This window comes from Octopus sinensis, linkage group LG10, assembly GCF_006345805.1.
Source record: "Octopus sinensis linkage group LG10, ASM634580v1, whole genome shotgun sequence".
NCBI lineage: Eukaryota > Metazoa > Mollusca > Cephalopoda > Octopoda > Octopodidae > Octopus > Octopus sinensis.
This window is the reverse complement of record NC_043006.1, coordinates 27,252,227-27,324,315: the sequence shown is the minus strand read 5'-3', so window position 1 is coordinate 27,324,315 and position 72,089 is coordinate 27,252,227. Positions and strand designations below refer to the sequence as shown.

The window sequence follows — 72,089 nt, the reverse complement described above, 5'->3', positions numbered from 1 at the left end:
GTCATCAGAAATAGGTAAATGATGAGTCAGAAAATGGCAGCAAGCCATGTAAAGAAAGAAGGTAAATACTCCCAAGCATATTTGAAGAGTACTCTAGATAAAAGCTCAGTAAGAGCACAAATATATCCATTAGTGAGAACTTAGCACTGTGGTCTGTTTACACACAGTGTAGTACAGTTTTACCTGTTAGTTTCTATGAATTATCTCCTGCAAACTCTCAAGTTCACCAAGTTGTATACCACTGTATGGACCAATATTTGCATCATCTTGAACACCTGAAAATCAGTTATTTTGTGATGATTCTTACTGAGTTAAGAAGAAAGGTGAAGAATTCTTCAATGTACCCATTGATGGTCTGAAATAGACCCTGTGGCCTTTTATATTCTAAATATACTCAGAAATGTAGAGGCCAGAATAGGATTATTTCATGATGAGGGTCTAAGTCTTGTACATAACAAGACATGGATAGAAATAGAAAAATAAAATCTACTTAAAGTATTTAACCAATTAAAACTTAGGACTGGACAACAATGAATATATATCTCAAAATTGCTAACTACCTAGATATGGCATTGAATGTGTACACCTGAAAATACTACCCACTCCTTAAATGGAATGAAGAGATTACTTGTACAAACAAGGGCTCCATCCACCACTCATTGATTATTAAGTATATCACAAGCAACATAACCAAAAATATCTCTTGTCTGTCTTTAGATAAGAGTATATTTAATATGGCTACCTCCTACTATATAAATGTACTAAAGAGATACATTTTGAAATAAGTTATAGAACCATCTCCACTGGAACTAATTGGCTCAAAAATAGGAAATCATGTGATACAATCCTTTCTTTAGTATGAATGCAGCTACAAATACTTAGACATGCATTTCCTTCCAAACCATAAGTACCAGAAAATCTTCGACATAAACTCTGTTAATGTTAGTTGTTTAGGCAGTAGATCACACAGTGCAAAAGTCAAAAACAGTGTACCATCATCATTACAGATCTATATTTGTTGGCGCACAGTCAACTCTTGGATAAAAATTGCTTTGAAAAGGAGGTTGTGAATAGAGTTGATGCTTTAGATAACCAGAAGGAAGGGAAAGGTGTATATCAGCCTCAACAAAAATACATTCAAATCTTAATACACAGCCCATCTTGTTTAGACAGAGAGAAATTACAGCAATTTTACCTTATTATCAGAATTCACATAGATCTTAAAAAACCACAAAATAAGTAACCCTTCTCTATTAAATAGAGTATTGTCACAAAGACAAAAAGTACCATGGACAGGTAGTGCAATTTATTCTTGATGAAGAAAAAAAGTTCTAGATACTGTCTCTATAAATAAATATCTTAAATAAAATGAAAAGGGCCTTCTTTTGTTCACATATAAATACTTCAAACATGCAAGCACATTTCTGTTCTTGAAATACTCCAGTTACAGACTGGTTAGGTAAATTATCCACAACCCTGACATTTAATCTTCAGCTCCAAGAGAAATATACTCACTAAACTCCCTAATAACTTCAACATTTAAGGGATTACAATGCACCAGTCTCCTCTAACCTCTCTTCTCCCTGGTGTCTTCCTATATTACACCCCAATACCTACAATCACAGGAAAGCCCACCCACTTCATACTCTGAATGACCTCAAGTGAACCAGCAACCTGCTATACACTAAAATGCGCTCCCCACTCCCTGCTTCAGCATATGGACACACCTAGTGTCTGTACATGCTATCATACAGTGAGATAAACTGTCATGAAATTTACAAATATTATAGTGGATTACATCCACCCCAAGATGTCTGTACATTCTGCCAAGACATAAACTCTAAACAATACTACCTCGTAACAAAATGTAAATGGTTGTAGTCTCCAAGTGTTGAATTACAAGAAAGTGCTTCCACAAATGTTGATCACTGCATAAAAGTAGGCATTATTTATTTGTTTTTACTTATTCATTCAGTCACACATGTACAGAAACTAAATATCTGTGTATGTGAGAGTATGATTATATCCATGTTTACATTTATGTTGTATATTTATATAAATTTCAAGATATGAACGTAGAGCAGATTGAAGTAAATAAACAAGACTTATCTTGAATCGTTTGTTTTGATTTTTATTTGTTCCATTGAGTGTTATTCCCCCATTACTAACTGTAAAACAGTGTAAATATATGAGATCACTGATATTTTGTATCAAATTTGTGCTGCCTTCACAGCTGTCATCTCAAGAGATTGCATACTGAATGATTATGACTTTTGTGGTTAATAAAACAAAGCGTATGTGAGTTCTGAGTCTGGCCAACTTCTAATCCTGAAATTTTTTAAAAACACCTGCATACATCCATTTATAAATATACAAGTATAGACAAAGATAAATACATTTGTTTGGGGATTCCTCTAAGATGATGACCTTGTTCTTATCGTTGAATGACTACCAGAACTAGAGAAGAGATTTCATGGGTGGAAGCAAAGTCTGGAATCAAAGAACCTGAGAGTTAATTTAGCAAAAGCCAAAGCCTTAGTAAATACAAAAACAGACATCACAAATCCCTTCAGGGAGATGGCCTTGCACAATATGCAGAAAAAGTGTTTGTAGAAACTCTACGTAGGGTACCCAGTGCAAACTATGGACACACAAGAGGTGCAGCAGTATCAAATGAAGGTTAACAGAGAAAGTAATCTTTGTGTGTGGCAGATGTGCAGGTACAATAAACACTTGAAATGTACAGAAAATAGACTTTGTAAAATGCCAGGCAGGGGTATACTTAGAAGTAGCAGATAGCCTCTGTTACTTAGGTGAACAAGCTAGCAGTAGAGGAGGATGCTCTCAGAACATAGATGCTGGTAACTAAGGGCCTCTCCATCTGAGTGAAATGCAGATTGCACGATCTATGTGTGTAAACAGCCATGCTACATGACAGTGAAACATGGGCTGTAACTGCAGAGGACATGCAAAGGTTTGAAAGAAATGAAGTTAGGATGCTCCACTGGATGTGCAATCAGTGTATGACAGAATGTAAGCATCTCAAGAGGTAAATTGAGTATAAGTGGCATCAGATGCAGTGTGCAAGAGAGAAGACTGCAATGATATGATCATGTGATGTGTATCAACAAGGACAGCTGCATAAAGAAGTGCCAATCTTTAACTGTGGAAGAGATAGTTCCAGGAAGATGTGGGATGAGCTGGTGAAATATGAGCTTCAGTTGTTGAATCTTATGGAGACAGTGAGAAGTGACCAAGACTTTTGGTAATTTGCTGTGCTTGAGAAGACACATCAAGCTAAGTGGAATCATAGTTGTGACCAATGCCGGTGTCTCATGAAAGGGACCCATGCTGGTGACACGTAAAGGGCACCTGTGCCAGTGACATGCGAAAGGCACCCATGCCTTTTTCTTTCGTTTGTCCATTCATTTGTGACTAGAGCCATCTTCAGTCAAACTGCCTGACCCATACCAGCATGGAAAATAGACGTTAAATGATAATGATGATGATGTTTGAAATTTCCCTTTGCTAAACACTTTATATCTCTCTTTTTCTCTCTACTTCTTACTTCAACAAACTTTTTAATCATGTCTTTCCCCTTTTCACATCGTTATCATTTCTTTCTCTTCACCTTTCACGTCCACTAACCACATGGCAGCTTAATGAATTGGCTGGCAATAATGTCACTACTCCCACCACCCACACTTCTTTATTTGCCTTTCTTTAACTTCACCACCTGAACATGACCCCTCTGCTAAATATTCTATTTCTAACTCTCTCTATATCACTATCTTCAATTAGCTTTTTAAAAATATCTCTCTCCCTCTTTGCCTTTCCCTTCAACTAATTACATGACATCATAACACATTTCGGCCTTAGCATATTAATATATAGATTGTTGGTTCCCAATTCTGCACCCTTTTCCCTCTGACGATGGCTAATACAAAAGTTGACCAAGCAAGGCTGCACTGTCTTTCAATAATGGGTTCGGCTAGATCAAGATGAACAATACAAAATACTAATAGTGTCAAATAAAACAACACAATAGAATTCTTCAGTGGTTGGCAAACTATGGCTAAAATATCTTTTTTAAAAGTTGTTAAATGTTTTTACTTTTGTAATGAAATATATATTACTTATTGACTATAGTAATTTTTAAATAATTTCATTCTAATATAATTATTTGGAGGAACTGGATCACAGATAGTGAAGTTCTTGCCATTGTCAGCGAATCACTTTACCGAGGTACCAGTATTTTGTTTCAAATTTGTGCTGCCTTCACAGCTGTCATCTCAAGAAATTGCATACTGAATGATTATGACTTTTGTGGTTAATAAAACAAAGCGTGAGTTCTGAGTTTGGCCAAATTCTAATCCTGAAATTGAGCACTCTTTCATTTTTTAAAAACACCTGCATACATCCATTTATAGACATCCAAGTATAGACAAAGATAAATACATGTGTTTGGGTATTCCTCTAAGATGATGACCTTGTTCTTATCGTTGAATGACTACCAGAACTAGAGAAGAGATTTCATGGGTGGAAGCAATGCGATGGTGCTTGGCTGTTACAGTGTCTTAGTCTTGCTATTGCTCATGGCATTACCATGTGCATGTTGGTGGGCTTCAATAAGTTCTTTTGAACCTTATGATATGTGACCAATTGATACACTTAACCCATTCGTGCCGAAATTTTTCTAGTGATCAAAATTGCCTGAAAATTCACAGATACTATCATTTTGACCTAAATAACAACTGAAAAAAAAAAATCATTGAAAACTGTTTGATATTTCCTGAAATAATCAGTCAGTTATAACAGACATTAGGCACTGTGCATATGAATCTTTAATAAGCTTGTTAACTTATTTATTTATTTAGAGGCTAATAAAAGTATTATATCTGACCATAACTTTATTATGAGAATAATTCCTGTTCACATAAATAAGATATCAATGAAAACTGAAAATTTATTTCGTAAAATATATCGTTTTGAAATGAAACTATACAGCTTTACTGAACAAGATACTTCTTGAAACATTTGGGATGATATCCTACATCACATTTTTCACATATGAAATGACTTTTCCCAGAGCACTCTTTGTATCTTCTTTCATTTAGAATATATTCAATCTAATGCATATCTTGCATTGTCTTTCAAATCAGCAGATGTACAAAATCTTTGAAACTTTGGAGTGCCATACTTTTTCAACAGAATTAGAGAAATGTTTTCAATGAAATTGTATAATGTAATTTTGTGCCCTGCCCTATTCATCAAGATGCATGCATTTTGGGTTGCTACAGATACAAACACCACCATTTATTTTGCTGCATTCGAATCCTATAGAAACCGATGTTATGATCCAGAAGGTCAAGAAATCCCATATATTTGTTGTAATTTTGGATACTTTCAGGCTGTAGAATTGGAACATATTTCTTTTGAGTCCTACCATACTTAGCACTCAACAATGGACATTTTATAGGATTCAAAGTTTGATAGCAGAACAACATCGTTATTATCTTTCCATTTCAGAGCAACTACATTTGAAGTGGATTTGAAGTCAGCTGTTCCTCTAGGGCATGCTTTCATTTCAGTTTGCATCTTCAAAGGACATCTAGCCATCCTATTTTCTCTGCAGATTCCCAATGCACATATTCCTTTCTCAAAAAGTTTCTCCATCAACTGAATACTTGTGAAATAGTCATCAAAAAATATTTTGAAACCTTTATTGTCCAGTACTCCTACAGCATCAGTGAGATCAAGGACAATGTCCCCACCTAGGCCAAACATTTTCGGTTTTATTGGGACCATCTTTCTTGCCAGTGTAGAGGTCAAAAGCATGCATGTATCCATGCTGAGAACAAAGAGCCCAAACTTTGAAACTAAACCAAATTGGTTTCTCTTTTATAAATTGTTTGGCACAGTGCTTGCCTTAACATAGAATCATACGTTTGTCAACAGAGAGATGTTCTCCCAAGCCACCATGTTCCTTAGATTTTTTTTGTTAGTGGTCAAGTAGAGGTCTGAGTTTGAATGCACGATCGTCTCTTGAAGCATTGGCGTTATCCACTAAGTGGATATTTCTCAATATATTCTCAAATCCGTCTCACCTCATGCTATTTTATAAAATTTTTGGAACATTGTCTTCAGATGACCAATACCTTCTTTTATTAGGGAGTAGACAGTGAGCTGACGGAAGCAATCCACCAAAGAATACATACAGCTCCATACATTCAGAACTTTACATTTTTGAACAGCATATTGGTTTGTTTATTCTACAATGTCATCCAGTAATTCATCTGTGAAGAACAAACTAAAGAAATCTACTGGATTTGGGCAAGATTTTGCTTCCTCGGATATATCTACAGGCTCACATGAAATTGAAACATGATTCACTGCTTCATTTTACTTCCAATTTCTTGTTTTACTGAATTTAGTTTGTTTTAGATTTCCTGCAACTTCTTCAATTTCTTCAGGCATGTCCTGTTGACAAGAAATTTGTGTCAGTTTCCAAAAGCCCTTTTTTCAGTTGAACCGAGGAACCTACAGCCTCATCATCTGAAGCATCACTGTCACTGCCAATGAGTTCTATTTTGTGAGGGAGACCCTTGTGAACATCGCCTCCATTGCCCAGCTTTTCCAATAATGCTAGGGCTTCTACTGTTGTAAGACTGAAAGAAAAAATTACAATGATGTAGAGATGTGTGGACACAAAATTTATTGTAAATAAAAACCAGAGACTATTTTATCAGCATCATCATCATCATTTAACGTCTGCTTTCCATGCTAGCATGGGTTGGACGATTTGACTGAGGACTTGTGAACCAGATGGCTGCACCAGGCTCCAATCTGATCTGGCAAAGTTTCTACAGCTGGATGCCAACCACTCAGAGAGTGTAGTGGGTGCTTTTATGTGCCACCGGCATTAGGACCAGTCTGGCAGTACTGGCAACGGCCATGCTCAAATGGCTTTTTTTACATGCCACCTACACAGGAGTCAGTCCAGCGGCACTGACAACAACCTCACTCAAATGTTTTGTTCACGTGCCGGTAAGGTGACGCAGGTAACGATCACACTCAAATGGTGCTTTTTATGTGCCACCAGCACGGAAGCCAGACAGCTGCTCTGGCAGTGATCCCACTCGGATGGAGCTATTAGTGCTCCACTGGCACAGGTGTCAGCCATCGAATATGGTTCAGTTTTGATTTTATATATATATCGGCTATTTATAACATGAAGCTATATCAACAAGCGTAAAATATTAGGTGTAAATTTCAGATGTCAACATTCTTATATCTTCTATCATCTTTAATCATAGCTTCGTATTTTGTCAATGAAATATGAAACGTGTCTTTAGTGTTATTGGGTGCCATTTCTTGCAGGGTGAGCAATTGCATACAGCTTCCCCATTCCTGCACTAATTGCTACATCCAATCCTTCTTTCCTAAATCACAGGCCTTTCTCATTTCCTTCCTGCAGGTGTTGTATTTGAATAACTGTTTAATATTTTGAATATTTTATGAGATAATGTGATTATCTCCATTAATTCGTCTATCTATTTCTCTGCTAATAGGATGCCAATTCTACTCATACCATTGCTATTTATCCACCCCTAAAGAGTGGAGGGACAGGCAAATTTAACTTTTTTTTTTTCTGAAATAACAAAATTTGTACAGTTGCTTCCCATAGAACCAGGTGTGTTCAATTTGATTTGCATTGAACTTCCTCACTCTTCACCAAACAATTATAAATAGTAACATTGGGTGTGCCTTACCTTTACAAGAGTTATGAACAAGGAGACATATATATACTCCAAGTTATGCACACACAAACAGAGATGTGCATATATGTTTATACACACAGGTGAGATTTAGTAACTAGTAGAATATTTGGCTGTAGAAAATCTCAAGTCCTATCCAACCCATGCAAGCATAGAAAAGTGTAAGTTAAATGATGATGATGATGATGAAATTTCTCAGCAGTTCATCCACAATTTCAAAGAAACAATTTTCTCCTTCCTTGTCATGGGAATGAACCTCCTAATAGTATCTGCTGATAAAGAAGTTCAAAGACCAATAATGGTATCAAGTAGCCAATAGTGTCCTATAAGGCATTTCATGGACAATCATACAGTGACAGCCACAACCCATATGGGGTTGAAACAGGTGCTGACTTTACTAGAATGAAGTTTAAGCACAAGAAGTTTAGGAGTATGTTGATCAGGGGAGCCAAAATAAACAGGATTAAGCTGCAAGATAGACGAATTAATGGAGATAATCACATTATCCAATCAAATACCTTGCAAAGTGGTTTGACAATTCAATCTCCGACAGAAGCAATATCACAAACACTGAGGATTAAAACATAAGGTTTCCAAGAAAATACAAGGCATGGCTCTACCAACACGGATTGCTCTCAAGTGTATGCGGTTCCAATGACAAGAGTAGAAAGAGTGGAGAGGAACATGAACAAGTACCTCTGAAGGTGGATGGGTATCCCTCCATGATCTGGACAGCTCCAAATTCCTCTGCCATCCATAGACAAAGAATTTAAGATTATGAAGTGAAGAGATGTAATGATATATAGGGACACCCAGAATAAGTGTGTCAGACATACAGATATCACAACAAGGCCCAAGCAAAAGTATCAAACCAGTACCACAGTCGTAAAGGTTGAAAGATTGCTGAAGTTAAACAATATTATTGGAATTACGTGCACAGAGTGGCAGGGTCATGGTTCTTCCCATTTCCAACAACAGAAGAAGGCAGATATCAAGGAAAGAAGGACTATGATCCAGGCAGAAGAAAGGTCCAGAGCTGAGGAGACTGTACCTCAGGATACCTTGACTTCCCAAAAGGAATGTCACAGGGACAGACCTGTGGAGACAGGAATCTTTCCAAATTTCCTTCCTGCTGCGAATGGTGTTTGGCAAACTCCCAACACCAATAAACCTGCATTGATAGGGTATGAAAGGGAGTCAGCTGTGAAGACTTTGTGGTGCAGGTAGTACTATGGCACATATCACCTCAGGATGCAAAAAGAAGATACAAGTGACGCTATGACAATGTGCTTGGAACTCTTGCTCAAATTGTGGAACAGGAAAGACTCAAACATGAACATCAGGAGAGAACAACACCACATGAAGAAAGGAGAAAAGCCAGCAAAGACAGCAAAAAAAGACAAGAAGTCTACTATATGGGTCCCAAGTATAAAACATGAAGTTTGAGCTGAGAGAAAGATTACAGTTTCTCTGTGCTGTCTGAACAACCCTGAGTCCAGATATAGTTTGTGGTCAGAAAAGATACTGAAAATAACTTGAACCAGTCTATAGTCCTGCATTCAAAAGGGTGCAATGAAGCCTTTGAATGGAAGTGTGCCAAAACCAGAGGCTTCTGCAAGATTACAGGGAGAAGGATGGCAGTTATGGCCATTCACAGATAGATATATATATATAACAATAAATGTATTGACAGAAGAAATAAGATGTGTGGGATAACAACCCCTCTGAACAGTATATATAGTACTCAATTATATGTGTTTTGGTGAAATGTCTCACAACTGTAATATTTTCAATAAAAAACTTTATTTGTGAGGACTTGTGTATATTAACTCAGATTTCTGGAAGGAATGTTAATGTTAACATCTAAAAGAAGATGCTTCTTTTCTATTCACCGTGGTTGAATGCAGTTTTGACCAGGAGGAACAGATGTCATCGTATAGCATTCAATTGTTATTGGCTGTTCTAACCCTCAATCATAACGCCCTCCCATTGGAAGGTCAGAAGAGGTGGTCAAATCACTGCTCAACTTCTCTCCCTTGCTCCATAAACAGAAAGAGGCTCTTCCTACGGCCTCCCCCATCCTGTGCACAGACACCTTTCACTCTTTTTCTCTTATTCCAATGATTGTAAGCATCCTGCATACTTACTGAATGGGGAATCCCCTATGGCCAACGTAAAATACTACACTCGCAGAGTGGTTGGCGTTAGGAAGGGCATCCAGCCGTAGAAACACTGCCAGATCAGACTGGGCCTGATGCAGCCTTCTGGCTTCACAGACCCCAGTTGAACAGTCCAACCTATGCTAGCATGGAAAACGGATGCTAAATGATGATGATATATATATATATATATATATATATACCGGAGTAAACACATAAATGTGAAACAAGGTGGAAAAAAGAGTACTCAAATACCTGGGGTAGAGTAATATGCTTTATTTAAAAGCAGCAGAAATTCAACAAAACCTGTCACTCAGAGTTTCACGTTCCTGTTCGTTGGACAGTTTTGTTAAAATAGAACCGATATGACAATTCTATCAAGACTAGTATAAACGTTACACCTTTAAAAATGGACTTGTTTGATTGGTCCTTTCAAATAACGGTCATATGCGAGCGATAAACAAAAATGAGTTCAATATAAAATATAAAATTATAAAAGTCGGGGAAAAACCTTTAATCGAATCTTTGGTTAAAATACATATTGTCATTAATAAAGAAAATATAATTAATACATAGAAATTGAAATTAAAATATTAAAATATATTAAAATATTTCGCAACAGTACATACTCATACTAAACTATTAATATACATCAACATACACAAATAGATGTGCGCAGACCACATACATATACAGACATATAAATGCAAAACGAAAATATACACACAAATGCATGTACACATATGTATACGCAATCTAGCTCGCATGCAAAAATCACTTGTATCCATATAGACTATAAGCAAAATTCATGGATGGGGAAGGGGCGCTCTTGTTTGCAAGAGAAAGCTAAAGACATAAGTAAGGGAGGGGGAGGGGGACGTAAAGTTACAGGGCTCTATACAAGTAACGAATAGGGAGAGAAAAAAACGAAAGAAAGGAAGAGAGAGAAAAAAGAAAAAGAGAAAAGGAAAGAAGAAAAAATAATAACATTCTGACTATACGCGACGAATGTTTCTATACAAGTTACGTAAGCAGTAAATACACATATATAGAGACAAGTATGCAAACACACAAGTCCAAGTGGATACATGCATACACATACATTCATGTATGTATGTGCTTAAGTACAAACATACGCTCACTTACACATATACAAAGACGTATGCTTATAAATACATATTCATGCCAATACACATATTCACATAAAAATGCCTAGGATCTGACAACATTATTATTTAAAATTGCTGAGTGCATAATAATAAAAATTTAGATGAAAGACATGCAAAATATAACACCCTATATTGGATTATCTATAAATTAAATTACCAAAGTGAGCCTATACAATATAATAAAATGAAATAAACTAAGTTGAAGGTTTTTCCTAAGGAATATGTCGAAATATAAACAAAATATATGTACAAGACTTTGCTATGCAGAATGAAACCTGCATAGCACGAAACAAATCCATCGGTGTGATTAAAGACTAGTCCAAGAATCAAAAATTCAAAAAGACAAAATATATGCTATCCATACGGGATATTTATGTTCGACATTTTGAATTTGGTTGCGTGCCTGCATGAGTTCAAAAGTTCGCTTCTTTGATTCAAAGAATTATTGTCTTTGAATAAAATGAAATATTTCTCTAACAAACAGAGATTGCATTTAAAATTTTTCTTGTGTGCCCCGTGTCTGTATGGTGCCGCTCTATCTAGAATGCTCCATGACACGTTGAAAGGTCAGGCTTCTTTTTCTTTTAGTTCCAAGACATATTTTGCCAGGCTGGTCTTCTTCCGAAGCCCCTGTATAAGTCTTATATTCAGATGAGCCTTCTATTTGCACCTTGGCTCTATAAACGACTCCTTTTACCAAACATTTCCCTTCCAATGGACAGGAGGATTCATCTTTACAATTGCATTTTTTAAGAGGATCGGCACTATGCTTAATATCAATTAAATTCCTATATATATATATATATATATTTCAGAGAATGACTTGACTTTTGACATGGATAATTTTAGTCTTTTGTAGGATTACATTTGTGTTTAACAAAGGAACTTTTTTTAGAATATGCTTTTCCACAGATATTACAGTGATATGGCTTCTCTCTGGTAGAAGTTAGCTGACATGACCGGGGTTCATCTGTGACCTCAAAATTACCAGTTTGAAACTTTGACACCCAAATTTTCACTGTGGAGTAAGATGGGCAGCCATCCTTCAAGACTTTTTTCATCTCACCATGGATTTCTGCTGCTCCTTTGCCTTGCAAAAAGAGGAACTTTGTGATTGCTGGTGCTTCAATTTTACTAAAATCCACAGTGGGAGCTGCCATCATGTGTTAAATCTGCAAAAAAGAGAAAGAGATATTGTATACCATCGTGATATTTTGCATATCTCTTAAATAGTTGTCCTACCTCCCTTGTAAAGGTAACAGCTCTACCCTTTTGCAATATCCTTAAAGCCAGGAACTTTTCAGCACCCCCTCGTATGTACAGGTTTATGTTTAGTTAATTTAGCATTTTCAAGAATAATTTATCACACGCATTGCAACTATATAACTTCTCTCCTGTATGTAAACATTTATGCTTAGTTAAGTTACCACTTGCAGAGAATGATTTACAACAGATATCACAGTGAAAAGGCTTTTCTCTTGTGTGCATGCATTTATATCTAGTTAAAGCACTTCCTCCAGAAATTTGAGGGAATGATTTACTACAGATATCACAGTGATATGGCTTTATTCCTGTGTGTATATGCTCCTGTTTTTGTTAAGGTACAATTTACAGTGAATGATTTCTTGCAGATATAGCATTGATATGGTTTTTCTCCTGTATGAATGCATCAATGATTTCTTACTTGGATAGAGAGAGAAAATGATTTATCACAGATATAACAGTGATAAAGCTTCTCTCTTGTATGAATGTGTTAGTACTTAATTAAAGAGTCATTTTAAGAGAATGATTTATCACTGATATCACAGCTATAGGGCCTCTGTCTTTTATGGATGCGTTGGTGGTTAGTAAAAGAAGTTTCATAGGAGAATCATTTGCCACAGATAACACAGTAATATGGCTTTTCTCCTGTATGAATTAATTTACGACAAATTAAGTAAGAGTTTCAAGAGAAAGATTTACCACACTGATATGGTTTCTTTCCTGTGTGAATACATTTGTGTTTAGTTAAATCAGGAGATTGAGAGCATGATTTACCATAATCGTGATGTCGTAGGAGAGAAATGTGTCTGCATGGATGATGGTTAACTAGCACTAAACGAGGCTGCAAAGAGAGAGGTTTGGAGACGCCTCTATGAAAGTTGCTCAATAAAGAGAATGAATGGGAGAAAGATAGTCTGCCGCATGTCGACCCAACAGAGGGACCAACTATCCGAATTGACAGTACCTTGGTAGATAAGGCAATTAAGAGTATGAAAACAGGGAAAGCCCCCGGCAGAGATGCTCAAAATATCTGGCGGTATTGGCTATAGCCTAGTCACCCATATAGTTAACCAGGTGATACATGAAGGAGTCATAACCCAATGACTGGTGTAGTAGCACCATAGTCAACTGCTACAAAGGTAAAGGTGATGTGTTAGGTACAAATAATTACAGAGGTATCAAGTTGTTGGATCAGGTAATGAAGGTCACGGAGAGGGTCATAGCCCAACTAAGGGAGAGAATCAGTTTAGATGAGATGCAGTTTGAGTTTATGCCAGAGAAAAGCACCACTGATGCCATATTTCTGGAAAGACAACTGCAGGAGAAATACCTAGCCAAAGATAAACCTCTGTACCTGGCTTTCGTTGATATAGAGAAAGCCTTTGACAGGGTCCCCCAATCCCTTATCTGGTGGTCAATGAGGAAACTAGGGATAGATGAATGGTTAGTGAGAGCTGTGCATGCCATGTACAGGGACGCTGTCAGTAAAGTGAGGGTTGGCAACAAGTACAGTGAAGAATTCCAGGTAGAGGTAGGGGTCCACCAAGGTTCAGTCCTCAGCCCCTTCCTATTTCTCATAGTCCTCCAAGCAATAACAGAGGAATTCAAGACAGGATGCCCCTGGAAGCTCCTCTATGCTGACAACCTTGCTCTAATTGCTGAGTCACTATCAGAACTAGTCAACTGCTACAAAAGTAAATGCAGACTTAATTTCTAAAATTTCATTGTCACCTACAAAATGTTCATATCACCTGCCAAAATTTCAAATCGCCCACCATTTTCGAGAAATTCACCCACCTGTAAATTGAAATCGCCCACTGGTGGGAAGCTATGTGTATTAAAAAAAGTAAATAAAAATTAAGGGGTAGATAAGTAGTAAAAGACGCAAAGGGACATTGAGTATTCGGTGGCATAGAGAGAGTCTCAAGAAAGTGTTTTTTGGTCGAAGTACCTAACCGAGCATATAATAACATCGGTATCCTCAATGGTGGTACCTACACGAACGAGGTGATTATACACCAACATTTTGCTGATCCTTATGCTCAAGATGTCCACACGCAAAATGTGGACAAGACATTTGTTCACTTTCTGACGGCGATCGCCTAAATCTATGCTGTATAAGGTCCAGATGGAGGATATGTAAACGGAACCCTTCCCCACTTAGTTTTTAATTTTTTTATGGAATTCCAAGTTTTAGGCTTTGGAGATTTACTTTTACAAACATTTTTTTTTCAGAATCATAATCTCCGTATTTTTGTACGTATTTCGCAAAAAAAAAGGGGGGGTGGGGGAAAGTGGAAATGAAGAAATAGGAAAGTGGGGGTTTGAAATGTTGAAGTTGCGATTTTTGAAAATCTCCATAGCCTAAAATGAAATTCCGTAAAAAAAAAAAAAAAAATTGGGAGGGGAGAAGGTTTCCGTCTACATATCCTCCATCTGGACCGGAGACAAAAGCTTGAGAGAAAGTTTTCACTGTTTCAGCTGTGAAGCATTCCAGTATAGCACATATTAAGAGTCCATTCGGACGAACAAGAGTAAATTTCAAGAGGGAAAACCTCTTTTTAGGATCGGTGTGTATTAGAACATGAAGGGTAATATCATTTAAGGTGATTGTTCAGTATGGTTATATATTAAGGGGGAAATAAGTAGTAAAAGAAGCAACTTTTGGTAAGTTATAGAACTCAGTGGGTATTTGGCCCCTCGTATCATTAATAATACCCGATTGGTAAACGGATACATCATTTATTTTGTATATATTTTCCAATTTCAAAACTTTTTTTTTAATTGCATTTCATTTTCTTGGAGAGGTGCGTTTCTAAAGAAGCGCTGAAAAAAAATACATAGAATTATAACACTGCACACTAGTGATATATAGGTATAAGTTTTTTTTTTTTTTTTTTTTTTAGAGTCGAGCAGTGTCTGCACCATATATTTTACTCTCTGCATGTCATGAACCAGTTCAAACTTTATTTCTGCTCGCCGTCTAAATCATGGCTGTTTAACGATTAAGACGCGATGTTTAATATTAGGTAAAGACGGTATACATCTATCAACGTCATTCGACACTATGCCGCATTTTTCTACTCAATACGAAGTAAGATATCTATTATTTACTATTGTAGAAAGGAATTAATGATAGGATATAATTCACAACACTGCTCTACGCAGGGCACGGCGTTGAAGAAGTAGCAGCCGTAATCTTTTTGTAGCTATCACACACCATATGGAAAGAAAAGGGTTTTTTTTTTTCCCTTAATTTTTTAGTACTCCTTTCTTTCATGCAACAGCAATTACAATTCAGAAAAAAAATTATAAAACTTATTTTAAAGATTTTGGTTTCCTTCTTCGGTGACAGCCAAGTGTCTTCGGACGTCAGTTCTACTCGATCAGGATTGACTTAGGGGCTAGTCAGCAATAAAATACTAACAGTGTCAAATAAACAACAGAACAGAATTCTTCCGCAGATGGCAAACTACGACTGAAATCACTTTTTCAAACGTTAGGAACTACTGAAGGAAATATCTGTTATACAAAAAACTGATTTTACAAACGTAAAATAGAAAATTACCCGAATCTGTATAACTTACCGTTTTCAGTTGTAAACAGTGAATCAAAATGTTCTACCTTTTTACCAAACTACCAAAAATATTTTTCGACTGGGATTTTCAAGGGTTTTATCAACTTAAAATTCAGACAAGTATTTTTATATCTTCTACGGGTTTTATGGATGGGGAGTTATCTCCCTTAATGGCGTATGACATGAACTGTTGGGGAATGTAAATGGTGATCTTTTGGAATACTCAAGGGAAAAGTTTCTGCCCTGAGCAAATGTGTCAATATAACGTATATTTCATCGGCCACACGGGCATAGAAACTTTCAGTGACATAACTGCTGTGCTTCGTACCTTGTTGAAAAGGGGGTAGAGATTTAACTGGACTTACGATTGTGAGTTCGCAGTAGAGAAGTAGAAATACGCCCCAGCGAATGGAAAAGTTATGGGCGCTTTTTCGTCGAAACTTGAAATCCAACTAACAGTAGACATAGATGTAGAAGGTGTGGCTTCCACAGTTATGCAGCGTTACCTGCAAACAAGTAAATGAAGACCTATCAACTCCACAAGTCGATCAGTTTCCGTCAGAGGAGAACTACTCCCCTGTCAGTGGCGAGAGCCTTGCCACCATAACAGGAATTCTTGCCAGTAAGGTGTTTCAGTATGGGATACAGTTTATTCTAATCACTAACCATCAGCCACTCCTATTGTAGAACAACCCAAGATATGACAGACCAGCAGACATTAACAATTGCTCGGTAAAACTACAAGGTTTAAATTTTGTTGTCAAGTACGAGCTTGGGCGATTCAATGCCTACGACTACCAAAGCCGCCACTCATCCTCTCAACAATCTCAGTGGACCATTTGATTCCAAAGCTTCATAAAGTATTAAGCACCCATAGAATTCCAGGGGTGACAGAAAATGATAATGGACTGCTGCTCACCCCCACCAGCACTACCTTCCAGTGAGAGGAATTCAGGAAATATGCCAAATGGCAAGATTTCATACATAGGCGAATTGATCCACAACAACCTGAGAGCAATGGACTTGCCAAAACCTTTATGCGGATGTTGGGTAAAGTAGCCCACATTACTTACATTGAGGAACAGGACCCCAGACATGCAGTCCACAACTTTCTGTTGCAACTCTACAGTACAACTAGTATCAGTCCAGCTGAAAGAGCTTGTTTAATCACACAGTATCAGCCAATGTGCTCCGTGTGAAATCAGCATTAACAGGAGCAATGCACAATCAGATCATCCAACATGATTCAGATGCTAAACAAAGAAAAAAAACTTTAATAAATGGAACCATTCTACTGAGCACCAAATACATGTTGACAACCAGATGCTCATGAAACAGGAAAACTTTAACAACTGACCCTTCCTTCAATGTCCAACCCTTTACAGTAACTGAAATTAAAGGCTAGATGATTGCAGGGACACTGGCCAATGAGAAACTCACCTGCAATGCATTGAAGTTGAAACACTGTCTGGACAGACCAGCACAAGTGTACCCTGAAGGAGGAAAGGCAGAGGAATACATGTCATAGTAATGAAGAGGATCTGGGCCTGCCAATCACAAACCATCTACTGGGAGCCAAAACACAACCTGTGAATGCATTGACAGATGTAAGTCAGCGAGTGGTGCCAGAACTTTGATGCAGCAATAGACGTTATTGACCTCCACCTTACCTAAGTGACTGTGTTTGGAAATGGGATGGATAGAGGTGTGATATTTGGAAATGTGCTACAGATTTTATAGATAGGAAGTTGTATCCATTGCCGGGCATTAACAGCACGACAGGAACTGTGAGAGAAAGGTGGTCTCCTGGAATGCAGGAGGTAGAGTCTGCCATGAGATTACCCATGGTACAGCAGAACTTGGAAATTTATACACAATGTTCATGTAGCATCCTTTCCTCAAGGCACAATTTTACCCAGATAACAGTCTAGTTGTCTGTTATTTATTGATGTGAATCCACTCCTACCAGCTAAGAAGTCGTTTAAGCCATTGCTTTGCATCTTGTTACAATGAAATATTAAAGATGTCTTTAGCTGCAATTCTACTACAAAATGTATGCAAGTATTTAGTGAATGAATTAATTAATTAATCTGTCCATGTGTGTGTGTGGATGTGTATGTGTATGTGTTACTCGAAAGACACCTGTTGTTATGTCCTGTTATTATTTTTATTGTATTTGTGTAACTTTGTCCATTTTTTTCCGTCCTTGTTTTTGTATACATTCACTGCTTTCTCCCAAGGAATCTAATGCTCTTAGCTTAGTTTTTCCTTGGAGCTGGCCAGATTGGAGCAATTTTGAGTATAATCAGCCGAAATTGCAAAGATAATCTGGTACTCAACTGAGGAAAGAAAACTTCGAATGACCCGTCCTTGGTTTCTTTGTATCGTCTATCTGGATATTTTGTTGTCTCATTTTTGTATCACCTAACTGTCTGGATGTTTTGTGTTCTTGTCCCATTTTGTAATTTTTATATGTATACATATCTATCCATCTCTACCAATCCAACTAGCCATATGTGGATCCATTTGAAAGTGATGAGAAGTAGCTTCTCTATTATCATGCCTTCATGGAAATAATAATGTGTTGCACCCTGCAAATGTGGATAATGCAGCTCTACACCAGTTATGCTCTGTGTTTGTGAAGAAGGAAAGGCAAAAATAAGAATGCTCTTACCTCTAAACAAAATCACATCAGAATATCCAGCTTTGCTTCAGAAGGATCAGCAGAATGTGTTGGTTGCACCTACATGTGTACACTTCCCCAACATCTGGCCAGAAACTACTCTCCCTCTGAGATCCCTTCTACACATCTGTTCACCTCAACATCTTGATAAAGAAAGAGGATGTTCAAATGCCCTGCTTCTTGATGTACTGTTACTTCCACTCATTTTTGGTCCTGATGTCTCCTCTAACTCTCTCCACAGTTCGGTTGGATATGAAGTTTGTTGCCTATCATAAAGTTTTAAATCAAACTGAAACATTCATGCAGAAAAATATTGTTGCATTGCACAAAAATTTGCAGAAAATGTACTTATCATTGGTCAGTCATAAAGGGATGTTGCTCTTACATGAGAAATTAGTGCCACATATTGCCTAAGTCACTCAGGGAAAGATCATGGCACTAAATATGAAAAATTTTATTTCATCCTCCTTGCTCTCCTGATTTTCATATATCTGACTATCATCTTTTCATATCATTGCAATATTATTTAGAGAGAAGAGTTTACTATTTGTGAAGAGCTTAAAGATTATACTGCTTCTTTACTTCATAATATGAAGAATGCTATGTGTGAGGGATCACCAATTTGCCAAATAGATGCGATTTAAGTCATCAATAGTAAGGGGAACTATTTTCTTGATTATCAGTTAAGACCAAAGAAGCATTCATTTCTTTTCTTTCCTGAAATGCCTCCGCACTTTCTTGTGAACCTAATGTCTCTCTCTATGTGAGAGTGGGTGTCTATGTATTTATAAATGTGAATGTATGTAAGTATCTCTCTCTCTCTATGTGTGTGTGTATAATCATCATTTAATGTCCATCTTTCATGCTGGATTAGGTCATGAAAGTTACTGAGAGAGTTATAGCCCAATTGATTAGAAATAGAATTAAACTAGATGAGATGCAGTTTGATTTTTGTCTGGGAAGAGTACCACAGATGCCATCTTCTTTGTGATACAGCTGCAGAAGTATTTGGCCAAAAGTATACCATTGTCTCAATGACTGAAACCGGTACTAAAATGTTTTTTATGATAAAATTATTTTAGCATTTTCTACCTTGACTTTTTTTCCTTATATATATATAAGTATATGATTTAACTTATAAAACAAAGTTCAACAAATTCAATCATATTTTTCATAAATGGAGGAGATTACATGTTAATATGGATTGAAATTATTTTTATTCATGTAGCTATTTGATCATTTCATACAGAAAGGCAATAAATTTGTTTTAAGAATCTGGGTTGGCAAAATGTCACTTTTCAAAAAATTGTTTGGATTTCTTTTTATCATTGTCTGGCGAGAAAGAGGGTGTGTGTGTGGGGTCTGTGTATCTGAAAGGAGTGTCAATGGAAAAAGGAAGGAGGAGAGAAAGAAGAAAAAAATGTGTTTACATCTTTGTAGCTGGTCAGTCTTCCAATAGTAAATGATTCTTGGCTTGTAGAAATGGCAAACCCAGCTGGTCACTTCAAGAGGGGGGGGGGGGCAAATGTCACTTGTCAAAGAATTGACTGGATTTCTTTTTATCATTGTTTTGTGAGAGAGAGTGTGTGTGTGTGTGTGTATGGGTGCCTGTGTATCTGAAAGGAGTGTCAATGGAAAAGAGAAGGGAAGAAAAAATTGTGTTGACATCTATACCGCTGTTCAGTTCTTTCAATCCAATGTTTGATTCCTGTGCTGACATGGGTTGGAGAATCTGGATGAAAGATTGTTTTTATTTGTGTATATGTACATATGTATAGTACTGTGTGTGTTTAATACAATTTACTTTACAAAATTGGTCCTTCATCTAGTACAAATTATTATAGAAATATTTTCAGCCATTCAATATTGAATTTCTTGTACCAAAGTCACAATTTCCAAGTATAATTATAAAAGACTACATAGAATTAAAACATGATTGTTAAAAGTTTCCAGTTACAATAAAGAAGTTGTCAATTGTTGATGAAGTAGTCTGCAAAAGACTCTCATAACAATGTCCATTCTGGTCATGTACTAATCTTGGTTGCTGAAATATATGCAGAAACAATTGCTGCTGCCAAGTTGTCTGTAACTAATCTCATTTTTAATTATCCTATCACACACCCAGACTATCTCAATGACTTCATCCATCCCACACCCAATCTCCGTACTTCTCTCACAGAAGAATTATCCTGCTTTTTCTTTCCTGTGAGGTGTTTATCTGGGACTACCTTCCATCTTTCCACTTGCACACTATACATTATTAGCATTTAATGTACACTCACCACACTAGCAGCAAAGAAATTTTTTTTTTACCATAGACATAGTAAGGTGAGAGGATGAAGTATGATGATGAGATAAACAGACTTTAGATGTGACAGGGTAATAGGAGAGTTACAATATATTTTAATGCTGTCTGATTTTCTGAAACAAAGAAACTATAAGCTATAGAGGGTGTTTATAAGAGTAGACTACATCATGTCTGTAAATATAAGCATTTATTTGAACAAATGTACCAATCCTTTGTATCCATTTCCTTTCAATGATATGATAGGGAGTAATTTGAGGAAAAGTTGGGCATCATTACTAGCAGGGTGAGCAATCAGATTCCCCATTCCTGAACTAATAAACACACCCATTCCTTCTTTCCTAATCACTGGCTTTTCTCATTTCTTTCCTGCAGGTGTTGTATTTGAACTACTCAGGAGGGACATTAATGACACAAAACTCACCTGCAAAGACACCAAGTCCTGCATATATCTGAAGATAAAGCATCTAAAACAGAAAACCTCATCAGCATATTGTTGCCTCTGTGGACAGCTATTATGGCTTGGAAGACCACAATGAACAAGAAAGAAGGACTTACCACTAGTAGACCCCTACCTGTCTGCTAGGCTCATTGTACAGAGATTCATTAATGAATCTCTGTACATAGTTTCTAAAGGCCTCGATAAGCATTTCCCAAACCTCTGGCTTTCTAAGCAACCAATGGCCCACAGGAAAGCGGGGTCTTGTCATCCAACCAATGTATAGACTTACAACTAGCTAAGTATTTCTTCTGCAGTTAATAACAAGAAATATGACTGCAGTGATGTTTTTCACACAAAGCCCCATGGCATCTTTAGGTTAATTCTCTAATAGTCGCAATAACTATCAGAATCTTTTGCAACAATGATACTTCTGAAATGTCCTCTCTTGTTCCTCATTTTATTCCTGTAGCAGTTACCAGTTAAAATGTCAGTTATTAATTACAACACTTCCCTATACCACCAGATCCAGAAGTCTCTTTCCCATTGACCTGTTGCTTTCATTACCTTCATATCCCTAATTACTTTGCTGTCAACTTGAAGTAGACTCTCACCCTGCTGGCATTCTGCATTTACATATATAAAAGTCTACTTTATAATGTCTCGGTGTATCTTCTCTTTTCACCATAAGTTTTTCATGCTTCCTTTGCTAACTATCCCTGAAGCATAACTTCTCTTTAACTATTCAATATTTTTTTCTGTTCCTCCACTTCCCAACATATCCTTCAACTACTATTGCCCTATCTATATTATTATTTCACTAAAATATATCTTCCCTCTGGTTGGGATCACATACAAGCAATGTATGTAGGCAGCGTCTTCTAGTCAGTCATTCTGTAGAAACTGTCAATTTTTTTCTTTATGTCACCTCCTTCTGTTATGATCATTAGCTCATATTTTTCTAAATATATGACCAGCCAAGGGCTCTTTCACTCTTGACATATTTTTGCCATATTGTCTTTCATTTCTAAGTTTGTCTAGCTCTTGTTTTGAAGAAACTATTTCTCATCTATGGTGAGTGGCACATTTTCAAGAGGGAAAAACTTGGTATTTTCAACCATTCACTTATTCACATTTTTTAACAAAATTGAAATCTATCTTGCTTCTGGTTTTACCTAACTGATAGTTGATAAAATGGTTGGCCAGTTTCCTGAAGTCTGCGGTGCAGATGGTGATGTCATTTGTATCACAGAATTCTGATGTCTTGATTACTCCACATTTATTGTACTATATCAACATGAATTCTAGAGAAGCTATCATGATGTAGCTAGGATATCTTTTGAAATGGTCAGCAGTAATTATGTTATTTTAACAGGTAATATATTGTCAGGCATTATAAATATGATCCCTCTATTTCTCTACCAGTTCTTATTATGTAACAGCCAAAATACCAGTTACTGTCTAATATTTTGAATATTTTATGGGATACTGTTATTACCTTTATTACAATTCTGCTCACACCATTGCTATTTGCTCAATCCTGAAGTAGTCAAAGAGAGTTTTGGTGGAGGGGCAGGCAAATTTAATTACTTTTTTCTAGCTGAAATAAAAGTTTGTACAGATACTTCCCATACAGAGCCAGATATGTTCAATTTGATTTGCATTGCACTCCCTCACTCTTCACTAAACAATAATAAATAGAACATGGGGTCTCAGTTCTTCCCATTTCCAACAATGGAAGACAGCAAAACCTAAAGAAAGTAGCCATGACCCATTTCCTATAAGGAGAGGTGGGGCGCAATGAGTAATATTTACAGCATTTTTCATTTTGAGAAAAAAGAGGAGTGGCTGTGTGGTAAGAAGCTTGCTTCCCAACCACATGGTTCCGGGTTCAGTTCCACTGCGTGGTACCTTAGGCAAGTGTCTTCTACTATAGCCTTGGACCAACCAAAGCCTTGTAGGTGGATTTGGTAGACGGAAACTGAAAGAAGCCTGTCGTATATATATATATATATATATATATATATATACATATATATATAGGACCAGGAGGAAGAAAGGTCAAGAGGTGAGGAGCTAGTATCCCTGGTGTTCCAAAAGGGTCACATGGACTGACCTATGGGGATTAAAACCGTGCTACATTTCCCTACTGCAGACAGTGTTATGGCACACTCCCTTTACCAACAAACCTGCACAGAAGGAGAGTGAAAGGGGATCAGCGATGTAGACTTTGTGGAGTGAGCAGCACCCTGGAACATGTCAGGGAGTAAAACAGCATTTATTCAAGGAAGATACAAGTGGGACCTTCTTAAGGTACTTGCAACAATCACTCACAGCATGGAACAGGAAAGATGCAACAAAACCAACATCAGGGAAAACAGCACCAGTAATCAAGTTTGTGAAGGAAGGAGAAAAGCTAGTAAGAACAGCAAAATGGACAAGCAGTTAACTACATGGGGCCCAGTCAGAGGATATAAAAGTAGAACTGGGAGGAAAGATTGCAACTTGCTTGGATTTTTCAGACAAGCCTGAGGCCAGATGTGTTGGGATCTGAAAAGAAAATAATAAAAATAACCTGGATCCAGCACAGTCCCGTGAGAGGTAGATTGCAGTCAAACCTTTGTATGGGAGCAAGCCTACAACTATTCTTTGTTGAGGTTGGCTGAAGGGGATCCCCTACCCAGTTAGTATGGAGGATGCTTAGTCATTGGAATTAGAGCGAAGGAGTAAAAGGTAGCTGTGAACAGAATGGGAGAGGCAGTTGGTTATGAATTCAAGAGCAAGGAGTTAAGCTGGAAGCGAGGAAGAGATGGTGTGCAATGGATTGGCCATATTTGCAGACCAACCGTCAGGAGCAGATTATGATTCAGAGTTAAAACATCAAATGACCATTGGATACTGTATGATGACATCAGTTTCTCCTGGTCAAAGTTGCATTCAACAAAGGTGAATAGAAAAAGAAGCATCTTCTTTTAGGTGTTAACAATAACATTCCCTCCAGAAATCAGAGTGAATAGGTGGTTTGATCAGTAAGTAACCATACTGTTGCCATAGTAATGAAGTTAAAGCCCACAGAGTGAAGCTGCTTGTCACAGACTGACCTTGACCTCTGCTGTGCATGTGCACTAAGTTTTAACATTCTAGCTCACTTCCACTGTTTACAGCAGTGCTTGGAAGTAACATGTGTAGCGTGTGTTCATCACATTGACCATGACAGAGAGGGTTGAGCAGAGAATTTGCATCAAATTTTGTCAAAAGCTTGACGATACCTGCTCAGAAGCTTACACAAAATTTTTTTTAAAGTTTTCATTGTTCTTGACAATCAAGGGGATTTTGTGCAACTAGAACCCAAGTGACCTTTTGGTTAGCTGAAAGCAATTTTGGCACAAACTTGGCAGACATGCGTCTCATACCCAAATCTTCATGGAGAAAACAAGAACCGTAACTAATATGCACATCCTCTAATAACTCATGAATGGTAATTCAACGATTTCCCCTCACAGCTGCATGCATATCTGTGATGTTTTTCTGTTCTGCTGCTTGCAGGTATCCCAGAACATTCGTTACTATCAACATTTCTTTTAGCCATCTTGGTAAGGTCTGAACCACTCATACACTTGTGCACAGCCTATACACTTTCTGCAACTGTGTGCAGATCTCTGAGCAGGTATCACCATGACAACTTTTTCTGTCATGGTCAATGCAACAATCACATTACTTCAAAGCACTGCTGTAAACAGCAGAAGTGAGCTAGAATGTTAAAACTTAGTGCACATGCCCAGCAGAGATCAAGGTCAATCTGTGCCAAGCAGCTTTACTCTGCATGCTTTAGCTTCATCACTATGGCAACAATAGAAATACTTATTGATCAGACCCCATATACACAAGACCTCAGAAATAATGTTTTTTATTGAAAATATTACAGTTGTAAGACATTTCACCAAAACACATATAACTGAGTACTATATATACTGTTCAGAGGGGTTGTTAACCCACACATCTTATTTCTTCTGTCAATACATTTATGTTATATATATATATATAATATATATATATACATATATATATAGGACCAGGAGGAAGAAAGGTCAAGAGGTGAGGAGCTAGTATCCCTGGTGTTCCAAAAGGGTCACATGGACTGACCTATGGGGATTAAAACCGTGCTACATTTCCCTACTGCAGACAGTGTTATGGCACACTCCCTTTACCAACAAACCTGCACAGAAGGAGAGTGAAAGGGGATCAGCGATGTAGACTTTGTGGAGTGAGCAGCACCCTGGAACATGTCAGGGAGTAAAACAGCATTTATTCAAGGAAGATACAAGTGGGACCTTCTTAAGGTACTTGCAACAATCACTCACAGCATGGAACAGGAAAGATGCAACAAAACCAACATCAGGGAAAACAGCACCAGTAATCAAGTTTGTGAAGGAAGGAGAAAAGCTAGTAAGAACAGCAAAATGGACAAGCAGTTAACTACATGGGGCCCAGTCAGAGGATATAAAAGTAGAACTGGGAGGAAAGATTGCAACTTGCTTGGATTTTTCAGACAAGCCTGAGGCCAGATGTGTTGGGATCTGAAAAGAAAATAATAAAAATAACCTGGATCCAGCACAGTCCCGTGAGAGGTAGATTGCAGTCAAACCTTTGTATGGGAGCAAGCCTACAACTATTCTTTGTTGAGGTTGGCTGAAGGGGATCCCCTACCCAGTTAGTATGGAGGATGCTTAGTCATTGGAATTAGAGCGAAGGAGTAAAAGGTAGCTGTGAACAGAATGGGAGAGGCAGTTGGTTATGAATTCAAGAGCAAGGAGTTAAGCTGGAAGCGAGGAAGAGATGGTGTGCAATGGATTGGCCATATTTGCAGACCAACCGTCAGGAGCAGATTATGATTCAGAGTTAAAACATCAAATGACCATTGGATACTGTATGATGACATCAGTTTCTCCTGGTCAAAGTTGCATTCAACAAAGGTGAATAGAAAAAGAAGCATCTTCTTTTAGGTGTTAACAATAACATTCCCTCCAGAAATCAGAGTGAATAGGTGGTTTGATCAGTAAGTAACCATACTGTTGCCATAGTAATGAAGTTAAAGCCCACAGAGTGAAGCTGCTTGTCACAGACTGACCTTGACCTCTGCTGTGCATGTGCACTAAGTTTTAACATTCTAGCTCACTTCCACTGTTTACAGCAGTGCTTGGAAGTAACATGTGTAGCGTGTGTTCATCACATTGACCATGACAGAGAGGGTTGAGCAGAGAATTTGCATCAAATTTTGTCAAAAGCTTGACGATACCTGCTCAGAAGCTTACACAAAATTTTTTTTAAAGTTTTCATTGTTCTTGACAATCAAGGGGATTTTGTGCAACTAGAACCCAAGTGACCTTTTGGTTAGCTGAAAGCAATTTTGGCACAAACTTGGCAGACATGCGTCTCATACCCAAATCTTCATGGAGAAAACAAGAACCGTAACTAATATGCACATCCTCTAATAACTCATGAATGGTAATTCAACGATTTCCCCTCACAGCTGCATGCATATCTGTGATGTTTTTCTGTTCTGCTGCTTGCAGGTATCCCAGAACATTCGTTACTATCAACATTTCTTTTAGCCATCTTGGTAAGGTCTGAACCACTCATACACTTGTGCACAGCCTATACACTTTCTGCAACTGTGTGCAGATCTCTGAGCAGGTATCACCATGACAACTTTTTCTGTCATGGTCAATGCAACAATCACATTACTTCAAAGCACTGCTGTAAACAGCAGAAGTGAGCTAGAATGTTAAAACTTAGTGCACATGCCCAGCAGAGATCAAGGTCAATCTGTGCCAAGCAGCTTTACTCTGCATGCTTTAGCTTCATCACTATGGCAACAATAGAAATACTTATTGATCAGACCCCATATACACAAGACCTCAGAAATAATGTTTTTTATTGAAAATATTACAGTTGTAAGACATTTCACCAAAACACATATAACTGAGTACTATATATACTGTTCAGAGGGGTTGTTAACCCACACATCTTATTTCTTCTGTCAATACATTTATTGTTATATATATATATATATATATATATATATATATATATATATATATATTTCAGAGAATATATATATATATATATATTTCAGAGAATGACTTTTGACATGGATAAGTTTAGTCTTTTGTAGGATTACATTTGTGTTTAACCAAAGAACATTTTTTCGAATAAGCTTTTCCACAGATATCACAGTGATAAGGCTTCTCTCCTGTATGTATGCGTTTATGTTTAGTTAATGTACCACTTTCAGAGAATGATTTACCACAGATATCACAGTGATATGGCTTTTCTCCAGTATGTACGCGTTTGTGTTTAAATAAGTTAGCACTACGAGAGAATGATTTACCACAGATATCACAATGATATGGCTTCTCTCCTGTATGAATGCGTTTGTGTTGAGTTAAAGAACAATTTTTAGAAAAGGATTTACCACAGACATCACAGCAATACGGCCTCTCACCTGTATGAATGAGTTTGTGTTGAGTTAGGCTGCCAGTTTGTGGGAATGATTTACCACAGACATCACAGTGATGTGGCTTCTCTCCTGTATGTAGACGTTTATGTTTAGTCAAAGTACTATTTACAGTGAATGATTTATTACAGATATCACACTGAAATGGTTTTTCTCCTGTATGAATACGTTTATGAGTAGTTAATCCACATGTCTGTGGAAATGATTTACCACAGATATCACAATGATAAGGCTTTTCTCCTGTATGAATGCGTTTATGAATCCCTATTTGACAATATAGAGAGAATGATTTACCACAAATATCACAATGATATGGTTTCTCTCCTGTATGAATGCGTTTGTGGTTAGTTAAGTAATCCTTGCGTGAGAAAGATTTATCACAGATATCACAGTTGTATGGCTTCTGTCCTGTATGAATACGTTGGTGGTTTGTAAAAGAAATTCTATAAGAAAATGATTTACCACAGACAGTACAGCAATATGGCTTCTCTCCAGTATGAATACGTTTATGAGGAATTAAGTAACTACTTTGGGAGAAAGATTTACCACAAATATCACAACGATATGGTTTCCTTCCTGTATGAACACGTTTATGAATGATTAATTGAGTACATGCAGAGAAAGATTTACCACAAATATCACACTGATATGGTTTCTCACCTGTATGAATGCGTTTGTGTTTAGTTAAATCAGTAGCTTGAGCAAATGATTTATCACACACATCACAGTGATATGGCTTTTCACCTGTATGAACACGTTTGTGAATAGTTAAGTTAGCATTTGAGGAGAATAACTTTCCACAGATATTACAGCGATAAGGCTTCTCTCCCGTATGAATAACATTGTGCTTAGTTAAATTACTTCTTTGAGTAAATGATTTGTCACAGATATCACAATGATATGGTTTCACGCCAGTATGAACTCGTATATGTTGCACCAAAGCCCCTTTTTCTGAGCATGAATAACCACAAGTATCACAGTGATATGGCTTCTCTCCTGTATGAATGCGTTTATGATTAGTTAAAGAACTATTTACAGAGAATGATTTACCACAGATCTCACAGCGATAAGGTTTCTCTCCTGTGTGAATACGTTTGTGTATAGCAACCTCATACTTTCGAAAGAATGACTTACCACAGATATCACAGTGATAGTATTTCTCTCTACTATTTGTACGTTTTCGAGTAGTTAGGTTACTTGTCCCTTTCAGTTTCAACTTCTCAGCAGGAAAATCAATCACCTTTGATTGTGCTTTGCATTTTTGCTGGTTCTCACATATTCCTTTCTCCATAATTCTTTGTATTTCACCACAATGTACAAATGCTGTTCTGCTTTGTATTTTCTATTTTCTTGCAAAGAAATAATTCTACTGCTATATTTATGCTTCACAGTTTATGAAGAAGATGTAAACTTTTTAGGAAATTTTCCCGAAGATTATGAATTCATCAAGTAAACAGCTCAGACAATGAAGTAAACATAAGCTACTAATAAATGATGTGAAGAAATATTTCATCCTAATTCACTACATATTTACATAAACAGTGTTATAATAGTTCTGCATAACATCTTTTTTGTGCCTTTAATAGAAGATAAAAACTGATGATACTTTTAAGGCACCCTCATCCAATATTCTGAAATAAAAATGATAAATACTGTATAAGATAGGAGAATATAAAGAAGAGGAGATTCAACAATGAAAATTTTACTACATTTCAATATTAATAAACTGAAGATATAAACTGTATCTGAACATTTGAACTAGTCCAATATATCCATCATCTTTCAGGATTGTAGGGGTTAATTTGAGGGAAAATTGGATGCCATTTTAAAAGATCAAACAATAATATAAAGATTCCTCTACCTGCATCAAAGGATGTTTTATATTTTGTCACCAAACACTGTTCTTCATTACTCTGAAAGGGTTAAAGTTAGAGGACAGCACATCCAAGCTGACTGGTGAACCACTTAAAATCCTAAATTCGCAACTACTTGATTTGTTGACAACGATATATGTGGTCATTCATTATCATGGTGAATATAGGTAGTCTTCAGATTCTTGTTCTATTATGTCCTCTTAATGGAATCTCTAAGCTTTGCAAGTGTTTCTGTGTATTATTCACTTTTCATAGTACAGCCATGTTCCAGAAAATCAAGGAGAATGATACCCTTGTCAGCCCAAACAAGTCAACATGATTTCAATACTAATCAGTGGCTCTTGAACTTGCTGGGCTTTGGAGAAGACGTGTGATGCTATTCCATGGCCTAAGATTTTGTTTCTGGATCACAAGGATATGCCCAGTTTTCATTTTCTATTAGCAGATAAAACAAAAACCATATCATCATTGGCTTTAATCACATCCACCTTTCCATCCTTCAAATCAGGAGTCAACTGCTGTGTTACATACTTTACACATAGATAGGGTATTGGAAACAATACTCAGACTTCCATCATCTTGTGCAATGCATTACGGCCATAGTCCAATTGTGTAACAAACTCACACATTGTGACTCATCTGTCCACATGAATCTGTAGATACAAGATGGTTTGCACCTTTCCTCTCTCAAGATTCAATGACAGCACATTGCTCCTGCTTGTAATCCATTATTTACCTATAATGAAGAAGGTATGACCCTCATGCATGTACAAGTATGTATTTGCTTTAACACATGCACACCTCACTGTCCCATTACCTTCCGTCCTCCCAACTCCATGACTTCATCTCTTCATCACTCAAAACTCTTTCTCTCAACCTCCATTAACTGTTCTCTCACTACAGGCCTTTCCACTGTTTCTCTATACCTCTCACCATACTCTCTTCCCATTGGTGATCGCTTCACTATATCTTCCTCTGGAATACTGTCATGGCATTATCACCCTGCTCTTCCTCTTCCCATACCCCTACCTCTATTGTACCCAATGTCTTTCCACGCTGCTCACATCACAAAATTTTACTCTACCTATCTATGTAGCTCTCTCCATTCCCCTTTTCCATAACACTTAAAATATGATAGTCCTTCACTATTCACTGTTACCTTTCCACTCTATCCAACACCTTCCACAATAAACCATCACTAATCTTTATCCACCATCCCATTTCTTACCATACCCCCTTCCCCAATTACAGAGGACTCTACAACTGCATCACTCTCACCTCTATCACCCGTCTTTAATTATCATCTATGTCTTCTTTAATTTACCCTCCATCATTCCCAGCCGAGAACCACCACACACACAATAAAACAAATATAATTATTCCCATTATTTACCAATTCCACAATGGCTGTATATGTCAATCCAGTTCATGAAAAAAAAGAGGAGAGGTGACAATACACGCCACGTCTAACACCCTTGTTAGAAGATTTTGACTTACCTGGAAGGGTCATTGGATTTTTATATAGGGACTTCACAACAAACAGAATTGGTCATTAATCTCAACCCCTACAAATCTTCCACAACATATTCTCTGGCATGTGGTAAGATTCCATTGTAAGGTCTACAAAACAACCATAGACTTCTTGTTAATATTCCCACGATTTCTTGAAAACCTGCAACTAAGTGAATATCCTGTTGGTTGTACTGTATCCAGGATGGAAACCACATTTACAAGTGAAAAATTTATTTTTTTAAAACGTATAATAATATGAAGAATCATGCAAAAAGGGTGGTTGCGAGATCTATGAGGAAGAAGACTGAGGAGAGGTTGAGTGGGTTTGATGAGAACCCAGATAGAGTGTTTAGGCTTATTAAATCAATGAAAAATGATGGAAGAGATGGTGAGGGAGGAAGCGTGAAAAACCTCATAAGAGAAAGAAAATCCACCAATTTTTCCCCTTAAATATATTTATTTATATAGAGGGCATTACTATACATAAATGCCACACGCTAGGATGGCAGAATAGATTTGAAAAAGAAATCCACTTTCCCTTTGCAATTTTTGGCGCCAAAATCAGGTAACTAATGCATTTCATTTTTGTGTGTGGGGAGAGAGAGAGAGGGAGAGAAAGAATGGTAGAGCAATATATTATATTTTCATCATCTGACGTCTGCTTTCTATGCTGGAATGGGTTGGACGGTTTTGACTGAGGACTGGCAAGCACCTGGCACCAATCTGTTCTAGCAAGGTTTCTACAGCTGGATGCCCTTCCTCACGCCAACTACTCTGAGAGGGGCCAGTCAGGTGGCACTGGCATCGACCACCCTCAAATGGTAGTACTTGATTCCACGCAAAAAATCCGTGTATTTTTTTTTCTTACTGAAAATCGTGCAGGTATACTGCCTAATAGGGGTGTTTGGGATGAATTTCCGAGGGTTCCACCCCACCCCATTTTCCGGACCAAAAAAAGGTCACTGTAATTCATTCAATGGGAAAGAAAAAATTTCCAATGATTCCGCGCCCCCACCACCTTTTTCAAACAAAAATAAGAGGTTTGTGGAGGTCATGGTACTTGATTCCACGCAAAAAATCCGTGTCTTTTCTTTTTTTTTTTTTAACTTAGAGAAAATCGTGCGGGTGAAAGTATTAACCCAAACCCCAAAAAGTAGATTACCGCCCCTTGTTATCATCCGATATCTTTATTTATATTCTACGAGTGCCCGTTTTCGTTTTATTTTTTTAGTATAAAATATTTGAAAATGGATGACTCTTTCTAATATTTTTCATACACCATTTATTTTGTCTATATTTTCCATTTACATAACTTTTTTTAAAATTGCATTTCATTTTCTTGGAGAGGTGCGTTTCTGAAGAAGCTCCTTTTGTCTTCATATTCGTTCAATACACATGTTTAAGGGTTAGAATTAGGATTAGAGTAACGCCGAAAACGGGTGGTGTGCGTATTCTTTACCTCCGCCTATGTATGTATTAAAATGAAGACGAATTAAAGTGGACTCTGGTGAATTTTCCGAAATCCCTCACCGCACCCCCTCGTAAAACACTTTCTCCAAAAAATTTGTATATTCGGAATCTACAAGATATAACACATATTCGTAGAAAATTTCATTAAAAAATATCCATTTTTCTGAAAGTTATGAACATCCAAAGTCGGCGGTGGAGGGGGGCAGAAATCTGTAGTTATGCCGGATATGATTCTAAAGTATATAGCACTCAAGGATATTTTCAAACAAATATTTGTAAACTTACCGTTTTCAACCTTCAGCAGCTAATTCGAAAGTTGTACTTCTTACCCAAACAAGCACAAGCATTTTTCGAACAAGACTGTCAACAGTTTCGTACGCTTAAATTTCGAACGTTAACCTTCTTACATCTTCTATCATCTTTAGCCACAGCTTCGTATCTTACGATAATGAAATGGTTTTAATGTCCTTAGCCGCAGTTTCGCTGTGAACTATATGCGTGTATATTTTGAGTCAGTTAATCAATCAGTCAATCGATCTTCTCGTCTATGTGTGTGTGCGTGTATGCATTAATATATATATGAATACGTTTGTTTATCAATCCATTGATCCGTTGTGTCCCATTTTTGACATGATCACTTCCAATGATGTCCAAGGAAGATAATAACACTCAGAAGTCAACGATAAAGGAGAATCCATTTCCACACTAGCATCACTCCTCACAAAAAAAAAAAAAAAAAATATGGTTTGTGTATGGTGGAATACGAAGGGTGTCCTCTATCACAAAGCATTGAATCAAAGCAAAACTCATAATGCAGAGAAATATTGTCAATTGAAAGCAACACAAAATGTTTGCAGCAAATGTTTCCATTGTTGGTCAGTCATAAAGGAGTGTTGCTCTCACATGATAAATCAACACAATATATTGTGTAAGTCGTTCAGGAAGAGGTTATGGCACTAAATATGGAAGTTTTGCCATATCCATCTGTGGTGTTGGCTGTCGGTATTGTGGGATGTGATGAGCTATGTGGTGCTGGTGGAGAGGATGACAGATGAGGCGGGTGGAAGTAGGGCTTGCAGGGTGAATGCGTGGCCGGAAGCGGAAGAGGTCTAGCAGGATGCACGTGTGGTCATCAACGAAGGGTCAGTTCGAGCATAGACGAGGAAGTGACAGGATGTGTCGAATTCATAAGAGACCTCTGATCTTCGCCGAGGTAAGGCCTTTTGTATTTCTTTGTATTTCTTTCTCCTGTTGTCCTCTTCATCCATCACACTACACCATCCTTATTTTTCATGACATTCATCCAGCTATCATCTTTTCAGGTCATTGCAACACTGTTTAGAGGGAAAAGACTTCATCGATTGTGAAGATGTTCAAAATTAGTGAGTGTGTCTTTGTTTCAAAACCTGAAAAAGTTGATGACTGAGTGATCAACAGTTTACCAAATAGATTACATTTATACTATTGTAGCGAAAACGACCATACATAAGGAGTTGGTGACAGAAATGTCTCCTTTTTAACACCGCATGGTCACCCTAACAAAAGAAGATAGCCATATACATGATATAAATGAATAAGTGCCAAAAGGAATAATGACAACAACCATTCTACTGTTTGAGAGAGAAGACTTTATTTACATTTGTGTACAATAAGATAAAGTATGGGTGCTAGCAAAGTGGAGTGTCTGCTTGCATGCAACAAGTGTTTGTGTCTGTGTGTTCGTGTGTGTGACAGAAGTACAAACAAGGTGTATGCAGGCAAAACAAAATACAGAGCATAGAAAAGAGTCTCTCGGGGTATTTCAGACACAATGCAGATGAATTTACCAGTTCGTAGTAAGGTTACACAATAGTTGTAGTCCTGTAACAGGATGATGGAGTCACAAGTGCAGAATGCCGGTTGAACACATGTCATGTAGCGGTTGGGGCTTCAATGCTGTGCCAAGTCTCTTGATACAGGAATTCTTGCAGGTAGTGCTGTGTTGTTAACCTGGGCGAATGTTGTTGTGTACATATTACTGTTGGTGGAGATGGAGACGATATGAAGGTAGAGATGATGGTGTCGGCACTGCTGGAGCAGGAACATGGTTGAGTTGCTGGTCTGGTTGTCGCTGGAACCTGGTTGAGTTGCTGTGGTCAGAGGTTAGTCCTGAGAAGGACTAGAACCTAAAACGAGAAATAGTGATTTGCTGGCGCCTTTTATAACCTGGGGTGGGCTCCAGTGAAACCCCAAAAAGACTGTGTCATGGGACCTTATCGGAAGCTTGTGATTGGTTGGTTTACACATTGGCGCGAAATAAGACTGCACCAAAACCAACCAATCAGAGTGGCAGACACAACAGGGTCCAAATAGCCAAAAATGGTTGCTATCTAACACGAGATCATTTCTAATATCTCTCTCAAACAGTGAGGATATCACCTAGCTACGCTACACTATCAATGAAGGCAAAAACTTTTGCCATGATTTAACATTTCTGTCAGAGAGCGAGACATGTGTATTAAAGGTATTTACCACCATTATTGAAACGTGATAAGACATTTTTCAATCCTTTTGTTTTTGCATATATGAGAGTTTACACACGCACACATATACACATAAGACACAAGTTAAAAGTTAGAGTCATCATATATAAATTCTTTGAGCAAATTTGGCTTACAGCTATTCAGATTGTTAATCCCTCACTATTTGTTCTATACATATATATATATATATATATATATACACACAATTCGATTAGAGGTTAAATTAGCCTCATTATGGGATGGTATCATCCAATGAATTACCAGTTCAATACCTAAATGATGCCCTTGCCAGTTTAATGTTGTCTGAATCTCAGTCTGGATTTCAGTGGATGAGATTTTTAGTCTTAGGCAGCTGCAGGAAAAGGCCCATGAGCACAACTGAGACCTTTTTGTCACTTTTGTAGATCTAGCTAAAGCTTTCAACATCATATCTAGGGATGCTCTTAGGGTTGTACTTAGAAAGCTAGATGTTCCTGAAAAGATGCTCAAGGTCATCATTTGTTTCCGTCGAGGGATAATGGCTTCTGTCAGATCTAGTGGGGAAGTGTCTGATTCATTCACAGTCTCAAATGGGACAAAACAAGGCTGTGTTCTTGCAGTGCTCTTATTTGATTTGTATTTCTCTGTCATGTTGGAAACAGCATTCAAGGGTGTTAAAGAAGGAGTAAAGTTTGAGTGCAGAACTAATGGTAGCTTGTTCAACCAACAGCACTTCAAAGCAAAGACGAAGACTTTGGTGCAAACAGTTTGAGATTTGCTCTTCGCAGATGATTGTGCACTTGTAGTACACACTCAAGGACATGCAATGGAGTCTAAACAACTTCTCGCATGCATCAAAAGCTTTTGGTCTGACCATGAGCATCAATAAAACTGAGTTTGCCCATCAGCCCATTCATGACCATCAACAATCTACCACAGAGGCCTTGTGGAAAAGGCTTTGTCCAACACTTCATGATCACCTTTCTACCTGAAAAATTACCTTCAATTAAAAGTATGGGAGTTGAGCTACCAGACACAGGTCCAAAAACACCCTTTAAATTCTGATAGAATGATCTGGAGTCACATCTATCTACAGCACTCTGCAACTCTTGTGCCTTCTTTTGCCACCTTGTTGCCCCTACTGTATATGTTAATGGTAAAGCATTAAAATCTGTTTCCTCCTTCACTTATCTTGGTCCCACTGTGTCCAGTGATAAGTCTTGACAACACTGCTTTATGGGGCTGAATTTTGAACTCTGTATCAAAAACACATCAACCAGCTTGACGCTTTTCGTATGCGATGATTGCATACTATCTCCCACACAAAACTGAGCGATCATATTCATAACAGTAAGGTACTAATAAAATGCAACTTGTAGGTATTGAAGCCATCCTCATCAAAATACAGCTTAGATGGTCAGGTCATCTTTCCCATATGAGTGATATCAGAATTCCAAAGCAACTTCTTTTTGGCCAATTCCCAACTCTACCTGTCACTCTGTTTTTGTGGCATGAAGCAAATCAAGCCTTGTTGTCCACTCAAGAAAATACATAGTAAATGATCCACAAGCACTCAAGCAACTCAACTTGTTCCATTTGCCAAAGGTTTGCAAGGCACCAGCAGGTCTCAAGAGACACATTTGTGTCCATAGAAAATGATTAACACTTTATTTTACTGAACCCTCATTTGTCATTTATGACAAGAGAATCCATCATATATATACGAGGGTGAGTCAAAAGGTAATGCCATTTTGTTTAGGACTGGTATAATTACCAACACAGGAACATGTATCATACATCAAAATGAAGCTGGTCCTCTGTAGATCACATCCCTACTTCTCAACATATTCACTGTTTCTCTCAATAGCAATGGTTCACCTTTGAATGAGAGCATGTATCCTGCCCCGTAAAATTCTGTTGACTGTTCTTTTAGCCACTTCTTCACTACAGTTTTCACTTCCTTGTCACTGGAATGTTTGCCTCTCAAACCCTCTTTCAAGGGGCTGAAGAGATGATAGACCAGTGATGAGGAAGTGAAAACTGTAGTGAAGAAGTGCTTCAAAGAACAGTCAACAGAATTTTATGGGGCAGGGATACATGCTCTCATTCGAAGGTGGAACATTGCTATTGAGAGAAATGGTGACTATGTTGAGAAGCAGGGATGTGATCTACAGAGGACCAGCTTCATTTTGATGTATGATACATGATCCCGTGTTGGTAATTATATCTGTTCTAAACAAAGTGGCATTACTTTTTGACTCACCCTCATATATATATATATATATATATGTAGAAGGTTGAAAAGGAACACACGAGTTGATATATATGGACAAAAAAGGCGCAGGAGTGGCTGTGTGGTAAGTAGCTTGCTTAACAACCACATGGTTCCATGTTCAGTCCCACTGCGTGGCATCTTGGGCAAGTATCTTCTACTATAGCCTCGGGCCGACCAAAGCCTTGTGAGTGGATTTGGTAGACGGAAACTGAAAGAAGCCAATCATGTATGTGTCTGTGTTTTTCCCCCTAGCATTGCTTGACAACTGATACTGGTGTGTTTATGTCCCCGTCACTTAGAGGTTCGGAAAAGAGACCTATAGAATAAGTACTAGGCTTATAAAGAATAAGTCCCAGGGTCGATTTGCTCGACTAAAGGCGGTGCTCCAGCATGGCCACAGTTAAATGACTGAAACAAGTAAAAGAGTAGAGAGAGAGTATTCAAATACAAGGGGCATTTTCCTTGTTTCTACCTGTCTCTGTCTCTCTTGTTACTCTTGTGGGTTCAAGGCCGTTGTGAATTCTTGGCAGAGAAGGAGGAGGCACTTCAAAATGCCTGGACAAAACCAATTTCTTCTGCCATTCATGGTCGTGAAGTGTAGAGATGTAATGATGTATAGGGACACCCACAATAAGCATGTCAGATATACAGGTATAACCACAAGGATGGAAGTGGGTAGCCAACACCACAGTTGTACAGAGTGGCAGGGTCTCAGTTCTTCCCATAATGGAAGAAAGCAGAAATGAAGGAAAGGAGGCTATGATCCAAGCAACAGTACAGGACCAGGAGGAAGAAAGGTCAAGAGCTGATTGGCTAGTACCCCTGGAGTTCCAAAGAGGTCACATGGACTGACCTGTGAAGATTAGAACCTTTCTGCACCTCCTTTCTACAGCAGGCAGTGTATTGGCACTCCCAACACTAACAAACTTGCACAGAAGGAGAATGAGAGATCAGCTGTATAGATATTGTGGAGTGGGCAGGACCATGGCACATGTCAGGATGCAAAACAGCAATACTGCAAGGAAGATATGGCAGGGTACTTGCAATAATTCCTCACAGCATGAAACAGGAAAGATGCAACAAAACCAACATCAGGGAAAACAGCACCAGTAATCAAGCTTGTGAAGGAAGGAGAAAAGCTAGTAAGAACAGCAAAATGGACAAGCAGTTAACTACATGGGGCCCAGTCAGAGGATATAAAAGTAGAACTGGGAGGAAAGATTGCAGCTTGCCTGGATCAGCCAGACAACCCTGAAGCCACATGTAGCTTTGTAGTCTGAAAAGAAAATGAAAATAAGCATACAGTCCTGTGGAAAGCAGGTTGCAGTCAAGCCTTTGAATGGGATAAAGTCAACATCAGAAACTTCTGCAGAATTACAGGGAAAAGGGATGGCAATCATGACTATTTCTGGTTGAGGTTGATTATAGTCAATGGAGTGAGAGGAAAGGAGTAAAAGGTAGCTGTGAACAGGATGGGAGAGGCAGTTGGTTATGAATTCAAGAGCAAGGAGTCAAGCTAGAAGCCAGGAGGAGATGGTGCACGGTGGATTGGCCACATCTGCAGACCCACAATCAGGAGGGGGTTATGGTTCAGGGTTAAAACACCTAATAACCATTGGATACTGTATGATGACATCAGTTCCTCCTGGTCAAAGCTGCCTTCATCAAAGGTAAATAAAAATGAGGCATCTTCTTTTAGACGTACACAATAACATTCCTTCCAGAAATCAGTTACAATATACACAAGTCCACAGAAATAATGTTTTTATTGAAAATATTACAGTTATAAGACATTTCACCAAGACACATCCGAGTACTATATATACTGTTCAGAGGTTGCTATCTCATACATCTTATTTCTTCTGTCAATACATTCACTCTCTCTCTCTCTGTTTTTTTTTTTCAGAGGATGTCTTTTGACATGAATAATTTTAGCCTTTTGTAGGATTACATTTGTGTTTAACCAAAGAATATTTTTCCAAATAAGCTTTTCCACAGATATCACAGTGATAAGGCTTCTCTCCTGTATGTACGCGATTATGTTTAGTTAATGTACCATTTTCAGAGAATGATTTACCACAGATATCACAGTGATAGGGTTTTATTCCTGTATGTATACGCTTGTGTTTAGTCAAAGTACTATTTACAGTGAATGATTTATTACAGATATCACACTGATATGGTTTTTCTCCTGTATGAATACGTTTATGAGTAGTTAATCCACATGTTTGTGGGAATGATTTACCACATATATCACACTGATAGGGCTTTTCTCCTGTATGAACGAGTTTATGAATCCTTAAGTGACAATATAAAGAGAAAGATTTACCACAAATATCACAATGATATGGTTTCTCTCCTGTATGAATGCGTTTGTGGTTAGTTAAGTAATCATTTCGTGAGAATGATTTATCACAGATATCACAGTTGTATGGCTTCTGTCCTGTATGAATACGTTGGTGACTAGTAAAAGATGATTCATAAGAGAATGATTTGCCACAGATAGTACAGCAATATGGCTTCTCTCCAGTATGAACACGTTTATGAAGAATTAAGTAACTGCCTTGAGAGAAAGATTTACCACAAATATCACAACGATATGGTTTCCATCCTGTATGAACACGTTTATGAATATTTAACTGAGAACATCCAGAGAAAGATTTACCACAAATATCACACTGATATGGTCTCTCACCTGTATGAATACGTTTGTGTTTAGTTAAATCATTAGACTGAGCAAATGATTTATCACACACATCACAGTGATATGGTTTTTCACCTGTATGAACACGTTTGTGAACAGATAAGTTTGAGGAGAATGACTTTCCACAGATATTACAGCGATAAGGCTTCTCTCCTGTATGAACAACTTTGTGTTTAGTTAAATTACCTCTTTGAGCAAATGATTTGTTACAGATATCACAATGGTGTGATTTCACACCAGTATGAATTTGTACATGTTGAGTCAAGGAACCTTTTTCTGAGCATGAATACCCACAAATATCACAATGATACGGCTTCTCTCCCGTATGAATGTGTTTATGTTTAGTTAAGGTACTATTTACAGAGAATGATTTACCACAAATCTCACAGTGATACGGCTTCTCTCCTGTATGAATGTGTTTATGTTTAGTTAAGGTACTATTTACAGAGAATGATTTACCACAAATCTCACAGTGATAAGGTTTCTCTCCCGTATGAATACGTTTGTGAATAGCAACATCATCTTTTCGAGAGAATAACTTACCACAGATATCACAGTGATAGTATTTCTCTCTGCTATTAGCACGTTTTTGAGTAGCTAGGTTACTTTTTGTAGTGAATGAATCTTTACTAGTATTACAATTGTATGATGTTGTCCCTTTCAGTTTCAAATCCTCATCAGGAAAATCAATCACTTTTGATTGTGATTTGCATTTTTGCTGGTTCACACATATTTCTTTCTCCATAATTTTTTATATTATACAATAATATATGGATGCTGTTCTGCTTTGTGTTTTAATAATGTATAACAAAAAAAATATTTCTACTGCTATATCTATGCTTCACAATTTGTGAAGAAAATGCATTTTTTGGGGGAAATTTTCCCTAAGGTTGTGAATTTATCTTTGAAACAGGTCAGACAATGAAGTAAACATAAACTGTTATTCAGTGATGTGAAGAAATATTTCACACTAATCCACCACAGATTTGCATAAACAGTGCCATAAAGGTTCTGCATAACATCTTTTTTGTGTCTTTAATAAATGATAAAAACTGGTGATGGATCAGAAGTTAAGAATACTTTTCAGGCAATCTCATCGAATATTCTGAAATAGAAATGATAAATACTGTATAAGATAGGAGGATATAAAGAAAAGGAGATTCGACAATGAAAATTTTACTACATTTCAATATTAATAAACTGAAAATATAAATTTTTATCTGAACATTTGAACTAATCCAAAATATCCATCATCTTTCAGGATTGTAGAGGTTAATTTGAGGGAAAATTGGATGCCATTTTAAAAGGTTAAACAATAATATAGCTCAAAGGATATTTTACATTTTGTCACCAAACACTGTTCTTTGCTAGTCCAAAATAGTTGAAGTCAGAGGACACCACATCCAAGCTGACTGGTGAACCAATTAAAATCTCCAATTGCTTGATTTGTTGCCAAAGATAAATGTGGTCATGATTATCAGGGTGAACATGGACTGTTTTCAAATTCTTGTTCTGCCTTGTCCTCCTAATGGATTCTCTAAGCTTTTTAAGTTTTAGTGTACTATTCACTGTCCATGGTACAGCCATGTTCCAGAAAATCAAGGAGAATGATACCCTTGTCAGCCCAAACAAGTCAACATGATTTCAATACTAATCAGTGGCTCTTGAACTTGCTAGGCTATGGAGAAGACGTGTGATGCTATTCCATAGCCTAAGATTTTGTTTCTGGAACACAAAAATATGCCCAGTTTTCATTTTCTATTAAACAGATAAAGAAAAACCATGTTGTCATTGGCTTTAACCACATCCACCTTTCCATCCTTCAAATCAGATATCAACAGCTGTAGTACTTTGTACACACTTTGGGTATTGGAAATGATACACAGGCATCCATCATCTTGTGCAATTCACTATGACCATAGTCCAGTTGTGTAGCAAACACACATCATGACTAATCTGCCACACGAATCAATCCACCTACATGCTAGCAATTCATATTAGTGGTGGTCACCTTTCAATGCAAGACAATTTGCACTCTTCCTCTCTCAAGATTCAATGACAGCATGTTACTTCTACTTAGAACCCATTATTTACCTATAATGAAGAAGGTATGTATTTGCCCCAAGGCAAGCACACCACACTTTCCATCTTCCCTGCTTCATGACATCATCTCTTCATCACTCAAAACTCTTTCTCTCTCTCCTCTCAACCTCCATCAACTGCTCTCTCACTACTGGCCTTTACACCTTAAGAAATCTTTGCCTTCCTTTCTCCTCACTAAACTCATTCCAGTTTCTCTACATCTCTCACCATACTCTCTTCCCATTAGCAATCCCATCATTACCTCTTCCTGAGGAATGCCCTCATGGCATTCCCACACTGCTCTTTCCCTTCCCATACCTCTTTTGTACCCAATGTCTTTCCATACTGCTTACATTGCAAGATTCTGCTCCACTCAGCTCTGTGACTCTCTTCTTTCCCCTTTTCCCCAATACTTTATAATATGATAGTCCTCTACTCTATCCAACACCGTCCACAATAAACCATCATGAATCTGTTTCCACCACCACCTATTTCTTGCCATATCCCTTCCCCAATTACAGAGAACTCTATAACTACCACCTTCCAGAACTATGTCTTCTTCAACTTACCTTCCCTCATCCCTAGCCTAGAATCACCACACCCATAATAAAAAATATATATTTCATTATTTACCACTTCCACAATGGCTGCACTTGTCAATCCAGTTCATAAAAAAAAAAGAGAAGTAATAATATGCACCTCTGCCCATGTTTAACACCCTTGTTGAAAGATTTTGACTCAGTACATTTACCCCAATGCAAGCATCGGGTATTTATATGAGGACTTCATGGCAACCAGGAGTTAGTCATTAATCTCAAACTCCTGCAAAATCTTCCACAGCATTTTTTCTGGCATATGGTTGTATTCTTTTGTGAGGTCTACAAAGCAACCATACACTGTTTGTTGATATTCCCACCATTTCTTGGAAACCTGTTACAGAGTGAATACCCTGTTGATTGCATTGTGGCAAGGACGGAAACCACACTTACAAATGAAAAATAAGTTTGATATATATATTTTTTTGGTTCCCAGTTCTGAAACCTTTTTCCTTCCTCAGTGATGACTACTTCGAAATTTGACCAAGGACAGCTGCAATGTCTTTCGATAGAAGTTCGGTTCAATCAGGAAAGTAAACGTAAAATACTAATATCGTCAAATGAAACTGCACAAAAGAATGCGGTTAGTGCTTAATTTAACACCCCGGTCACCAAAACGAAAAAAAAAAAAAAAAAAAAAAAAAAATGAATAATAAAACAAGTATAATAGGTGTTAAAAAATGTTTATTAAACGAAAAGAAAAATTTGCGCCAATGAACTGGCAGGTGGGGAGAGGATTTTCGGAAAATTCACAAGATCCGATTTTTCTCCCTCATAACTTTTAGGAAAATAGATATCTTTTAATGAAATTTTATACAAATTACCTTCCAAACGGCATAGATTATAAAGAAATTTGTAGAAATATTTATTCCGATGGGGTGGAGAGTTGACTTTCAAAGAGAAAGAAATTCATAAATTATGTGTAATGGAAATAAGTTTGAAAACAAAAAACGAATGAGGTAGGGTGGTTGGTAGAATATAAGCAATAATAAAAACGGTGTGCGTGTGTAAGAAAAAAATATTGTAAAATTTCATTAAAAGATATCCATTTTCCTGAAATTTACTTTGATTTCTACCCCGCGAAAGAAAACCCCATCTGGTTCCTCAGAGTATGCCACCCCATTTTTTTTTAGGAAAAATTTCATTCATGTATGTATTTGTATGCATGTATATATAATGTGTGTGTGTGTGTGTGTGTGCATGTATATGCATGCATTTCCCCCCACAAATTTCTTTATAATCGCAATCTATATCATTTGAAAGGTATTTCTATAAAATTCCATTAATAGATATCCATTTTCCTGAAAGTTATGAGGGAAATACTCGAATCTTGTAAATTTTCCAAAATTTCCTCTTCCTCAACCCACCTCCGTTCGTTTGCGTTTATATTCGTTTTCTACACATTTTAAAACTTTTTGGGGACTTTTTTTTTTTTTTTTAGTGACCGGGTGCTAAACAAGATCCTGAAAGTTATGAGGGAAAAAATCGGATTGTGCGAATTTTCCGAAAATCCTCTCCCCACCCTTCGGAAAACATTATTCCCACATATTTCTTTATAATCGTAATCTACGCCGTTTGAAAGGTATTTCTATAAAATTTCATCAAAAGATATCCATTTACCTGAAAGTTATGAGGGGGAAAAATCGGATCGTGTGAATCTTCCGAAAGTCCTCTCCCCACCCTTTGTTTGCGCAAAATTTTGTTTCCATATTCGTTTTCTATACATTTTTTTACACCTATTAGGCTGGGTTTTTTCGTTTTTGTTTTGGTGACCGGGTTAAATTACATATTAAGCGACAAACTATCATTAAAATATATTTTTTCCAACGATGTTAAATGGTTTTACTTCTATAGAATTACTGAAGTAAAATATGTCATCCAATAATGTTATGGGCTTTTATTCTAAAATATATAGCAAACAACTAATATCTTCAAACACATTTGGCCGAGGACGACTGCAATATCTTTCGATAGGAGTTCGGTTCGATCAGGAAAGTCAACACAAAAGCACACAAGGATATCTTCACACAAATATTTGTCAACTTACCGTTATCAGTGAATCAGAATGTTGTAGCTTTTTACCCAAACTACCACAAATATTCTTCGATTACGACAATCTAAGGTTTTATACGAATAAACTTCAGTCATCAAAATGTTTATATCTTCTATTATCTTTAGCCACAGCTTCGTATCTTGCTACAACGAAATATTACGAATACCTGTAATGTTCTTGGCCGCAATTTCCCTATGAAATATATGCACGTATATTTTGAATCAATCAATCAATTAATCAAGATCTAGTCAGTTTCATTCGCAAAACGAGCCCCCTTTAATTTTGCTCAGATTGCTTTCAATTTTGGTGTATCGATGCAACTCTGAATTTTGATTACGATCAACCAATTACTTTACCTCGTAAATTAAAGAATCTGATGTTATCTGAGAAATTTGGATAATTATTTAGATCCTTATATATAGCCAAGGGAAATAACCCATTCATTTTCGTAAATTATCAGGTAAAAATGAAATTGAGTATGCTTATTTCTTAGTATTTGAACTGTTAGAGTTATTTTCGCAATTTATCCAGTACAACCCTTAAACAAGTAAATAGTATTTTCCTAAACAATAGATCCACTTATTTCAGATAGTGACTCATTCATGAATATACCAACACTAGCACCCCTGAGGGTAATATTCTCTGGGATGCACAAAAGCCCTTTTCAGAGTTATTCACTTTGAATTGTTATTATCTCATATCTGATTAGCCTGTTATTACATAACATGCTTCAAAATTTTAGTATACATACCTCATTAGTAGTTCCCATGTTCTATAAACCCTGGGAATGCATTAAAGCCCTTTTCAGGGCTACTTTATTTGAATTCTTACTATTGGGTAACTAATTTCATGTTATTATATAACTGACTTAACAATTTGGGTATTCATAATTTATTGGGGATTCCTAAAATCCCGATCCTGTGTAAGACAGTTCGGTATTCTCTGTAAATGCACAAAAACTGTTTTAAGGGCTACATACTTTGTATGGTTGTTATGGATTAGCGAAACAATTATGAGAACAGAACCAAGGGATAAGCCCCGCTTTCCTGGGAATTACCAGGTATGTCAGCTAAGGAATCAAGCAATAACAGAGGAATTCAAGACAGGCTGCCCCTGGGAGCTCCTCTATGCTGATGACCTTGCTCTAATTGCTGAGTTATTATCAGAACTAGAGGAGCAATATACTGAAAATTGTTTACTCTTTTTACGATTATGTATGTATGCATGTGTTAAATACTGTAGTGTGACGGATGAAGAGGACAACAGAAAAAGAGAAGGAAATACAACGGGCCTTACCTCAGCGAAGATTCAGATCTGTCTCAGCAAAGTCAATGCGTCTAGTCGCTTCGTCGTCTCGGCTCCCACAGCCCCGCTTCGTTGATGCCACACGTGCGTGGTCCCTCACCGCTTCCGCTTCCTGCAAGCCCTACTTCTGCCACCACAAATACCCTATCTGGGGTTTGTTTCTCACACACGTCAATTTTTTTTTTCTTCTTTTCTCCGTAAATTGAAAAGCACCTATTTTTATGATTCGCTGTGTGTGTGTCTATCCGAGGCAATTTGCACTCAGTTCTCTAATTTATTAGGTCAGATTAAAAGGACTTTTCGTCTGTTATCAAGTTCAACAAAATCTGACAAAAAAGCTCGGATTTCAACTGCCCAATCTCATTAAGTGAGCACATGCACCCATTATCTTTTGTGTCCATGAGATGAACAGTCACACTCGTACACACACATACGTGTATGTATGTATATATATATATATATATATATATATATCAGTGGCGTGCGGTGACTTTCGGGGCTGGGCATGCAATGAATTTCTTTGCCCCACCCCCACCCCCGGCAATTTTTCAGTAAAAAAATTTTCGAATTCCTACGATTTACATATGGTATGACCTAGAATAAAAATAAAAAAAACGTCGCCCTAGTACTATTTAAGAAGAGTGGTCCCGTTGCGCGCGCTCGCGCAGGCTAGTCGTGACTAGTCGATCCTACGACTATCTAGCAAAGTAAATAAATTTTTTAAACAAAATATATAAAACACAAAGTAAATAATGTTTTAAACAAAGTAAATAAAACACAAAGTAAGGATCGACTAGTCACGACTAACTAGCGTGGATGCACGGGTGCGCGCACCGGGACCACTCTTCTTAAATAGTACCCATGATTTTTAAATTGTTTGCAATACTCATTAAATTTGTTGAAATTTGAAAGTTCCCTGAATTTAAACTCTTCTAAGGATTAAAAGCGGTGCTCTAGCATGGCCGCAGTCAAATGACTGAAACAAAAGAGATTGAAAAATTATCAAGTTTGTTTTCGAGTACAGTTCTAGTTTTATCTATTTGATCTTTACAATACACTGTCATGACTTTTACTCTGGAGGATATTAAATAAGAAAAAAGAAAAAATCTCACTGAATACTTCTAACAAAAATAAGAAATCAGGAGCTTTTAAAGTGTGTAAGAGTCCAATTGCTGAATTTATGGTGGTATCATCCCATGCTTCAGGATTTTCAATGATGTGCTCAAAAAGGCTGATTATGAAGGTACTTGTCAAGTGTAGTGGTCCTGGTTGCGCATACGCAGATTCGCGCGCGCGCGCCAGACGTAGGTACTCGATACTCGAGATCCTACGAGGTAACTTGCGCAGTGTGCGATTCGCGCATGCGCGTTAACCCCCCCCCCCCCCCAACAAAATATGGATTTTTTTTAGATACCTTTCTGCTTTTTAAGACAAAAAGGTGTTGGATTTCACTAAAAATATATGTGTGTGTGTGTGTATATATATAACATTTTCAATTTTACACAAAAAAATTAGAGTAACAACATAGTCGCTTTCCTCGCGGATTTACAGATAAATGAATTAATTACTATTTTACAGAATAAAATTAATGAATTAATTATATAAATTAAATAATTCTTGAAAATTAATTAATATTAATAATATTTTTTGAACAAAGTAAATAATTTTTAAAACTTAAATAATTACTTTTTTTTTACAGAAACGCGAACGGGGAATTTTCAGTTTAAAGTTTATAAATAAATACATTTCATGTGTAATGTATACACATGTGTATATATACACACATATATGTATACACATGTATATATATATATATAAGAATGAATGTTTTTATATATAATGAACGTGAAATACAGGAAGGGACGAACACGGAACACAGACAAATCATTCGAAGCCTTCAATCTTCAGTCAGACACCGAATCATCATAGCAAATTTCGGCTGTTCAATTCTGATATTTGCTCCAACTCGGCCAGCCCCAAGAAAAAAACTAAGCTGTAAGCATTAGATTTCTTGGTAGAAGACAGGAATGTGAACGCACAAGACGGATGTAAATACAAGAGACGAAAACGAAATTGAAAACAGTAATGAATAAACAAAATATATATAACGGTGGTTGTCATACGACTTTAGACCAAATAAGACAAAACAACAACAACATAGCAGCTGGCGTAGAAATAATTACCGTTTCGATACACACACACACATGTATAGACACATCTTTAATTAAACTATTAACCGCCTTAAAACGGATTTCAACAGAAAAATATTACTATAATGGATAATATAAGCATATAACTACTTATAAATACAGACACACACACACATTAGTCAGACATATAGCCACATATACGCACACGTGTGTATGATTGGTGTATGTGATCGCGGTGGTGGTGGTCATTTGTGCAGATTTGGTGTGATTTCTTTTTTAAAAACAATAATGAATAATGCAAGAATATATTTATTTATAAAGTTTAAACAGAACATGGAATGAAATGTATTTATTTATAAACTTTAAACTGAACTTCAATTGTTTTATAAACCTAACAGCGTAAATTAACGAAGGTATAAACCTGACGGAAATACACGAAGTTGACTACTTTCACTTCTGACAACCAAAGGCATGACAGATTTTTTTTTTTTTTCGTTGAATGAATTAATTGAATAATATATGTTGTACATACCTTAATTTTTTCTTTTTCATGACATTGTAGCGATTTTATGACAGTGTAGCAAAATAGTAGTCAATTAGATAAATACATTTTTTTTCTGGGGTATTTTTTTTCAACCTCGTCACATATTTGCACCTTTCAATTTAAACCTTTCAATTTAAGTCTTAATTAAGCAATTGCGGCAGCTTAGCAGAAATGTCACGTTCTAATTTCTGTTATTCAATGGTTTCAATACACGCGTGACATCAATTGTTCATACCCCTTCAAATTTATACCATTCTGAAAGATGTTTCAGAATATTCACGACACAATCTTTTCCATTTTCTCCATACTGTTCCTTCCATAGAAACTCATCAAGGTACGAGTCCACCATGGTGGAATGTACCCCCATCATCGTTTTAAATTTTCTTTTTGCATTTTTCCAGTAACATTCCACAGAATTTGTGTGTACACCTGTTAGCGGATCCACAAAATTCTGGGAATGGTTTACTGTGAAATGGATGTATTTTGGTGTCACATCCATTTCTGCAATTCCATTATAGGCGCCCCAACAATCCGAATGAATTGTTGTGCCCGGTCTAATATATTTTTTGATGATGGGTAGCAGAGTTTCCGAGGAATGGTCAGCTACGAAGAGTAGAAAGCCTTTTTTCTCTTCTCTATCATAACCTCCAAAGACCCATCTCTCTTGTGGCATTCTCCCTCTGTTGTACTTCCTCTTGCACATCAGAGTTTCATCTATTTCAACAATGTGCCCGACACCACCAATTTGGTATGGATTGTTGACCAGATTGTTACTACAGATATCTCGCATGTACTGAAACCATTGAATAACGGTAGATTTCGACAATCCAGTCATTTCTATTGTTGATGTTATTGTTAGGTTATTGCCCCAAGAATATATTATATGTATGAAATCGTGTAATTTCAATCTGCTATTTTCGAGATAGGATTTCCTTCTAATTGATTCTTTTTCCCCTTTGTGTGTTGGGCACCGAAATATTTTTTCTTCGTTTTGTTTTATCAGAGTCATTTCTCTCTGGCATTTCGAACAAATTGGAGAAGAGGAGCTCAAGACTTTTTTGTCCTTTAGGAAGGAATATATGCTATCAAAGTCCTTGACGATACTTTCCATCTCATAAAACATATTTAGTAATATTTTTTAACAGGCCTAATTAATTTTATCTCACAGTTCAAATGGTGAAAATAAAGTGAAAATAAAGTATACTTTTTATTTTCACTTTCATGGTAAGAAGTCAGTTAGCTCTGATTGGTTAGATTTTAGAACTTTCTCTGTCCCCTCTTTCAAACTAATTTTTGTTGGGGGGGGGGAGAAAGATGAACGATTTAAAATAAATATATCTTAATTGTAGTGTGAGAAAAGTATATATATTCTGATGATAAAATATAAAAAGACCCCCTTCGGTCATGAATGACCATGGGATTGCACCTAGAAAGTTACCCTCCTAGACACAAGTCCGGGCAAGGTTGTTTATGGAAGACCAGCAGTCGCCCATGCATACCGGCCTCCCCTCTCCACGCCACCAGTGTTATCCAAGGGAAAGACAAAGGCCGATACAGCTTGGCACCTGTGACGTCGCAACTCATTTCTACAGTTGAGTGAACTGGAGCAACGTGAAATAAAGTGCCTTGCTCAAGAACACAACACGCAGCCCGGTCCGGGATTCGAGCTCACAACCTCACGATCGTAAGCTCGACGCTCTAACCACTGAGCCATATTCTTTCAAAAACATCCCAGTTTTATAGACTGTATCGTGTATGTTTAAGAAATGGTTCATTATATTGCGTAAATTGTAAGCCAATTTCAACAAAACAAAAAGATACAGAAAGTGGGTATCATGCAGTTAGCTCATAGCTTGACATGCCACTGAGAGAGAGAGGAAGGGAGTACAAAATATTATGAACGACCTTTCCTCCTAGCATCTGTTTTATCAATTCACTAAGAGAGAGAGAGGAAGGAGGGACAAACTAAGAGACAGAGAGGGAGGTCATGCAGGTCTTCCCACCGCCACTAAGAGAAAGAGGAAGGGGGTAAAAATATTTCAAATGCCCTATCCCCTTAACATGTCTTTTAAACAAGTCACTAAGAGAGAGAGAGAGAGGAAGGGGGTAAAAATATTTCAAATGCCCTATCCCCTTAGCATGTCTTTTAAACAAGTCACTAAGAGAGAGAGAGAGAGAGAGGAAGGAAGGACAAACTGAGACAGAGAGGGAGTGTCTGACATGCTGGTCTTGTCAATGCATGACTTCTAAAAGCAGAAGTAGAGTCACTGATAGAGAAGGGGAGACAAAATACAACTGGACGGATTTTCTTTGAAACAAAATAACTATTTTATCTAATTTTCCGATCATATGGATAAAAAAATCACAGGGCATGCAACGCATACCTGAGAGTGCACGCCCCTGATATATATATATACACACACGTGTATGTATGTATATATATATATGTGATTCGAGCGAGGTCATTACCAGTACCACCTGACATGTAAAAAGCACCCACTACACTCTCGGACTGGTTGGCATCAGGAAGGGCATCCAGCTGTAGAAACTCTGCCAGATCAAGATTGGAGCCTGGTGCAGCCATCTGGCTCGCCAGCCCTCAGTCAAAATCGTCCAACCCATGCTAGCATGGAAAGCGGACGTTAAACGATGATGATGAGGATATACACACACACATGCATACATACATGCAGGCATGCAAGCATATATACATACATGTATATGAGGGAGATGAAAAGTGAAACATGTTAGCATGCACACACATACTCATACCCTACACTCAATGCCTTCCATGACCATGACTTGAATAGTGAAACACACTCACACACACATTCACTTATACAAACACATACACACATGCAACTATATGCATGGGAATACATATACATATAAAACAAAACATACAAATCTGCACATATACATACATACAAAAATACCCTGCTGATGTTGTTGAAATTCCAATGAAGGGGCCTTGGCTCACAATCATGATGTAGTGAGTTCGATTCCAGGACTGGTCTGTGTGTTATGTTCTTGAGCAAGACACTTTATTTCACATTGCTCCTGTGCATTCAGCTGCAGAAATGAGTCGCAACATCACTGGTGACAAGCTGTATCTCCTTTTGACTTTCCCTTGGATAACATCCATGGCACGGAGAGGGGAGGCAGGTATGCATGGTTGACTGTTGGACTTGGGAGGGTGAGGTTGGGTAACTTTCTAGGTGCAATCCAATGGTCATTCAAGACCAAAAGGTATCCTTCGAAGGGGACTTCAGGAGGGCAGGACTGGGGTAAAGCATAAATGTATTTTAATGGTATGTTGGTTTTACTATGGAATCTTGCATACCGATATATATCTTGCATATTCACTCGTGGAAATAATACAAGAAACAAACTTTAAAAATAGCAGTGAGACTTTATTCTTCTACTAAGTAATACAGTGGACAAAATAAACACATTATGAAATCTGGTGGCTGTATGCCCTTCTTAATGCCAATGACTTAACAGAGTGTGCTGGGTGCTTTTTTACATGGACACTAAGGAGTTGTTAACCAAAGTGTTAAATACACTTAATAAGTGCAAATGAAGAGGTAAGATGAAGGTGTGTGCACGAGTGAGAAAATGCATTTATATGTGAAATGATGGGTGTGTTTAAGTAGAGTGTTGGTGGGAGACTGGTAATATGTGTATTTGTGGGTTTTGGTAGATATACATGTGTTGGTAACATGTTGTTCATTGGTATATGTCAACATGCTGGTCTATATGGAAACATCAAGGATCAAGATGGTGGAAAAGATAAGGTTTGATTACACATGTGCATTAAGTCGGAGTTGTAAAGGTGAGCAGAGTTCGTGTAGGTGGAAATGGCATAGATGGCATTTGGGTTGGTGTGAGGGCGGGATGTGGGCAATAGGGGAGGGTGTGGATGTCAACAGAGAACATGGGAGCAGTGTGGGAGAGGGGAAAAGAGATAAAGAATGGTGGGACATAGAGGCCCAGAGGGAAGTTAGAAGAATTAGTAATTGAGACCATAGGTTGCATAGGCCTAGAGAGAAAAAAATGAGCTTTTGTTCCCTCTGGAGATAATTAGTAGAGAAACCAGGAAAAGTAGCCATGCCAAAGACTAAGAGATGTTGGGTAGAATGGTCATCAGAACAGGGAAAAAACTGGAGGTGATGGAGGATGATTGTAGGGTGGTAGATAAGAAGAAGGGGGATACTATGGATGAGATTCCAAATATACGGTATTAGAGTGGACACACAAACATTCCAGTCCCTATTACTGTTCTCATCACAATACATTTTACTGATATGGGAAGGTCTTCTGTATCACTGTATATGCCTGCTAGCATAGTCCCTTCTCATTTCTTTCCTGCAATGAGACATCTTCAGGTCAGCCTTTAACACTTCAACCAATGTTATTCTTAATCTCCCTCCTTTCTCAAATTTGGGGTGTTCAGCACTTCCTTATGCATCACATGTTCATGCATCTACCACATACAAAGTCTGCCTCTTTCTGTGTCTATAGCTTACACTTGGTACAGTATGTGGGCTCAAAGGAGATTTAATGCTAAATTGATATGTGTTGTAGTTTTCATTTTATAGCACCAATCGCAATACTTTTTGACCAAACCTCATAAAAACATATATTAAAAAAAAAAGAAGTAGTTAGGACATAGAAATTTCCATGGATAGTGCTCTTAAATTCCTCAGTGATGGCCTATGAAACTATGATAAATAAGAAGGGGCTGAGGATTGAACTTCATGGATTCCTATTTTCATGCTAAATTTCTCTTTGAACTCATTGCTCTCACTTTACTGACTGTACCATTGTACATAACTTGTACAGCTCTGAGCCATTCATCTAGTTTCCTTAGTGACCACTACTTTACAGAGCCTATCACTCTGTCAAAGTCTTATTCAAAGTCAATGTATGCTAGGTACGGTGGCTTACTTTTAGCCAAGTACTTCTCCTGCAGTTTCTTCACATTAAAGATGGTATCTGTAGTACTAGATATAAAACAAAACTGATTAACTATTCATCAGATAAGCACAAATTCTTATCACTAATTAAGAGATTATCAATAGAGCAGCTTTCCCATAACTTATTAACAGATAGGTGGCCCTATTGAATATAGTCACATCTTAAAATAGGCTAGCAATACATTTCCTGAAGTTAACAGTTTTTGTGTTTCTGAATGGCTAACCTCTGTCTTCCAAACTGCAACTGTTTTAGTTTCAACACACAATCTCAGATCAAAACATTTGCAATGCAAGTACATCTCCGTAAAAATACATGCAGGTCCTCTGAAACGACGATTTTATTAAAAACAATAGTTGTAAGTTATTTTACCAACACAGATATATGTAGTGTTAGGATGTTGTTATCCCACCTATGTATTTATTTCGTCTGCAAATACATTTGTGGTTATATACATTTATATTGATACCAGTGCCAGTGGCACATAAGAGAACCATCCATATGTAGCCGTTGCCAGCACCGCCCCGACTGGCCTCCATGCCGGTGGCATGTAAAAAGCACCATCCGATTGTGGCCGTTGCCAGCCCCGTCTGGCCCCTGTGCCGGTGGCACGTAAAAAGCACCATCTGATCATGGCCGTTTGCCAGCCTCGTTTGGCACCTGTGCAGGTGGAACGTAAAAAGCACCCAATACACTCATGGAGTGGTTGGCGTTAGGAAGGGCATCCAGCTGTAGAAACACTGCCAGATCAGACTGGGCCTGGCACAGCCTTCTGGCTTCCCAGACCCCAGTTGAACCGTCCAATCCATGCTAGCATGGAAAAACGGACGTTAAACGATGATGATGATGATGATGATTGAATGATTTTGGACATGAATAAATTTAGTCCTTTCTATGAGTACATACATGTGTAGTTAAGGAAGATTTTTCAGAATATGATTTTCCACAGATATCACAGTGATATGGCTTCTCTCCTGTATGTACACGTTTATGTCTAGTTAATTTACTACCTGCAGCGAATGATTTACCACAGATATCACAATGAAATGGCATCTCACCTGTATGAATGCGTTTATGTACAGTTAAGTAACTATTACAAGAAAATGATTTACCACAGACCTCACAATTAAATGGCTTCTCACCTGTATGTTTGTATTTATGTTTGGTTAAGCTACTTTTTCCCGAGAAGGATCGACCACAGACATCACAACAATATGGCTTCTCTCCTGTATGAATGCGTTTATGATTACTTAAGGCACCTTGTTCAGAAAAGAATTTACCACAGACATCACAGCAATAGGGTTTCTCTCCTGTATGAACACGTTTGTGTTTAGTCAAGTTACTACAACAAGAGAAAGATTTACCACAGATATCACAGTGATAGGGCTTCTGTCCTGTATGTATAAGCTTGTGTTTTGTTAAGGTACTATTTACAGTGAATGATTTATCACAGATATCACACTGATATGGTTTTTCTCCTGTATGAATACGTTTATGAGTAGTTAATCCACATGTCTGTGGAAATGATTTACCACAGATATCACAGTGATAGGGCTTTTCTCCTGTATGAATGCGTTTATGAATCCTTATTTGACAATATAGAGAGAATGATTTACCACAGATATCACAATGATAAGGTTTCTCTCCTGTATGAATGTGTTTATGATTAGTTAAATAATCATTTCGTACGAATGATTTACCACAGATATCGCAGTTGTAGGGCTTCTGTCCTTTGTGAATACGCTGGTGGTTAGCAAAAGAATTTCTATGGGAGAATGATTTACCACAGATAGTACAGCAGTATGGCTTCTCCCCTGTATGAATACGTTTATGGGAAATTAAACTATTACTCTGAGAGAAAGATTTACCACAAATATCACAACGATATGGTTTCTTTCCTGTATGAACACGTTTATGAATAATTAACTGAGTACATGCTGAGAAAGATTTACCACAAATATTACACTGATATGGTCTTTCTCCTGTATGAATACGTTTGTGTTTAGTTAAATCATTAGACTGAGCAAATGATTTATCACATACATCACAGTGATATGGCTTTTCACCTGTATGAACACGTTTGTGAACAGTTAAGTTAGTGTTTGAGGAGAATGACTTTCCACAGATATTACAGTGAAAAGGCTTCTTGATATGAATAACTTCCCCTGTATGAATAACTTTGTGTGATGTTAAAGAACTGCTTTTAACGAATGATTTGCCACAGATATCACAATGATATGGTTTCACACCTGTATGAACACGTCTGTGTCGAGTTAAAGCCCCTTTTTCTGAGCATGAATAACCACAAGTATCACAGTGATATGGCTTCTCTCCTGTATGAATGCGTCTATGTTTTGTTAAAGTACTATTTACAGAGAATGATTTACCACAGATCTCACAGTTATATGGTTTCTCTCCTGTATGAATACGTTTGTGAGAAATTAATCCACATGTTTGTGGGAATGATTTACCACAGATATCACAGATATAGGGTTTCTCTCCTGTATGAATACGTTTGTGAGCAGTCAATCCACATGTTTGTGGGAATGATTTACCACAGATATCACAGATATAAGGTTTCTCTCCTGTATGAATGCGTTTGTGAGAAGTTAATCCATATGTTTGGGAGAATGATTTACCACAGATATTACAGCAATAATGCTTCTTTTCACTATTGATACATTTGTGAGGAGTTAGATCACTTTTTTCAGTGAATGACACTTTATAAATATCACAGTGATATGATATTTTCCCTGTCTTTGTCAGCTTCTCACCAGATGACTCAATACCTTTTGACTGAGCTCCACAATTTTGTTGGTTGCCATGTATTTCATTCTCCATAATCTTTTGTCTTTAACCACAATGTACAGACACTGTTCTTCGTTGTATTTTTCTATTGTATTGCAAAGAAATAATGTATATCTACATTTTTCAATTCCAGAAGAAGCTGCAAACTCCTTTGCAAATTTTGTCCTAATTTAATAAGACTGCAAATTCATGTTGTAAACAGCTCACACAATGGAATAGAGATAATCTACTATGAAGTGATGCCAAAAAATATTTCACACTAATTCATCACATAAATATTTACATAGTGTTATAACTGTTCTGTGTAACATTTTTTTGTCATTAATTGATGACAACAATTAATGATGGGTCGTAAGTCAAATGTACTTTTCAGGTCATCTCATTTGATATTCTGAAATGATAATAAATAGAAACTGTATTAGGTATAGAAAATATTAAAAAATGGAGATTCAAGAATGAAAATTTTACTACATTGCTATATTGGCTTCAAATTTTAGCATAAGGCCAGCAATTTCAGTTGAGTGGGTACATCAATTACATCAACCCCAGTGCTCAGCTGGTACTTACTTTATCAACACTGAACAGATGAAAGGCAAAGTAAACCTCAATGGAAATTCAACTTAGAGTGTTCAGATGAACAAAACTCCACCGACCACTTTGTCCAGTATGTTAACAATTCTGCCAGCTCACCACCTTAAACTACATTTCTATATTAATAAACTGAAGATATTAACATTTACCTGCATTTTTTAACTAATCCAATGTGTCCATCTCCTTTCAGGATAGTAGGGTATAATTTGAGGGTAAGTTGTGTGTCTACAATTTCATACTTGGTTTGTTATTGTTTAATTCCGCATTAGTTTTGACTAAAGTGATATGTTATTAAATGCAAGTTATTGTTATTTGAACAAACCAAATCCAACAGACCTATAACAAAAGGCATCTAAATCATAACCATCCATCTTCTTAAGAGTTTTCTTTTTTCCTTCATTTGTCATAGTCAGAAGAACAGCACTGTCAATTTTTCTATGACCGCCAAGAATATCAAGGATGATAATTTCTAATATTCCCTTATACTTTTCAAGACAATACATAGTAATTTGGAATAAAATTACTTTCTCTCCTAACTAGCTGAACCACTCAGTGGTTCAGTGTTGTTAGTATTTATATTCAGGTCAGTTCTGATGAAGCAGACCTGTTAACAAAGGTAGGGATGCTACAAATTTCATATCAGACAAATCAAATAGAAACATTACACTGATGAAGAAAAATAAATAAAGGCATGCACAAAAAAAGTACCTTGTATAAACTGCTTTCTGTGAAAAATGGCATTTGAATTGGTAGGAAGTTGTAACTGAACAATGTGCTGATTAATATTAATTTTATGGACTTCAATTAAAACATCTGTAGAAAAAAAAGAGGAGTCTCAAGATGCAGTTTTCAAAGTTTACTATAGAAGAGTTTTAGAATGAAAATATATTAGTACAAAAAATAGTTGAAAAGAACTAAATATGGCATAATACAGCATCTTAGGTAAGTGTATGTTTATAATCCTAGGGTGACTGAAGTTTTGTGAGTGGAATTGGTAGATGGAAACTAAAAGCTCATCCTATACATACACACATATATCATCATATATATATATATATATATATATATAATATATATATATATATATATATATATATATATATATATATATATATAATCAGAGTGCTTTAAAGTTAACCTAGCAAAAAGCAAAATTGTAGCTAGCAAGAAAGCAGATAAGACTCTCTTTCCATCAGATAAATGGTACTGCTTAGTATGTAGAAAAGGTTTTGTAAAGAATTTCATTTGATGCACCCAGTGCAAGCTATGGATATAGAAGTTGTAGTGGAATCACAAAAAGGTTAACAGAGAAAATAGTCTTTATATGAGATAGATGCACAAGAACTAGATTTCCTGAAAAGCTCAGGAGGTTGTAGACAGTTTCTGTTACTTAGGTGACCTCTGATTAGCAGTGGAGGAGGATGTTCTAAAAATATAATTGTTAGAATAAGAATAGTAATGGAAAGTTTAGAGAGCTATTACTTCTGTTGGCAACAAAAGGCCTCTTTCAGAACAAAAGGCAGATGGTATGATGCTTCAGTACAAATGACTATGATCCATGGTTATAAGACATGTGCCCTGAATGCAGAGGAGGGTATGCAAAGATTAAAGAAGAATGCAGCTAGTATTCTCTGATGGGTGTACCACATCATTATGCCCGAATGAGAAAGTGTTGAGAGAAAAGTTAGGTATAACAGGAATTAGAGATAGTAGGCAAAAGAAGACATTGATAGTTTGGTCATGTGATGTGTATGGTTGAGGGCAACTGTATGAAGAAATGCCAACTGCTTAAAGTGGATAGAACCTGCAAGAGGAGGAAACCCAAGAAGACATGGGATAAAGTAGTCAGGGGCCAATCTCAGATGTTGAGCCTCACAGAGAAGATGACAATGGACAGAGATGTCTGGCAATATGAGGTTTTTGAGAAGACCTGCTCATCTCAATAAAACTGAGTTCTGGAAACACTGTGTATTATGCGCTCTCCATCACACATTAATCTTCCCGTTCCCCCAATGAACCAAACTACATCTCATCATGCACAAATCTCTCTTCTCTCCTTGCTTCTAAACACTGCTTTGTCATATCTGTCTCTCCTATCCTCCCCTGCCAACTATATCATTGCTATCCTACTACTCCACTGTATACCCATGGTCACTACTGACTACATTTCCCTTCTCTTCATCTCTATCTTCTACTTTCCTATACTCTCATGAACTTCTTACTCATCTTGTCTGATCCTCTGTACCATTCCACTTACATTCACTTTCCCCTACCTTGAGGATATGCCCTGGCACCTTTTCATCACCATTCTCGCCCACAACATCATAAGCGGAAAGTGTAACCTCTCGAAAGAGCTGTTCTTCACTCCTGCTCCAGAGCGTCGGCTGCGGGGTCATTCCGAAAAGCTCTACCTGCGACGATTTCATCTCAATCGAAGGAGAGGAGCTTTCTCCGTCGGGTTGCGGATCCGTGGAACAAGCTGCCAGACGAGATGGTGAAGATGCCGACGACCGCTTTGTTCAAAGCCTCCCTGGACCTCAAGTGGCCTGAACTCTTTACATGAACACCACCCTGTACTTAACTCCATGTCCCCCTACATGGCCTTGCTATTTGCTTTTGAGCCAAATTAACTAACTAACTAACATCCTCTTTCTCTCTCCTGACCCCTCTGCCTGGATAGCTATATATCTCCTCCACAGCAAGAGATCTTTTTTCTGTTCCTCTATCATAGCTTCTCATCTGACACAAAGCCATCTCTCTCAGTACTACTCCTCCCTTAGTTGAAGGATATTTGTCTTGCATATTACTTGGTGATCTCAGCTGTGCTGGTTCCACATAAAAAGCACCCAATACACTTTGTAAAGTGTGTACTGAGAGCACTAGGAAAGGCATCCAGCCATAGAAACCATGCTCCACCTCTGAAGACTGAAGGCCACAGCCGCACACTGGCACCTGCAATTCTAATAACCAATTCAACTTTCTGCTTCCCATCATTCATGAATACGATCCCAAAACAGTTAAATTTGTCCACACTGGGAAGACCAATATCTCGGTCTTCACAACACTAAATCTCATCCTTGCCTTGCAACACTCAACAGTAAATTCATTCACTGCCTGCTGGAGACCACATTCTGATGAGAGAAGGAGCACTATGGCACCTGCAAATATCAACAAACTGGTCCTACACCCACCAATTGTGATACCACTTCCACAATGGCTGCTCATGTCAATCCATTTCATGAAAAGTAAAAGTAAAAAATACACACTCTTGCCTAAGTCCAACATATAGAGAGGTTTCAACTTAGCACATTTACCTGAACACAGACAACTGGGCATTCATATAGGGACTTCACATCAACCAGAAGTTAGCCATTCCTCTCCAACTTCTGCAAAACCCTCCACAGCATGTGGTCATATGCCTTTCTGTATTCTACAAGTGTACACCGCTGGTGCTATTTCCACTATTTCTCGCTGGTCTTTTATGCTGCATCCATGAAAGAAGCCATACTATTTTTCAGTAAACTTGGGCTCAACAACTTTCTTCCATCTCCTTTGCAGACATCTAGTGTAGACTTCAACTGAGGTGTCTCAACAAGGTAATTCCTCCATAATTAGAGCACTCACTTTTGTGACCCCTGTGAAAAACTGGGATTATCAATTTGGATTGCCATTGCTTTAGTGTTTTAACAGAGGTCCAAGCCACCAGGCACACACAAAGTCAGCCAGAAAATACTTTTTCTAATTAAAGGTTTTAATATCTCATGCTGAATTTCCTCCTCCCAATGGTCTTGCCACATTCGAACACTTTAATCACCTGTATGACTTCAGTCTCTTTGAAGTCAAACTTCGACCCTGGATGCAACCCATGCCCACTAGATTTTATACTAAGTGGATTTAGAAGATCAGCAAAGTATTCTCTCTACCTCTTAAAGATGTTCTTTGCTATGTGTGGATGAGGGCTTGTTATAAAGTCGACGGATTATCTGCCAGAATATTTTGACTGATGTAACTGCTTAACCCCCAAACTCCTCCAGTGACTTAGCACTGGACGCTTTTACTCTCTCTACTGCAACTTTTTGCGCTTCAGTATACCACATGCGCAAAAGGGAAAACCTGTTTTCAAGCCAAGCATTGTATGCCTTCTTTGCTCTTGGATGGCATCTTTAATTCCAGAGTTTTCTTTTGCCACCTGGCACTACTCCGGGCCGCTTTGGAAAAGAAACTGCCGAACAGAGCAATCTCCGCTCCGTTTCAACGTCCTCAGTTTCTTCGGAACGTCTCTGAATTTGGAAGAAATAGTGTCGGAATATATATTTCTGACCCTATAAGTTTACTTATAAAATGCCGAAAAATAACAAAAGAAAAAATATTATAGACGGCTAATGTGTTTTGAAAGTACGATGGGAGAGGGGGCAGTTATTTAAAAAACATGGATTTATAAAGTTATTTCTAAAAAAATCAATCTCCTCCATTGAATTTCTGTTATTGCGATTTTTCTAAATTTTGGATGAAAAGTTGGCAATTTTGAAAAATTCAAATAAAAATAGAGAAATTGCAATTTATATGGGTCAGCTTTTTCCGAACACCAGCCAACAATACAGAAAAAAATGAAATGTCAGGGTTAGGGTTAGGGTTAGGATACTCTGATGCATGTGTGGGGGGGAAAAAACTTTCATTGGCTGGCGATGTTTCGCTTGTCGTAGCACAGGTTTCCGTCGATTTCCGTAAAAAACTTTTATTTTTTTACATAAGTAATGAGAGCGAAAGAGACTAAGAGAAAGCGATTGTATGACGAGGGAAGTTCTTTTGAAGTTACCGTGCATGGGACGCATTGATGTACATGTGTGTGTGTGTGTGTGTGTGTTTGATGGAGTGTGGGAGACAGACAGTATGTTGTGTAAGTGAAGTGCTTCTGTTAGTGTGTGTGAAGAAACAGAGAGAGTAATGTGTGAAAGAGAGAGATAACTGAAATTTTTTACTCGGTTTATGTGTATATGTATGTATGCATGTATGTGTGTGTGTGTGTGTGTTTGTATGTGTGTGTGTATGTATGTATGTATGTATGGCCGATTCAGTGTTTACATTTTTTACGGAAATCGACGGAAACGTGTGCTACGACAAGCGAAACATCGCCCTTTCATTTACTTAGTGTGTGTGTGTGTGTATATATATATATATATATACATACGTGCTCAGTCCTGATGCGAGTCATTAAGATCGAGAACGGAGATAGAAATTGTCCAAGTTCTTGAGAAGATAACGTTTAATAGAAAGCTAACGCTATTTCAGCTATAAAACATTTCAATATTGCTCATCAGTAGAACGTATTCGGTCGAGCAAGAACATAAATTAAAAAATAAAGGATAGTTTAGAATCTGCTTGCGTGCGTACGAGAATGAAGGGTATTTATAGACATCGTTTAGTATCTGTGTTCATAAACTTCTTTTTCATTGGCTGAATTAACAAAAGATTCCCTGATTTGAAATCGATTTGACTAATCAGAAACGGTGTTAAAACTATAGTCAGGCTAAGACTCTAAAAGAGGAGTATTTCAAAATGCGAAAAAAAAAAAAAGAAACGTTTTTAAAACTGGAGCCAGGGATCATATGTTTTATACCTCTGCTATATGCAGGGCTCAGTGTGCAAGAAAAAATAGTAGCCAAATCCTTCTCAAATCACAACATATCGGAATTTTAGGGTAGCTTTCATGCTACTTTTGGGAAGGAAAAGGTCAAGAAAATTTCCCCCGTCTGTTATTATATTTCGGGAGGGTCATTTTCTTTCCTTACCAAATAAACACACGCACTTTATATTCGTTGTTCACTTGTTTATTATTGTTCTTATTTTATCTTATATCCATTGTCTGGAAATCTTTCATCACGTATTTGTGACCACCTCAGCGACTCTTCATCCACGTTTCCTCTTCTGTTTAGTCCATTTTGTCTCTCTGTGATGTGTATCCTTATCTGTGCATACATTTGCGTCTGTATTTGTGTGTGTGTGTACATGTCCATGTGTTGTGTGTGTGTATATGGGTTTGCTTACTATATTATTTGTATCCATGCTCTTTATATAGTTTTTTTTTCATTTATTTACTCATCCTTGTTTCTTATATTTCATCAAAAGTTCGTACATGTGTGTCTTTTGTATGTGTACACATGGGTTTATGTATTATACTGTTAGTATCTGTCTTTAGTTATGGTAGTAGGTGTTATTGTTCCATTTGTATTTTCTGTTGAGGCACAGTCTGTCTATTACTATGTGTGTGGCCTCCATAATCTAAACATCGTGTCTGTTCTATGCTTTGATAATACCTTAACCTCTATGTTATCAACTTGGCCTCTACATTCTAATTGAGCATGTTGGTAGAGCATTAATGTAAGTTGTCTTGTTTCTGCACTGTCTCTCAGTTCATCATGAGGAATATCCTACCTTAGGCTTTACACAATCACACAGGTACGAAGACACCTGTTCAACAGATATAACCTAAGAGTCTCTTTTAGCTGTGCCCCCAATATTAAGAGTACTTTAGTGAACACTCCCTAGGTGTGAGAAGGAGGTGGGATGCTCATGTAGGAACTACAACAGACGCCAAGTGGGAGGCCAATGCAAAACCAAGAGGGTTGTATATGAAGCTTAGGTGATATCAGACCCTAATAGCAGTAGCAAGAATAGCAGCAACACCATCACCGTTATCAATAATAGTGACTATAGCAGAGGTAGAAGCAGCACCATCACTAATGATAATGCTAATAATGATAATAATAACAAGGACCACAACTACCACCACTATAGTGCCAGCAACAGCTCCAACAACATCAATGGTTATAGCAGCACCAACAGAGACACAAACAACAACAACAGCATCAACATCAACTTTGCCACCAATGGTGTCTCCTATGTCAGCACTAATGATGCCAACACCAACGCATGTTGCAATGTCAACAACATTAACAGAAGCAGCAATGCCAACAGCAGCATTGGAAAATGCATCAGGTATTCCAAAAACACCTTCAAGCAGCACCTCTCCAACCAGAAATCCTTGGTTAGGATCCCAGAGAGACATTATGCCATGTTCTTAGCCAGCCAGATGTAATGCCTGAAGGGTGAAGAGATTCCACATGTAATCACATGGAAGATGCTAGAAAAACTGGGTCTCTACATTAACAGGAGCAAATGTTGCAGGCTGTACATAGTGGAACAAGCAAGGACGTTAAAGAATTCCCTCAATCTGGAGAACAACTTAAATTCCAGGACAGAAGTCTTCGTCCTGGAATTTCAGACCCTGTTTACATTTCAGGTGATTGCTACTGAAATCCTGGGACCTATAAGTTGACTGGGTGGATTCCACACAGTGGTCAAAAGAAGTCAATCCCTTGCACTTGACTTTTCTTCTTTGTCTGTATATCCAGAAACTAGCCACAAGGCCTTTTCTCCATTTTGAAGAGAGGTTATAGGCCACCACCCATTAGGGTCTGACATGTAAAGTTAAGTGCTTTATGAATGCAAAACCCTGGGTAACCCAATGAACCAACCATAATTATTTTTCTCTAAATATATATATATGTATATATATTATAGTGGGGTAGGCTGGTTTTGGAGTTTACTCTGGGTTTCTCGCTCATAAGGGGTTTACACACTACCAAACAATATGGAACACATCATTTCTCTGCTCTTCATGTCACATTACATATACAAAAATCCTTCTGCCTCTCTTTAGTATTCACAACATCTAGCTTTGCTTCTGTTTGATATTTCTTTCTGTAGTCCTCTCCTCTTTCCAGATGGTAGCCCTTAGCTTTTGTGGCTAAATACTGCATTATTTCACAACTGTGTTACCTTGCAACAGGCTGGGACATTGCACAAGCTACAGATCAGGCCTGCAGCTTTCAGGAAATTGTCTCATAGAAGTTGTTTATTTTTGCTGTGTTACAAGTCTCTACCACTTCTTCCCTTCCTCCATAAAAACCAGTTAGACCTCTGAACCTATGATTGGCAAAGGGTTCTTTCAGCTTCTCCAAATAGTCTGTTGTCTTAATTGGTCTAGCTCTTACACTGGAATGGCACATATACAGAGATAAGTGTTTCTATACCTAACCAAAGCTTAATTATTTGGTAGTAAACTATCTTAATTACTGCATTTATTTTTCTGCTAACAGCATGTCAACTCCTCCTACCCCATCACTGTTGTTCATCAAGAATATATACCTTTGTTCATTGCCTGTGAGGAACCTGAAATTCCTCTCCATCTCTCTTGTACACAGCACAGATTTACACATTTTCACTCCTGCATACCTACAATCTCATTTGATCTGCCTTTTACCATGTTGATATTAATGATGACAGCACTACAATATTGAACATAACAGTAAAAGGGGAACTTCAGTTACTGGAGGGTAAATTTCTGCTTATTTTTTTTTTACTTGAAATGAAGTGCAATTGCTTCCCTTACATAGCCAGACATTTAGATTAATTTGTCCAATTTGATTAAATTTATATTTTCCAAGCCTCCAGCAAATGACTACCTCTGATATTGATGTTAACATAGAGTATATTACACATGAGATATGTATTCACAAACACATATGTACTCTAAACCATTCATGCATAATCATACACATATATACACGTTCATAGACACACACATGCATATAATATACTCAAACCATTAAAAATAATCTTATACACTAGTATACTTGCACTGTCAAAAGCACCATTTCAAAAGAACTAAAATGGATACTCTGATGCATCAGCATAGCTTCTCTTGTGTATATTTTGTACTGACTTATTATATATATTGCCAAGCGAGGTTCTGATCAAAGTTTTATACTTTAAAAGTAGTATATTTTGCCAATAATCAATGTAGCTTTCATTCCATACCATTATGGAATGTCCTATATACAAAGCTGTATTAACCTGTTGGGTGGTTCCTCATTTATTTCTTTTTAAGATTATTCCTAAGTAACTTGTAGGCTGTTTTCTAACCAATACTCAAGAAATTATGTAAATCTGACTTGCAAGGTTCTGTGCAATATTATTTTTATTATAATAAATCCAAATTTAATTGTTTAAACAGTATTGTAAATAAAATAGGAGTGCTCTACTTGGGTTTTTATAAGTTACTCTAGATATTTCTAGAAGCATTCAGAAACTAAATTTCAGAACAATTTTTGGCTGAAAATTAGGATGGCTTTGGCTAATAAATTAATAAGCCAAGGAAAAGAATCTTTTCAAATTGATTTCGTCAAAACTTGTATTTTAGCATCATAAGAAAATTTCCACGAAACAACTGTAGTTGATTGCAAAACATCTGCCACAAAGCTTTTTACTACACAGTCATCATCATCATCATCATCGTTTAATGTCCGTTTTCCGCGCTAGCACAGGTTGGACAGTTCAACCGGGTTCTGGGAAGCCAGGGGCTGCACCAGGCTCCAGTATGATCTGGCAGAGTTTCTACAGCTGGATGCCCTTCCTAACGCCAACCACTCCGCGAGTGTAGTGGGTGCTTTTTACATGCCACCTGCACAGGTGCCAGGGGGGTCCGGCATTGGCCACGATCGGTTGGGGCTTTTAACATGCCACCGGCACGGAAGCCAGCCAAGGCAGCGCTGGCAACGGCCACGTTCGGATGGTGCTTTTTATGTGCCACCGGCACAGAAGCCAGTCGGGGCAGCGCTGGCCAAGGAAAGAAAACATACAATATTCAAATTTATTCAATATACCTTTACTTCATACTTTTTATTTGGTTATTATGAATTTCTCTACCAAATTTTTAATTTTTCTTGTACTAAAATATACATATTTGGAATACACATTGTAAATATTTCAAACATTGCACATGCATATTACAGTTTATGTCTTGCAATATGGTAGTATGCGAATAATACAATGTTTACAGTTTTAGGCAATGTATGTCTCCTTGTTTAGTAGAATGTACAAAGTTTCTGTATAATGGCATGTGGATGTTGTCCATTCTGATATAATGTTCAGACATCATGACAGTTTGTTTTGTATGGAAAACTATAGACATTACACATCTATATCATGAGACGAACGTTGTTCACTGTGATATATATTTAGAGATTATGACAGTTTACAGCTAATTCTGAAGTTGCAAGTACAGACACTAGGTGTCTATATAGAGGAGCAGGAGTTCCATTCTAGTACAGCAGGTAGTTAGTCCAAGAGTGGAGCCAGAGAAAGAAGTGAGTGGGGTTTCCTGGGGTTGTAGGTAGTGGTGTATGATATCAAAAAGGTGGTGAAGTGGAAAGAATATCAGGCAGAAAGAAAGGGCTGAAGTATTGCTGTCTCCAGTAGAGATAATAGTTTGAAAAAGTTAATTTTCCATATCCATGATTTCAAGTTGTCTCACAGTTGGGCATTTTCTAAAACCTTGTGAATGGATTCTGTTGACGGAAACTGAAAGAAGTCTGTCTTATATATATATATATAAAAAATAACAGAATGAGATAAATAATCCAAGGCTGTGAAAGTTTTCAGAACATTTATAAAGAGGTCTTACAGCTGTTTCCAGGATATATATATATATATATTGGGTTGGCAACTAAGTTCCCCCCTTTTTTTAAATTTTGGAATCTATTTTTGAATCATTTTGGAATCTTTTTTTTTTTTTTCTAGTTAATTTCAGATCATTAAAATGGAATGTCAAATTAAGGAAAACGAGCATTTCGACACCACCTTTTTTCTTGCTTTTAATCAAGGTTCTAAGGCCGCAAAAGCTGCTCATGACATTTGTGTTGTGTATGGAGAGGATGCCATAGCTGAAAGAACCGCTCGTGATTGGTATGCCAAGTTAAAAAATGGAAACTGTGACCTCAAAGATGCACCTCGTTCTGGCTGTCCAGCTGAGTTCGATGAAGAGCAATTAAACTAACTTTTGCACGAAAATTCTTGTCAAACCACAAGGGAACTGGCAGAAAAAATGGAATGCTCCCACACTGCTATAGAGAAGCATCTTCACTCAATGGGAAAGGTTCAGAAGTATGGAGAATGGGTTCCGCATGCTTTAAGTGACAACAACAAAAATCAATGAATCACAATCTCTGTTTGATTGCTTGTTCGTCACCACTCAACTCATGGACACAAGCAACATTTTCTTTACCAAATCGTTAATGGCGATGAAAAATGGTGCCTATATATCAATATGAAGCAGCGTAAGGAATGGCTTAGCCCCAGTAAATAAGCAACACCGTACATGAAACAAGATCTTCATCCGCATAAAACGATGTTGTGCGTATGGTGGGACTGAAAAGGAATTAGCCATTATGAATTGCTTGAACGGAACCAAATGGTCAACGTGGAACTCTATGTTCAACAGATGGAACAACTCAACACGGCTATTCAAGAGAAAAGACCTAATCAGTAGCATGGAGTTCTTCTGCTGCATGACAATGCAAGCACTCATATTGCCAATATGACCAAGGAAGCCATTCAAACACATGGCTGTGAAGTGCTGCCACACCTGCCGTACTCTCTTGATTTGGCACCAACGGATTTCCACCTCTTTCAAATGGTATGCACAGAGTTTTGTTCAATACTGATGCAGAATTGAGAGGTTGGTTGGATCAATTTTTCGTGTCTAAATAGGGTGATTTCTATCAACGAGGTATTGAAAATCTTGTTGAATGTTGGGGAGAAGTTGTAAACCACAAGGGTGAATACATTATTGATTAATTAGTTATTATTTTTTATTAAATCTTTAAAAAAAATTTAAATAAAAAAAAAGAAACAGTGGAAACTAAGTTGCCAATCCAATATATATATATTTATATCTATATATTGACCAACCATAAAGGGCTAATATTGGTAAAATGAGACATAATTATCAACATGGCCGAAACAGCTGTAAGATCTAATTTATACTTATATTTACTTGTATTTATATTCTTTTTTATATATATTCTAATTATTATACAACATTACTCTTTTATGTACACTTTTTTATCTACATTCCTTTATGTACACTGATTTGTTCTGCTTTTTATATTTAACTCTACAGTCTCTTATGTGGTGGTTTAATAAAGTATGTGATTGAGTATTATCTGGTAATTGATATTTGATTTAGATGTATTTTTCCATTTTCTTATCTTGTATATATATATATATATATCTTATGTACCAGCATTTGTGCACACTTCTCTGCAATTCACAAACTATAAGTGGTTATATTACTATCATTTCTCCAATCAACAAACTGTCCACAAGTTTTATACTTTCAAAGATGTTAAATAAGTGACCTTTTAGTTGAAAATCAAGTAAGAAGTAGTAACAGGAAGGACATTCAACTGTAAAACAATGCCTCAATAATAAATTCATCTCATCCATGCTAGCATGGAAAAACAAAGATAAAAAAAATGACAACAAAAAAAAACATTGACAGTGAGGAGGAATTGCATTTATTCTGTCTAAACTAAACAAGACCACTGTGCATATGTATTTTTGATGAGGCTGATGTATGTTTTGTATTTATTTTTATCCCTTTACTATCTAAAACATCGGCTCTATACTCCAATACTTTTCCAAGGTGTTTGTTATTCAGAAGTTAGTTGTGTATCCGAAATGATCCTATATCATCTGACTTCTTCATTGTAAGCTGAATATATGTGACCTTATATTGCTTGAACTAAAGCTAACTTCAACAGAGTTATTGTGATCAGTGTGGTTTGCAAGAAAAACCATGTCTACTATGAATAAGAACCATCTAGCTATATTCATGGCTACATTGATACTAAAGAATAGACTGAACCACACAATCGTCCTATTTCCATGCTCAATAGTTTGAGAGGGAGATGGTTTTATAGAACATAATTTGATTATGGCTGATGCCTTTGTAGATATAAATCATCTCCTTGTTCATTATATGGAATTGGTACTGTTCTCTAGAGTGTAAACTTATAGGTAACGATTTCGAGGTATACACTTTTTGTTATCTTAAGATTTGATTTACTAAATATTTTAATGAGTTTCATTCTAATTTTATTCAAGTCATGCCTTTTCTATTTACTGGGTTTTTGCAAGTATGCTTAGGATATAACAGGACCATGAAGTCTGCAATTTCCACTCATCAAAACTATCTATGGGCAAGTTATTGACAGTAGGCCATTTTCCTTCAATCAGTATTATAAAATAGGTTATTTTCTGACATTCCTGATTATACAGCTCTATATTTAAGAGATGAGGAATTATGTACATTATTTACATTTGACGGATATTTATCCTCATCTTGCTTGTTGTTAACACAACGTTTTGGCTGATATACCCTCCAGCCTTCATCAGGTGTCTTGGGGAAATTTTGAACCTGCGTTCTTATTCCAAAGGTATTTTTCAATATTCATCATCATCATCATCATCTATTATTATTATTATTATTATTATTCAGGTCACTGCCTGGAATCAAACTCAGAATCTTGGGGTTAGTAGCCCACACTCTGAACCACTATTCCATATTCCTGGCAGTGACCTTAATAATAATAATAATAATAATAATAATAATAATAATAATAATAATAATAATATCAAAAAATACCTTAGGAATAAGAACCCAGGTTTGAAATTTCCCCAAGATACCTGATGAAGGCTGGCAGGTATATCAGCCAAAACATTGTGTTAACAACAAACAAGATCAGGACAAATATCCGTCAAATGTAAATAATATTCCTGATTATGTTAATAGATTGTTATAATTGTGTACAACTTGGCAAAATGTAGCGTTACAAGAGAAGAATCCCACATACTAACAAGAAAAACTCTAAGAGGAACTCCATTACATCCTCAACATATCATTGTGGCTATACACAATAGTATTAGGAAGTTAGTTTCAGGCACAGCTACATCTCTTTTCTCTATGAATGTGTTTATAGTTATATATTGATATAAGATGATATTGGAAGTGTCAGGCTTCTGTAGGAATGCATACATGTGCAGCTAAGTGAGATTTTTTAGAGAATGATTTACCACAGATAACACAGTGGTATGGCTTCTCTCCTGTATGAATGCGTTTGTGTTTAGTCAAAGTACTATTTACAGTGAATGATTTACCACAGATATTACAGCAGTATGGCTTCTCTCCTGTATGAATACGTCTATGCTTAGTTAAGGCACTTCCTTCTGAGAAAGATTTACTACACACATTGCAACAATATGGCTTCTCTCCAGTATGAATGCGTTTATGATTAGTTAAACGACTAGTTACAGAGAAAGATTTACCACAGATATCACAGTGATATGGCCTTTCTCCAGTATGAATCCGTTTGTGAATAGTCAAGTTGCTGCATCCCGAGAACATTTTACCACAGATATTACAGTGATAAGGCTTTACTCCAGTATGAACATGTTTGTGTTTAGTTAAGGCACTTCCTTCAGAGAATGTTTTACCACAGATATCACAGTGATATGGCTTCTCTCCTGTATGAATGCGTTTGTGTTTTGTTAATGTACTATTTACAGTGAATGATTTACCACAGACATCGCAATGATATGGTTTCTCTCCTGTATGAATACGTTTGTGAGAAGTTAATCCGCAAGTTTGTGGGAATGATTTACCACAGATATCACACCGATATGGCTTTGCTCCAGTATGAATGCGTTGGTGAGTAGTTAACTGACAACTTAGAGAGAATGATTTACCACAGATATCACAGTGATATGGTTTTTCTCCTGTATGAATGCGTTTATGGTTAGTTAAGTAATCATTTCGAACAAATGATTTACCACAGACATCACAGTGATAGGGCT

At 37.2% G+C, this 72,089-nt stretch overlaps 4 protein-coding genes and 1 long non-coding RNA gene across 15 annotated transcripts in view; 1 reads left to right on the top strand and 4 right to left on the bottom strand.

Annotated features, from left to right (window-relative positions):
• LOC115216610 (zinc finger protein 850-like) overlaps positions 1–1,222 on the top strand; it is a 9,963-nt gene extending 8,741 nt beyond the window's left edge. For all 3 annotated transcript variants that reach the window (XM_036506440.1, XM_029786088.2, XM_036506441.1), the window contains one exon: positions 1–1,222. This exon is cut by the window's left edge and continues 2,412 nt beyond it. The gene's annotated coding sequence lies outside the window, so the exon portion shown is untranslated.
• Positions 1,223–11,907: 10,685 nt separating this feature from the next.
• On the bottom strand, positions 11,908–16,097 carry LOC118765067. Its single transcript, XR_005000916.1, has 2 exons — positions 15,957–16,097; positions 11,908–12,278 (listed from the first exon to the last, which is right to left on the bottom strand). It is a non-coding gene; the product is annotated as an uncharacterized LOC118765067 (long non-coding RNA).
• An 11,192-nt stretch (positions 16,098–27,289) lies between these two features.
• LOC115216164 (zinc finger protein 271-like) lies at positions 27,290–33,384 on the bottom strand. Of its 7 annotated transcripts, none has more exons than XM_036506432.1 (5): positions 33,032–33,384; positions 31,262–31,442; positions 27,981–29,521; positions 27,504–27,812; positions 27,290–27,440 (listed from the first exon to the last, which is right to left on the bottom strand). In XM_036506432.1, exons 3-4 carry the CDS (start codon positions 29,179–29,181, stop codon positions 27,535–27,537), a joined length of 1,479 nt encoding a protein of 492 aa, XP_036362325.1. In that variant the 5' UTR covers positions 29,182–29,521; positions 31,262–31,442; positions 33,032–33,384; the 3' UTR covers positions 27,290–27,440; positions 27,504–27,534. The 7 variants fall into 7 exon arrangements, with proteins under 7 accessions (XP_036362325.1, XP_036362328.1, XP_036362329.1 ...); XM_036506435.1 differs by having other exon boundaries at positions 31,262–31,436; XM_036506436.1 differs by having other exon boundaries at positions 31,262–31,384.
• Positions 33,385–39,269: 5,885 nt separating this feature from the next.
• Positions 39,270–46,844, bottom strand: LOC115216456 (zinc finger protein 271-like). 3 transcript variants are annotated; one of them, XM_029785804.2, is made up of 3 exons: positions 46,254–46,844; positions 44,952–45,149; positions 39,270–41,331 (listed from the first exon to the last, which is right to left on the bottom strand). In XM_029785804.2, exon 3 carries the CDS (start codon positions 40,969–40,971, stop codon positions 39,454–39,456), a length of 1,518 nt encoding a protein of 505 aa, XP_029641664.1. In that variant the 5' UTR covers positions 40,972–41,331; positions 44,952–45,149; positions 46,254–46,844; the 3' UTR covers positions 39,270–39,453. The 3 variants fall into 3 exon arrangements, with proteins under 3 accessions (XP_029641664.1, XP_029641665.1, XP_029641666.1); XM_029785805.2 differs by having other exon boundaries at positions 44,952–45,100; XM_029785806.2 differs by lacking the exon at positions 44,952–45,149.
• Positions 46,845–70,355: 23,511 nt separating this feature from the next.
• The window catches only part of LOC118765008 (zinc finger protein 2 homolog), a 2,668-nt gene continuing 934 nt past the window's right edge, over positions 70,356–72,089 (bottom strand). Inside the window, exons 3-4 of the mRNA XM_036506248.1 lie at positions 71,478–71,711; positions 70,356–70,516 (exon numbers count right to left, since the gene is read on the bottom strand). Of these exons, the coding sequence (XP_036362141.1) occupies positions 70,356–70,516; positions 71,478–71,711 (395 nt within the window). The remainder of the gene's footprint in view (positions 70,517–71,477; positions 71,712–72,089) is intronic.

Coding starts and splice junctions, on each gene's coding strand:
- LOC115216164 (XM_036506432.1), bottom strand. CDS start 29,181: ATGGAGAAAGGAATATGTGAGAACCAGCAAAAATGCAAAGCACAATCA. Junction 27,813..27,980: donor AAATAGTACTTTGACTAAAC/ATAAACGTCTAC, acceptor CTTTAACTCAAC/ACAAACGCATTCATACAGGA.
- LOC115216456 (XM_029785804.2), bottom strand. CDS start 40,971: ATGGAGAAAGAAATATGTGTGAACCAGCAAAAATGCAAATCACAATCA.